The sequence below is a fragment of the Anastrepha ludens genome, chromosome 3 (genome assembly GCF_028408465.1).
Source record: "Anastrepha ludens isolate Willacy chromosome 3, idAnaLude1.1, whole genome shotgun sequence".
In the NCBI taxonomy this organism is placed as follows: Eukaryota; Metazoa; Arthropoda; class Insecta; order Diptera; family Tephritidae; genus Anastrepha; species Anastrepha ludens.
In genome coordinates this window covers 45613326-45685414 of record NC_071499.1, presented here as the reverse complement: position 1 = coordinate 45685414, position 72089 = coordinate 45613326, and the positions used below count along the sequence as shown (strand labels likewise).

The window sequence follows — 72089 nt, the reverse complement described above, 5'->3', positions numbered from 1 at the left end:
AGTGTGATTAGCGTATCGGCTGCACCGCCAATAAACAGACATTCTGGATTTTTTTTCAAATGCCAATGTGCACGCATTAATTTTGACGCTGAAAGATTAAAATCGACATCAATAATCACTGCCTTCACTGGGTCATCGCTGTAGATGGCAGCACGCAAATCGTCCAGATTTTCAATGAAAGTGACGCACTGTAAGTAAATATTGTAGGTACATTCATATCCACATATTTCATGGCTAGGCATACAGATTACTCACCTCATCCACTACGTTGAAGCCCTCGTCACTCAGCAATGTCTTAAAAGCGGTCGAAGTGAGACAAAAGATAAGACCATCGAATTGTATGGACTTCAAGTGATCGCATATGGTTTGTGCTGGATGCACAATATCGCACTGTTTAGGCGGTAGAAGTAATACGAAATAAATTAAAATTATGTAAATATAATAATAACATATTTTGATAATAATCGCCGGCGCAAGAGCTGAATACATTTTTCTAAATGCTTTCAATTACCTTTTTCACGTCAAGACCGCATTTTTGAAATTTTCTTAACTGCACTTCAATGGGTATTATGCTATTGTTTGTGACAAAGATGACTTGCTTTCCCTGTTGCTTGAGATAATCGATCGCTTCCGGTGCGCCGGGCAACACATCGTGCAGTGACTCCCAAATGACGCCTAGCGATGTGAGCGAAGTGTTTGCATTTTTAATATGGATTTCAGAAACATAAATAAAAGACTACAGGTGGCTTACCATCACAATCGCAAAATATTACGTCGAAGGAGTCCAAGAAGTCTCGTTTCTCTTTGAAGGTGAGTTCATTGAGGTACTTGAACTTCTTTGGAAGTTGTAGATCATTTAATATCGAGTGCACTTCAGTATCGGATTTCTAAAAGTATGTGAACAAATAAATAAATGTGTTTTTACAGTAAATGAAGCGCATTTTCGATTGTCAGGCTAAGAACTTTTAGTAAGTTAGTAATCTAATCTACATTTTACTTATTCTCACTAGGTGTCCCCAGACGGCACTGGAGTCTGATTATTTAAAATTTTTATACTGATTTAGCTCTTATTCCAAAAATTTGATGGGTTAGAGTAAAAACCTGCCATCAAAGAGACCCACTTGGGCAATTAAGTAAAGGAACCTTTTATAAAATATGCATCCGCCAAGCTGCGTTGCGTTTGGGATGTGTATTAACAGATATCTATATAACTTGGTTTGTTTGTTGGTACTATCCGAGCTGTACCATATAAACTAGAGCTGAAACTGCACGCGAGAGAAATGCGGATGCTGAGGTGGGCTGCTGGACAAGATTCAAAACACCTTTATTCTTGGTAGCAATAAAATTGCTCCAATCAGCACGAAGCTGCAGGAAAATCGCCTACGCTGGTAGATCAGTTAATGAGAAAACCAGAGGATCACGCAGTGAGGCAAGTGTTGCAGATGGAGGTAGCGAAAAGTGGGTCAGGCAGACCATCAAAACCTGGAAAACAGCACTGAAAACGACATTCGATGCAGAAACTTCAGAAGAGACGGCCAGGACCGCGTGACCTGAGGCTGCACAAAAGGACCACCGACGCAAAATATGTAGGATAAGACTAGGTTAAAGAAGAAGAGGAGTTTGTTAGTACGATTCTACTAAAGCTGGGTTTAAGGGATGACAACAATTTATTATACTGATTTTCGGTACAGCTGAATCTCAGGATCAAAAAACATAATATTTTGAACTCTCTACTTTAAAATCGGGGATTATTAATAAAGGAATTGAGCCGTAAGCCCTGGCAGCTAGTGCTCCTTTTTTTTATTGTAAAATAATAATTTATTGTTATTTTCCATATATTAAATTAAATTAATTAATAAAGGAATACTCCATCCGACTGAAAAGTAAAATTAATTTTCTTAAGGAGACATAGAAAACTGGAGCTTCAACGGTTGTCGCACTTGACCTTCCTTTTTTTTGTAAGAAATTTTGCAAAACTTAGTCATCCCTCAATCAAAAGAAATCCCTCTGACTGGCATGGTTGTAGTGAAAGATGCTGGTGTTAATTGTTCCAAAAAAATGTAGTTGAGATACTTTAAAAATCTTGACTGCTTGTGACATTCAAGGCAAACCATATCCACAATAAAAATTTGTTCACGCTCAAGGCTTCTCGAAACAAATGGTCATCTATTTTTTCGGGAAAATGTAGAGCGCTCATTCTGAATGGTAAATGAAAATCGGAAGTATTAGGAGAAATGAGGAAAATCAAACGTAAAGGCGGCTAATTTCATTCCCCGACAGTCGTAGTTTGTTACCGGTGCAACCCGTATTTATAACCGCTCATAGACTGTCACTTCAACAGCACTCCCAAACAAGTTTAAGAGGAATTTTCTATGGTATTACAGCAGCTACAAAATACAAATAATGTTACACTACGAAAATGGGAGCGCTCCCAAAAGTTACCCCACTCCTAAACAAGTTATCTGCTCAGCCCTAAAAAACATCGAAAGAACATATATTCTTGGGTAACCCCTCCCTTACACTTATATTCTATAAATACCGGCAAAAGGTATTTAAAAATAAAGACATTATGCCAAAATATATCTAGGAATATTTATATATCAAATTTAAAAGTTCTTCTTCTTCTTTTTCTTGATTGGCGCGATAACCGCTTACGCGATTTTGGCCGAGATTAACAAAGCGCGCCAGTTGTTTCTTTCTCATGCTAACCGGCGCCAGTTGGACACAACAAGTGAAGCCAAGTCCTTGAATTCTTGAATTAAGAATGAACTCCATCCTCTTGGTATGGATATTATACGTTTACCCCTCTCAACCTACAAACTACGTAGTGCAAGTAGCATTGCCACTTAAGCCAACACGAGACGTGTTGATAGTCTGACATTTATCGCTACAAAAGGAATTTCACCAGAATGGAGCGTTAGGAGCTCAAATGCGCTATTTAATCGATCAAGGAAAAACGTCTCTATGGTAGCTGCTTTGATCCACAGGCCTTTGTCTCCTAGGTCGACATGCTCAAAGATTGATTTCCCCTATGCAGAAGCTGCATGAATGAGGAGAAGGAAGCGTCTGTCAGACATCTTCTCTGTTACTGTCCGGCGTGCTATTTGCGTGCTTTACATGCTATTAGGTTTAGATACTTCGGCTCATCGTTCTTGAATGATACTGATGTTCTTAGGTATATAAATGGCAGCCGAGTCAATGGTTTCGCACTTAAATATAGTTTAGCGAGGAGTAGCAGATAAACTGCTGTTGTGGTATCGCAATGGACCGGCAATAGTCTAAGTGAGTTGGTTTAGAGACCGACTGTCATTTCTACCTGCCTATTTGCCCTCTAATAAAACCCAAATTTTCTTGGCAGGCCTCCCATAGAATAAACGAATTTGGGACTATCAGGAACCGATCTATCCTTCTACATGCTGTAGCCTAGCGCTCGATTCTCTGTGCATGCAATATGATAGGAAAAGTGGTTTCTAATAACGGTTGCCCCTTGGCAGGGGCGACTGTATTTCTGCCACGATAAAGCTGCCCATAAAAAATTATTTGCCGTTCGAAGTCCCTCTATTTGTGAAAAATTATCAAAGCACACATACAAATAGCAGGAGGAGCTCGGCAAAAACACCCATTAAAGGGTGTAAGAGCCAACTATATATAACGGTACAACTGAGACGGCCAAATACAGTCACATTGGGATGTGGTGGCCATATACACAGTTTCATCATACAAGGTGGCGCAAAATTGATAGCTTATCAAATATGTCCAGCCCACTTGGCGGGCTTTACTCAAATTATTAACGACTTCTGTTTGTTCTTTTATTGTAACAGTCTGTTATTAGGGACTGGTATTTGCTTTCTCGAGTTGTTTATACAAGGTGGCGCAAAATTAATCACCCTATCGGACAACTTAAAATTTTTGCAAATGGCGTCATAAGTCAATCATATGTGATATTTGTGAACTAGTCGGCTGCAGTATACAAATAGACACGCAATGGAGCGCGTAAAGGCCAAAATAGATATTTCCATCACTCAAAATCATTTGTTTTATTTCGTAAAAAAGTTATTCGAAAACAAATTGAATCATTAATTCTGCGTCACCTTGTAAAAATTTAAGAATCTGATATGCATTTCACCAGTATTTCACTTTGTATCGCTCATTTGCTGGATTTTTTTTTTACAGCTACGCAAAAATGACCACCAACTCTCAAAATTATTTGTTTTATTTTGTGAAAAAGTTATTCGAAAACTAATCGGATGATTAATTTTGCGCCACCGTGTAAAAATATTAGAATCTGATATACATTCCACTAGTTTTCACTTCGTATTGCTCATTTGCTGGATTCTTTTTTTTTGATAACTACGCAGAAATGTCCACCTTTGTTTACGCTGTGTAAAAAATGCATGGCGATATCAATTAATAGTATCTCTTTAGATGAAAATGTGTCTTTACTTTTACTTAGAGAGACATAATAGTAGACATTTATGGAAACTTTAGTTTTTTAGATTATGATGTTTTTGGATTATCTTGCAGCAAATGAGCGATATGCTGAACATTTAACTCACGGCACTTTTATTTTTAAAAATTTCACATATCTTTAAGGTACTACCGAGCAAACACAAAGGATATTCATGCATTAAAATCCTTCTAAACAACCCTCGAAACATTCTAGTGTGCCACACAAAATAGAAATTGTATAGCAGCTAACGCATACCTCGCTATTTACTTGTTGCTCCATGCTTTCCTTCAACGTTTTCCGCACTTTAAGATCGCAACCTATTCAAATGTAAAGAAATCGTGCAGTCACACCTCCTCCACTTTTGAGTTAAATAGCGTTAAGTTATTCAGCTGGCTTTACTTAGCCGCGACCTGACGGTAACTGATCCATCTTACAATGGAAACTGATAAATAACAAATCGCACTGGTACTCGTAAATACGAACATGGATATTCCACATATAAACACACTTATGTATGGGCATATGTACATACTCGTATACGTCGATATCTACATACATATTATGTCACTTTCAGCACAAGCTTTGCCGCCTAGCGAGGCTTTTAAGACAATTGCCACATCAAAACGTATCTCTAAGATGCATACAATTCAATTTACGACTGACGCGTCGCAACTGCTCTCATCAGAGCTTATTAAGTGAAGTGGCAAAGTGTGCACTTTGTCGCATTGCTTCTTTGCAAATGTATTGAGTATGCGCATAAATTGCCATGTAGCCAAGTACGAGCGCTCCCAAGCAGGTCCGAGAAATGTGCGTGATGAAAAAACAAATTAAGTATAAAAATAAAAGAAGGTGGTTTTTGGAATGTTAGGATTTTTGGTCCTAGTGTTATCTTAAAAAGCCAAAGGCTGACTAGCAGCTCAACATATTTTACTACAGCTATCCTAGACTTTAGAATAGGGTTTAAGGAAAAGTTCCCCACGCGCAAGGAATGGGATTTCAATTTAGTAGTCAAAGAACTTTACATTGATAGGTCCAAAATGGATTGCGGCGTCGACGCCGGTATATATTCGAAAGGCCTCGAAACTTCCAAATCCTTTCGCCTGAGGAATTGGAATAGATGCTTTCCATTTCAATTCAACCGGGCTATTCGGGTCATGTTCTTCGATTTCGATGTAACTTAAATATGTTGCTCTCTGGTCAAAATAATGAGACACGTATTTTTTTGTTCGCCCGAAAAAAAATTTTTTCAAGAGTTATCGGCAATTTTGTTTTTCGCCTCAAACTCGATTTTTTTTAATTATATAAGAAAAAATTTTTTTTAAATGCCCATAACTTAGTCAAAAATGAACCGATTTTAATAATTCTGGGTTCAAAATGATCGTAATTACTTACACAAGCGACTTCATGTAGAAACAATTGCAAAAAAGTAGTTGAAAATTTTTTATTTAGCAAAAAAGAAAAAAAATTTAAATTTTTTCAAAATTCAATATTTCAAAAAGTGTATTTTTTTTTTTTTTATAACTGTTTCCAAATCAAAAAAACATCTCAAACTTTAATTGAGCTGCATGCCTAGTAGCTAAAATGAGTTGTTTTTGAGTAATGAATTTTTGAGTAAACACCCTGTTTCGCACTTTTTGTTTTTTGCAAAATAAAAAATTTTCAAATACTTTTTGGCAACTATTTCTACATGAAATCACTCGTGTAAGTAATGGCTATCATTTTGAACCCAAAATTATTAAAATCGGTTAATTTTTGACTAAGTTATGGGCATTTAAAAAAAATGTTTTCTTATATAATTAAAAAAAATCGAGTTTGAGGAGAAAAACAAAATTGCCGATAACTCTTGAAAAAAATTTTTTTCGGGCGAACAAAAAAATACGTGTCTCATTATTTTGACCAGAGAGCAACATGTTTGAGTTACATCGAAATCGAAGAACATGTCCCGAAAGCCCTTTTGAATTGAAATGGAAAGAATCTATATAAGAAAATTTTTTTTAATTGCTCATAACTTAGTCAAAAATAAGCCGATTTGAATGATTCTGGGTTCAAAATAATCGTAATTACTTACACGAGCGACTTCATTTAGAAATAGTTGCAAAAAAGTAGTTGAAAATTTTTTATTTTGCAAAAAACAAAAAGTGCGAAACAGGGTGTTTACTCAAAAATTCATTACTCAAAAACAACTCATTTTAGCTACTAGGCATGCAGCTCAATTAAAGTTTGAGATGTTTTTTTGATTTGGAAAAAGTTATAAAAAAAAAAAAAATACACTTTTTGAAATATTGAATTTTGAAAAAATTTAAATTTTTTTTCTTTTTTGCTAAATAAAAAATTGTCAACTACTTTTTTGCAATTGTTTCTACATGAAGTCGCTTGTGCAAGTAATTACGATCATTTTGAACCCAGAATTATTAAAATCGGTTCATTTTTGACTAAGTTATGGGCATTTAAAAAAAAAGTTTTCTTATATAATTAAAAAAAATCGAGTTTGAGGCGAAAAACAAAATTGCCGATAACTCTTGAACAAAATTTTTTTCGGGCGAACAAAAAAATACGTGTCTCATTATTTCGACCAGAGAGCAACGTATTTAAGTTACATCGAAATCGAAGAACATGACCCGAATAGCCCGGTTGAATTGAAATGGAAAGCATCAATAGTATTTTCCAAGCAAAAGCTCTCGGGATAAAGGAAGCGTGCAGGCTAATTAAAAACCATATACAACAACTATCAAAAGTGTATATTTTTCAGATAGTCAAGCAGCCATCTTAGCTTTAAAGTCACCAAAGTTAACCAATTCAAAAATCGTCAGACAATGCAAAGAAGAATTTAACTTAGCTTAAGCGCACACAACAAACATCACTCCTATCTGAGTAACTGGCCATAAGAACATATCATAGAAGGAAATTAGAAAGCTGATGAACTGGCAAGACAGGGGACATCCTATAACGAGTCCGAATCTACCGCTTCGGCTGTCCCAAAGGCGTGAGCAAAAGGTAGATCTTCCCGCTATTCCAGAAGCAGGCTGTTGTTAGAAGCTCCAACACCAAAATAGCGAAGGAAACGTGGCCAGATTACAATAAGTCCACAACTGACGAGCAATTAAGAAAGAATTCAGAATTACGTTAGCAATAACCGCCCATTAGACTTTCGGAGAGCATGCTGGGAAGATGGGGTGGACGTACAATGATAGATGTAAAAGCTGCAATCAAGAGGATTCTAGGGAGACAGTCTTCCACCATCTGTGTGAGTGCCCAAGTCCGAGTGCTCTGCGATATAGAATGCAGGGTTAATTCCCATTGAACCCCTTGGTAGAAATTGCAGAAAGGAAAATATTTCAATAGGCGGATTTATAGTCAAATAAAGATGGTTTAACTTAATAATATGGGAGTGGTTTTACTAGTGCGGTACCAAAATGGCACCTTTTCTGCTAATTGAGTCTGAGATGTATTACTCAAACAACACCTCCACCAACCAACCAAGTCTGCCGGATGCAATATCATTTTTTGTGAATTGTGAGTACAATGCTCTCTCTCTCTCTCTTATTATTTACTTCTATGGATTACGGCAGGCCATGAACGATAGATCAAAAGATTGTGCATATCGAAGTGGAGAAAAGACGTGACGAAATTCTAAAAGATTTCTGTAAGAGGACGAGTGTATCAAAGTAGAGAAGAATTGTAAACAAAAATAAAAGTTGGCTAGTTGAAATGTAAAAAAAGTTATATCAATTCACTGAGAGCCGAGTGCTGGTACTACAATATGCGCAGGCTTCTCTGTTCTCTTAACTATGTCACCGTGTTGCTACCCACTTTCTACGGATATAATTTCAGAAAGAGATAGAAAGATAGTTAGGCGCAGCTTTTCGTCTAATTGTAATAGACGTGGTGTTGTCCAAACAGCGGATGTTCTTATGAAAAGCATGCCTATGGCAGAGACACGCCCGAGGGTCCCTGTTAGAATTTTTTTTTAAATATTTGCAGTCGTTAGCGCGCAACGAACCCAGGACTTCCTGCTGCTATATCACACACACAGGCGATGGCTGCCATATTGGACCGTACTCGCACCATTTTTGAGAAAGTTTCGACTAAAATCAGTATAAGCTAAAAGCTACAAAAAAAGTACTGCTCTCTGGATCATGATATGAATAAAAAGTGTCCCACAAAAAGAGACTGTCCATCGGAATCGCCCGGAAGGCAAAGGCTGTTAGGAACTTTGTTCCTGAATATAAAACTTTCTTTTATCAAATATTGTCATTATTTTTTTAATAAAATTTATTTACGATTTGGGCTAATGAACTTACTTCCGGCAAACCAAACCTTACAATTTTTGTTGTTAGTCAAGCAGCGATCAAGGCACTGCCCTCCCCGCGCATCAATTCAAAATGTGTTAAAGAATGCATGAGGTCGCGCTCACATATCCAACAACACAACACCACACTTTGTTGGATCCCCGGCCACTCTGAGGGGGAGGGAAATGAAATGGCGGATGAGTGTGAAAGGAAAGGCGATTATTGGCTTGACTTTCAGCGAGTGGTAGAGAATATAAGCATTCGTCTCAACGAACTGTATAATACGATTTATGTGAGCGTAATCGCGGAAACCAATCGGAGGTGGTCTCTGACTACTAACATCAGCGTCTCCAAAGCACTCTGACCAAAACTGAATCTTAAAAGAACAAAATGTCTGCTTGGATTCAACAGATCAACTACCAGCGTCCTTACAGATGTTGTAACGGGTCACTGCACTATTGGCATCCTAGCTAGTAGAATGGGAGTACCTCTCAATAACTTCTGCAAGAGTTGGGGAGATGAAGAAGAAATTGAGTCGAAGAAGCCGAGCCAAACATCTTAGCGATTATTTCTTTGAAGGCCTAGGAAATTTACAAAATGTCTTACTGTAGGGACTTACTACCTTCTTAAAAAAATCTAAGTCTTTTAAACAAATTAGTTAAAGGATGTGTCTTGTCTTAGGAGAGCAACCTGGCTAACCTAACCTTACGATTTTCAAACGACATCAGTCTTTTTGAACCACTCCGCAGAACAAGTTTTAGTTGAACCGAAATAATTTAATTGCAGGAGTTCTGCTTTATAATCATACCACATATGTTGTGCGGGGATTGCTCGAGGCCAACCTGTATACGAGTATGCATATTTGCTATTAACCAATTGGCACACACGTTGGCACGCCACTTATCTACTTTAAACCCGGAATGGGAAATATCAAAATAAAAACAACATACGAATTGTATTGATCCAAATTGAAATTTACTAGGGATGTGTACTTGAGGTAAAGATATATCTGACGGTGACATTCGTGAGCAATGGAGATCTGGTATTATCTTCTTAATATTCGTACATTTTTGTCAATATGTGTTGGCTGAGTGCTACTTCGACAAACCTAAGTTAGGCGGTTCACTGGGTTAGGCGGTTCACCAGAATATATAACTTTCTGCTATACATTGTAATTATTTTTATTAAACATATAAATTATACAAATAGAATTCTTTACTCTGAAACTACAGCGTTATTAGCTTAATGTAGAAAACCGAAGCCTCCATGGGCGATATTTTAATGTCAAGTAGGTTGTATTGTGGCTGAAGACTTTACGACTTATCGAGCCATACGATGTTCGTACAAGTAAAATGATTAATTTGGTGCTCTAACTTTTTCTTCCTGGCAACAAAAATTGTCGCAGGGAGCAAAAAGTCTATGAGTTGAAGTCAAAACCTACACGACGACTTGAATTCAATAATGTTTGGAGTAAGTAAAGTATACCACATACAAGATGATCATGCGATCTGTTGTGAATTCTGCAAGTCACCTTATACCACCAATATTTAGTGGAGCTTGTAGTGGATTACAATGATGCACAAAAAATCTACTGTATATTGCGATTGATATGAGCGTAATCGCCGAAAGCAATAGAAGGTACTCTCTGATTACTAACTGCAGGGACTCCGAAACGTTCTGGCCAAAACTGAATCTTAAAAGGACACAATCTCTGCTTGGATTCAATGACCAGCGTCCTCACAGGTATTATAATAGGTCACTGCACTATTGTCACCCTAGCCAGTAGAATAGGTGTACCTCACAATGCCAGCAGAATTCATAAAGATGTGAAGATGAAGAAGAAATTGAGTCGGTACATCACCTCCTCTGTGAATGTATTGCACTTCGAAGAAGCCGTGCCAAATATCTTGGCGATTATTTCTTTGCAGACTTGGGAAATTTGCAAAATGTCTTACTGGAGGAACTAATTACCTTCTTAAAAAAAAATCTAAGTGATTTAAGCAACTTAGATAAAAGATGGAAATCAAAAACAGGTATCACAATATACCTTATGGCCACCGAGTGTCTTGTCTTAGACAAGCATCCTGGCTAACCTAACCTAATGAGTTTAAGTCAATCTTCTTCTACGGCGGAACACCCACAAGTTTCATACGATATCCGACCTTTTTTGCCTTCACCTGCTAGCGGGCGTCAGACACCTCTCATTTCAAAGTTTCAGTTTTGCAACAGAAATCGAACCCAAGAATTTCAGTCAGCTCCTAGCAGATGAAGGGACAGAAAAAGACAAAAATCAGTTTATAAAGCATTTTAATTTGAGATTCTTGATTTTGTTTCTCCATTTATTGTATTGTACTGAAAATAACTTTACAAATTTACATAGATCTTATAGTTTATTTAGAAAATATTATAGATACGGTTGCATGCTACTTATTATCAGTAAACAAATGTATTCAAATGTATCTAAAAGTCAACCATGATTTGAGTGCATTGAGTGCCGTTTTATTTTGTTTTCTAGTTTTTCATAAATTTCACAATTTTTCAATAAAAAATTGGGTTAAGCAACATAAAAAAGTTAGCTGTGAATGTACAAATGTACCTACATATTCATCATATCAAAATTACTTTTGTTACCGTTTTATTGTAAGGCAATAATGACTGTAAGTTGATCTTACAATTTCGAAAGCACTAAATATTTGTCTTTCGCAAAAATAATGAAGCAATTTCTTTTTGAGAAAACAGAATTTTATAGACCCGGCGAAATGTTCTGGTTTTGCAGTTACAAATTAAAAAACAAACTTAAAATTAAAGATAGCCACTTTGAACGATCGATGATTTGGCAGTCTACGGAAACCGTACTGGCGTACTAAGGCGCCTTGAGCAGATAGCAGAAGTAGAGCAAAAACAAAAGCAATGCTCTTTAGCAGACCGTTATTCGGCTCTGAACGAATTTGACATAGTCAGCTAATGGGCTGACGTCCCTTGGGATGTGTTTACAAAAAAACTGAGATTTCTCTGGTGATATACGAAAAAAAAAACAATACTTGCCATCTAAACAACGACTAATTGGACGAGCGAGTGAATACATGTGAAATTATCATGCAGAATGTGGTTGCCGAATCTCCCAAGTGACGTGGCAGCCGAAGTTGCGTTCACATTTTTTATTTTTCGGCCATAGTTAAAGAGCAAACCTGATAAATCTAACATCCTTGGGCTGTGTTGTATGTCCTACTTTGAAAGGGAGTTCAGCCGATAAGACGTTTCCGATATTTAGGTTTTGTGAATGTAGCCAAAGTCTTCACAAATCCGGGTATGCGCTGACGTACCGCATTAAAGATATAAAAGTAAAATGAAATCTGTGGTAGCCTTCTTTACTATTGGCTTTCGATGCTTTAAAATTTCTCATCTGCGAGTACTATTTGGTGACCGACTTAGTTTTCGGTTAGACCAAGAATACGTGACCCCAAAATGTTAAGGATGTAGCGCCTACTCTTAGCAATGCCTTTCCGCACTGATGAGCGCTGAAGAAACAAATACATGTTGTTAAAAGTAACAATCACCGTAGTTTGCCTGCAGCACCAGGTCAAATTCTATTGAAGGTCACATTGAGCACACAAAGCAAGCTCAGACGCAGCGGCAATGGCTACCGCAAGCATGCCTCCCGTTGATCGTTAGATACAAGAACGAGGATTCACTAAGAGCACGGCGTTGTACTTCTTTGCAAAGAGAAGTGGAAGATAAACTTAGAATGCGAAAGCGTGGAGGGTCAACTTCCTTCAAATTCAGTTTATGACAGATTGACAGGTCTTCCACTTATTATATTACGGCCTGGACAATTTCTCTATATAGCCAGTGTATCAAGAAAATTAATAGCAAATTAATATTACTATACGACGCCAAATTTATCGATTCCCATTTCGTTTTTGAAGTTTTTATTAAGTAAAAAAAATATTTTGAATGATAGAAATCTTTATTTTGATCTTTACGCACTCCATTCCTTGTCTGTTTGTACGAGTATGGTTTATGGTAAAAGAGTTATACGTGATTTAAACGCCTTAAAGAAAGACGCGCTAATAATACGTTCACAGGGTGGGCCATATAGCGTTTGCTTTTTGAACCACATATTTTTTTGAGAATGGTAACACAAATGACATGTCAAATGTGTTCATAATTTACTTAAAGGTTTGACATTTACGAAATGGGACGCTATACGCTTGAACAAAATTGGGAAATATTGAAAACCTATTTCCAAAGTGGTGAGTCTTATTCTTCTTTTCTGATTTTCACGTCGGTGGCTACGTCAATAAGCAAAATTGTCGGATTTGGGGCTCAGAAAATCCACACGTTACTGTAGAGAAGCAAATGCATCCACAACGAGTCACTGTTTGGTGCGGTTTTTGGTCTAGCGGCATCATCGGGCCATTTTTTTCGAAAATGAGCGAGGGGCCGCGGTTGCAGTAAATGGCGAGCGTTACCGTGACATGCTCAACGAGTTGTTTCCAAAAATTGAAGAGGATGACATAGACTTGGTTTCAACAGGACGGTGCAACTTGTCACACTGCCAAAGTTACACTCGAACTTTTGGCTACCGTTTTTGAAAACCCAATAATCAGCCGAAATTCCGATATCAATTGGCCGCCTCGGAGCTGTGATTTAAGCCCGTTGGACTATTTTTTGTGGGGAGCCGTTAAAGACAAATGCTATGCGAACCACCCAGAGACGATTGATGCTTTAAAACACGAAATCGAAGTTGCCATTCATGAAATTGGAACCCAAACAATCGAAAATGTGCTTTAAAATTGGGTTGATCGAATGGCCTACTGTAAAGACAGTCGTGGTAGTCATTTGAACGATATTATTTTTCATTCATAAATGACAATGTTCAATCTTCAAAATAAAAAAAAAGTTTGAAAAAATATTGATTAGTTTTTTTTTTATAGCCGATTCAAAAAGCAAATTTTACATGGCCCACCCTGTAGATGATCTACTTTTTCGTGCTTAACTCCCAATTCGTAATTAATAAGCGAGATTTTCCATACAAAATTTCTCTCCCAAAATCTGACATCAGAAAATAATCCTAGATAATAACCATACTTTTTGACATACAACCCTGTGTTTCCTATGTAATAGATCATTATTTTTACAAGTGTAAAGAAAAATTTCAAAGTAAAAACTAAATAAAATGAATACCGGCACAGAACATAGGTTTGTAAACATACATAATTCTTGTGAAATGTTTGTTAGATATTATTAACTATGCATGTAATATCGAATTTCGAATGCGTATCGTTGCCATTTTTTGAAACCTCAGTAAGCGTCGTTTACGGATTTCCTCCAACTGTTTATTATTAGCAGCCAATTGTGCAATTAAATTAGCTATACCTTCTCCTTGTATTTTCTTCATATCGTTAATAATAGTTAAACAAACCAAAACCACCGAAATATTTCACCAAAATAATTACTATAAGGAAACCCCTTTCATAACAGTAGTGACAGCTGGTTGTCAATTTTGCAGGTAATCTGCCATATAACTCGAATCCGGGGTTTAAATTGCTCTATCACGTCAGGATTTTGAGATATCCTAACCTAAAAGTGCAAAAACGCTGTTTTTGCCCATTTTTGAGGTTATGTAGCTACGCAGATTTTGCTCTTCATAAAAAAGTAAACATAGTATTTTAAAGTATAAGTCTTCCTCTTTTAAATGCCGTTGAGTTTGCTTAAATATCTTTATTTTTCACTGAGATATCGCATTTTGAAGTTGATAGAGCAATTTAAACCCCGGATTCGAATTCTACGCCAAAAATCACTTCGGAAATGACACTACACTTTTATAGAACATTCCGAACCCATTTTTTTGCAGACCTGTGTAATTAATGCATATGTGAACGTACTTTTTGAAATTATCCAAAGTCACTTTCTCTCGGCCTCCTGACGGCGCATAACTCTTTAATATTTTGGCTGCATTAATTAAACATATGGAGAATGGTTCCGTATGTAGAAGTCCACGCAAGTGGGGAAAGTTGCTGATAGCCATTCACTTGGGATCGGCCAGGTTTAAGCAGCTCACTGCATATGGTTTAAGCAGCTCACAACTCTCGGGATTAGCCCAAGTATCCTTTGGGTAATTTCCGAACATCCGTTCGGGAGTGAGCTAACGTGAGAAGGCGAAACATCCTAGGATAGCTGGTTGTGCGCTGGGTTTGGGATATATACAGGGTGGGGCAAACTCGATTCCCTAATGTAAACTGGCCATAATTTTTGACGTAGACGTAAATGCGGCTTAAAGTATGGCATTTTAAAAAGTAGACGTCAGTAGAATTCTAACCATGTCGCAGTATACACCTGTCGAACGTTCTGAAATCGTCGAACTTTACATTAAGAATCAGAACTCAATTATTCTGACTCAACGCGCGTTTCGTGCAAAATTTCCTCGGAAAAAAGCACCTGATCCTAAGACAATTCGTGCATTATATGCTAAATTTAAATCTACTGGTATTCTCAGTAATGTACCACGTCCAATTATACACCGCAGAGCTAGATCAAACATCAATATCACCATTGCACAGGAGCTTTTACAGGAAAATCCAAATCTTTCGACTGAACGCGGTGCTCAGGCTTTGGGCATCAGTAAAAGGTCAATGCGACGTATTTTACGGATCGATTTGAAGTTGTTTAGGTACAAGATCCAAACTGTGCAACAATTGAATCCACAAGACTACCCTAGACTATTTATTTATTGAACGTAATGTTTCCAAGTCGATTAGTGTCAAAAAAAGGTGATTTTGACTGGCCGCCGCGTTCACCTGACTTAACTGCTCCCGACTTTTTTCTGTGGGGATATTTGAAGGGAAAGGTTTACACTAACCAGCCGAAGACACTTACAGTTTTAAAAGAAAATATTCGACAAGAAATTGCAGCCATAGGACCAGATACATTAAAAAAAGTCATGGAAAATGCAAAAAAACGAGCTCAACTTTGCGTTAAAGAAAAAGGCAAACATTTGCGTGACATCATATTTCACACATAGTGTAATCGAATTCTATCGATTAACATTAGTTAACAAAACCGATTAAACTTAAATCTGTTGTATATTTTTCACATAATATGAAAAAAAAAATAGGGAATGGAGTTTGCCCCTCACTGTATATATATATATAATTGGGGGTTTGGCCGAGCTCCTCCTCCTATTTGTGGTGTGCGTCTTGATGTTGTTCCACAAATGGAGGGACCTACAGTTTCAAGCCAATTCTCAACGGTAGATATTTTTATGAGAAGCTTTTTCATGGCAGAAATACACTCGTAGGTTTGCCATTGCCTGCCGAGGGGCGACCGCAATTAGAAAAATATTTTTCTTAATTTTAGTGTTTCACGATTCAAACCAAAGTTCTCTCTGTGAATTCCGAATGGTAATCACGCACCAACCCATTCGGCTGGGGCGGCCGCCAGGGTTTGGGCTCTGCCACATAATAGTCCCCCCCCAATGAAAAGATGTAGAAAGCATCGGGTGAGAACTTCCTATACTGATGACGATCCCTGCAAATGAACTAAGGACTACAATTTGAGGACATGAACCTGGAATGTTCGGTCCCTTAATGGGGAAAGTGCCTCTGTTCAGCTGGTTGATATCCTCGTGAAAGCAAAGGCTGACATCACTACCATTCAAGAGATGCGATGGGCGAAGAAAAGCATTGGTCCTTGCGACGTCTACTACAGCTGCAATGTAAAGGGACGCAAATTCGGTGTCGGATTTGTTGTGGGAGAGAGACTTCGTCGCCAAGTACTGTCGATCACTCCGTTAGACGAGCGTCTCGCATTAATTCGCTTCAAAGTGCGATTTTCCAACATCTCGCTCATTTGCGCCTACGCCGTGACGGACGAGAAGGCCGATGCGATCAAAGATTACTTCTTTGAGCGCCTGGAACGTTCCTATGAGCAGTGACTTCAACGCCAGGATGGGCAAGGAGGGAATTTTTGGTCACACAGTCGGAAAATTCACCCTGCACAACGAAACATCCGGTAACGACTTCGCCGGGGCCCGAAGTATGGTAGCACCAGATTCCAGCATAAGAAGATACACCAATCTATCTGGCTGTCTCCTGATCGAAAAACGCAAACCCAGATCGATCATATTGTGATAGATGGAAGAGACGCTTCTAGTGTATTAGATGTACGTACGATCCGAGGACCCAACATCTACATGGATCATTACCTCGTTGCAGCCAAACTGCGCACATGTCTCTGTGGAGCAAAAAACGTACATCTACCTACCCAAAGAATGTTCAACATCGAAAAGCTGCAATAACAACAGACAGACAGAAGATTCACCACTCGACTCTCACTCTCGCTCTCAGAGAGTACTGCCCAACAAATCGACATGCAGGCACATTTTTTTATAAGAGCGTACAATTGTTGGTGTATGCCGATAATATTGACATCATCGGCTTTAACAACTGCGCTGTTAGTTCTGCCTTCTCCAAACTGGACAAAGAGGCAAAGCGAATGGGTCTGGTGGTGAACGAGAACAAAACGAAGTACCTCCTGTCATCAGAAAACAGTCGGCGCACTCGCGTATCGGCACCCACGTCACTGCTGACAGTTATGATTTCGAGGTTGTAAAAGACTTCGATTATTAAGGAATCAGCATTAACACCGATAGCAATGTCAGCCTGGAAATCCAACGCAGAATCTCTCTTACCACTGAGCAGTAAAGTCCTCTTTCGACGAACAAACCTAACACTATACAAGGCTCTCATCATGCCTGTCCTAACGTAAGGCGCAGAAGCGTGGACCTTGACAACATTCGATGAAGCGAAGTTTGGAGTATTTGAGAGAAAGGTACTACGCAAGATTTTTGGACCTTTACACGTTGGCAACGGCGAATATCGCAGGCGATGGAACGATGAATAAAGATCCAGCGGTTACGTCGGCTGAGTCATGTCGTCCGAATGGATACAAACGCTCCGGCTCTGAAAGCATTCGATGCGGTACCAGCTGGTTGTAAAAGAGAAAGAGGTCTTCCTCCTCTACGTTGGAAAGATCAGATGGAGGAGGACTTAGCTTCATTTGGTGTGCCCAACTGGCGCCGGTTAGCATGAGAAAGAAACGACTAGCGCGCTTTGTTAAACTCAGCCAAAATCCACACCAATTAAGGAGAAGAAGAAATTAAACATATTTTATACAATATTAGTTTGAGGAAAAAAACCCTTATTTTTTTGCGTAAAGTTTAGCTCCTAGGCGATGCTACGACTACTTAAATGCCAGTCAGCTGCGATTATTTTTGTGATCTTAACGACATTTTCGATATTATCAACATACTCTTTAACATCAAAAATGCCTGAACGGAATCGACGAAATCAAAATTCACAATTTCAGCGGTCTGCCTTGCATTTTCGAATTTGTCAAAGAAAAATTTGAAAAAAAAACTGTACCTAATTTTCTCTTTGTTGACTTCCATTGTTAACAACCTATAACTCCAACTGAATGAAAAAAAAGAAAAACAAAAAACAGCAAACGAATTTTTTAGTGTGAAAGTGCATAAAATTTAAATTATTTTCCACAAACTAATATTTTTTTTAGTAAAGTTCAAATGATTTCTGTTTTAATCAAAGTGAAGTGCTATTAGGTAGTAATTTATTTCTTTTGTTTATACATACATACATACACGATGTACTACAAGGTACTTTTTGGATTGTATTCTGTTACTATGTGACGCGCTATGTATCTTAAAGAATATCTGCGATACAAATGCATTTACATGTACGCATACATATAAGAATGTGTAAATAGAAACATATACATACATACATATATTTAGAACATATTTACGCTTTTTAAGAATACATATAATAAAATCTCATATAAAATATATGTAAATGTTTGTAAATAAATTTCATATAACAACATTTTATGACAGCACAAATACATAACGAGTATGCACATATACACATACATACATATATGTGCACATGTAGTTTAATAATGCTTCTGATAATATGTATATGTTTGTAGACTAATGTAGGTAGGGTAAATATATATGTAGTTAACAGTTGAAAGAGAAGTGCAGTTAGATAGGTACACGAGTTGAGTTTGAGACAGGTGTATTGTATGAATATATGTGTTGTTGTTGTTTTTTTTTTTTGTTATTTGAATTTTTCACTATTTTTTGCCTTGCTAGCATGTATTTATTTTCGGTAAAAACGGCTACTTTTTGTCTACTTTAAAAGAAGCACTTCACTGTGTGGTAAAATGCTTGCGGTTATTTGTGAATTTTATCTAGGTATGTAATTTAATATTTTGCATTATAACTATTGCTACAAAAAATGGACATACATATGTATTTGCCTAGGTACCAACATATATGTACATATGCATGTAGTAGTATACCTGTGGCGCGACTTAATTTAAATCGGATTGCGTTATAAACGTATGAAATACGTATTTATTTTCTATGTATGCACGTACTTTAAGGCAAATGTGGCTGAAAATGCAACGAATCATATAAAATTTGTATCGTTTACTCCATCACAATTAATTAACTAATTAACAAATGCGGTACGGTTTTGCGATAAAATTCAACCAGTTTTAGTTTTCAATACAAAATTAGCTTTGTATTGCCTACTTACATATTTGTTATTAAAAAAATTACAAATTATTATATATAATATTATTAGCATGCAAAATTTATGATTATTTTGAGCAGTTTGAAGTTTCTCTTTCACTGGTTTAGTTTAATTTGTTAATTATACACATTTTTTGTTGTTTTTTTGTTTACTACTTGATAGTGTATGCACTTGGCTAATTATTAATTATTTACAATGATAACAATTACAGTTACACAACAGTGATGTTTAACTTTTAAAACTTTAAGTACCTAACAATAGCGTTTTTTTTTTTCTTTTGAATTAACAAATTTACACAGGAAATGTTCAGCATTTCTAATGCAATATACTAAAATTGTAAATAAGGCATTGCCGACAAAAAAAAACACTAAAAAAAGACTACAAAAATACAAAAAAAAAAAAACTACAAAAATTCAAGTAACAAAAAAAACAGGAAAACCAAAAACCAACACAAAAAATAAATTCACTTACTTATTAACTACAATTTGTGTGTTGCGCGCACTATTTTACCCGCTTAATTATAATCACCTAATAACCATAAAAATTGTATAAATAAGCTACCATTTCGATTACCATTGGCTTAAAAAAATAAAAACTACTTATAGAATATGTAACAAAAAGTTTATCGTTGTTCTACAGTGGCGTTGTACGCTCATTCCTATAGACGACTGCCGCCTCATTATCCGCATAATCCCGTTGTACGGTCTGCGCTTGTGACATCGGCTCTTTATTGTTCGCATAGTAGTCCATTTGGTTTTGCGCCTTTTCATCTTCGTATTGCGCCTCGTCTATGGCTCGACGTGCAGCTGCTTTCTCAGCAACGGTCTTCTTTTCATACTCAATTATGTGTTCGCGCAGCAGGAAACCTTCACGCTTTATACGCTTACGCAATTTGCTTGGCTCATCTGCAATTGCCCAGGCAATCACACCTTGAATCATGCCGATGATATTCTGTAATGGTGAAAAGCACAGAAATTTTACTTCATAATTATTCATGGTAAAGGAAAACAGAGCATTTTTTTTCGCTGTTACTCTAGTAGTGAATGCGAATTTGCACTACACGTACCCTTTTAAATTTGAAAACTTCTTGAAACTTTTCCAATGTCGCGAAATAAATTTTAATTTTGGGTGGCAGTCGGTTTAGAATAGCCAACTTGCTTAGACCTCAGTCTTTTTTTCATCATGGAACCATTTAGACACTCTTTTGAAGCGTAGGAAAGGTTTTATCCCAGCACCGGACAGTTCTGTATGAGTGTCAAAGGAGTACTTTCCTAACAAGCTTGCTCTACTCCTAGCGAAGGCTGGACATTTACAGAGGAAGTCTTCTACTGTTTCTTCTACTACCTCCTCGTCTCTACAACTTCCGCAGTATTCATGAGAAAATATTCCTAGCCTAAAAAAGTGCCTACCTAACAGCCAATGGCCGGTAACACAAGAAACAACCTTCGAGATGTTCTCTCTCGGGAGGTAGAGCAATTCTCCTAACATTTTCTTATCCGCTTGTGACCAAATTAGCCTGGTTGCAACTCACATATTTTCTTCTCTCCATGACCTGTTGGCCTCCTGGAAAATACTATTTTTAATCCTTAATTTGCAGGTTGCCATAGGAACTCCCCTGTTTTCAAGCTTAGTACCTTTTCTGACTAGCTCCAAGGCCTTGCAATTTCCTTCAATATCTCTATGTCCCGGAACCCATATAAGACTGACCTTGAAGACGGTGCTAATATCAGTTAGAGCTACCAGGTATTCCTGAGCAATCTTTGATCTTAGTACAACTGACTCCATTGATTTGATGGCCGCATGGCTATCCGAAAAGATATTTAACGTAGTTTTTGTTATGGAGTCTGTCTTAAGGTACACAGTTACCTCCTTCATGGTTGAGACTTCTGCCTGCCTGGTAGACGCTACAATAATCTTGACGTCGGACAGATAAATCTAGTCCTAATTCTTAAAAAAAAAGTTAAGCTGGTTACTATTCTGTTGATAAAAGCCATTCAGAGTGAATTTCAATTTGATTGAAACAAAGAAAAAAACAAAAACAATAATAGTACAAACCAATGCGCTTTCATTAAAGGTGGTAGATCTAGAGCAATAACAATGTTTTGTACGTTTGATTGTCAAAGAAAAGTATTGCCAAAGTGGAAAACAAAAAATGAACCCGAACCCTTTAATAAATTCGCCTTGAGTACAAACTATCATTCCTTTTAGTGGCACTTTGAACGTTTTTATTGTAATGCTCACTTTTGTTGAATCGAGTAAATGAGTATGAGAAAAATATGCGCTCTTAAAAGAAGCGCAGAGAAATCTGGAAGTATATCCTTTATAACAACTGAAGATGATTAGCGTTAGGAGAGAATGTGGGAGCCTGTAGGACTGAATAAGTAAGAGTTTAACCTTCTACAATATCCAGAACGCAATTGGGCCAAAGTTACGCGGGTCTCACATGGCAGTTGAAGCTCTTCGTCTGCAATAGGTGGTGGTTGAATTCCGATAACGACATTCAGGTGCCGGGAGTTTATGAAGGTGGTAGAGTCTCCCGATGCATGTCGTTTAGTGTTTGTCTGTATACTGTCCGGTCCAGTAGTTGGAATTGTGTTTTGTATTTGAGTAGCGCCATTATGCAGGCAATGTGGTACTTTGAAAACCAATATTGCAGAATTCATGATTCAGCGTTGGTTTGCTAAGTGGTCACCTCTTTGCGCCTACTGGAATTATTCATATTTTTAGTCCTAGTGTAACGCTCGGAAGATCGTCAGATGAAAGATCGAAAAAGTCAGGCTATGTCTGTAAGCCCATTTTGCAAGAAGCATAGCTCACCTGAAAAATTACGATAAACGCTAGGCGTCCTGTTAGTATTTTCCAGTAATACGTTGGTCGCTTGTAAGGATCCGCATCCCAGGGAGGATTACGGAATTCCGTGTAACGGCAGGAGGTTACATTTTCGTAGGTGCTCCCCCGCAGCACTGGTTGCACCTAAAAAAACAAAACAAGAAAAACAAAAAATGCATTTATTTGTTGGAAAATTCATATTACATCTGCGCTAACCTGGAAGTTGGCTGTGTTAAAGTAGGCAAGCGTAAAATTCAGATATCCCTCCAAGGATTCATCCTGTGTGGCAGTTGTGTAGACTATTTTCGGTATGAGATTTGTGGAAAATGCAATAATCATAGCCTGAAATGAATGAATTTATGATAATTTGTATCACCAAACAAAGCGACTGCTTACGCTCGATGCTACAGCGATGCGTGTCACAATTGCCATCATATTGTACCAGACACCAATATTGTTGGCACGTTGCGCTACCGGGCGTCGCATTAGCTTCAGCATTTTGATTGCATCCAAACGGACTTCGATGACATTATTAATCAATGCAAGTAGTGGTGCCAATGGGAAGGCCAAGCCGAAAAGTGTTATAAAACCAAATTGCAAAACTGTGAAGAAATGTCGCAATATATACTTTTTTCATATTAATGAATTAACAACACTCCTACTTACCCATTTCCAAATACTCTGAGAATAGTGAATTTGTGTTTGACGGCTCCAGATGATAATCTTCAGTCCACTGATTGCACGATATTAATTTCTCCTCACTTTCTACTTTTCGCATGCCGAGGCGCGCAGAAAACTTGCGTATGCAGCGCATTATATAAGGAAAGAGCATTTCCACAATGGCATTGACTGCCTGCTTGCCAACCATAATGATGACAAGTTGCATGCAAAGCTCCATCAAACAGCCACCTGGATTACACTCTTCCTGTCGAAAACCCAATATCCGATTGTATTTGGCTGGGTAGCCGACGAATTTGCCTTTCACAAATGCAATATAGAATAGCGAGGAATAATAGTTGACAAATTGAAATACATAATTTTTAACTGTCAGACTTTCGTCGTATTCAGTTTGCGTGCGACAATATTCCAAATTCGTGAGATGAACGGCTAGTGAAGTGTAGACGTAATCGAGCATAGAAATTACTATGAGATCGATTATACCAGCCGTCATGGGAAGCACCATTATTTTGTAGGTCATTGAATCTTCGTTACCCAAAATGCTATGGGACGCCTTCTGTGCCATACGATAGACTATCATGGAGAAAATCGCGATGAGTGAAACGCAGATCTGGAAAGTAAAGTGGAATATGTTTTTTTTTTTGTTTTTAGAAAACTAAAGTAAGGAAAACTAAAAGCTATAGCGTAGCGTGGTTGGTATATCATTTAATTGTACTCACAAACAAAACCATAATACTGTAACTTGTGAAACTAGGTAGAAATTTTATACGCCAAAATGGCACATCCGGTTCGAGTATATTATTGCTCTTCTTCCAGCGCTCCGTAATATCCTTGTGCCTTTGTAGCTTCGATAAATATTGGGGACGCGGATGTTCAACATGCTGCGAAAAGGTGGTCAAGCCCCAACGATGCACCAAAGTGGCAGAATAGCGCTTCCAGAGCTCCAAATAGAGTACAGCTGCAAGCAAAGTTTTTTACAAATTCATTTGCTATAAATATGTTTTTGAAAATTTAAAGCGTAATTACCCCAAATAGCCATTATCGAGGCAAATATGACCGTCATATTGTTATCTATCAGATAATTCATTTTTGATGAGTTACAAGTTTCCTCCAACAGCCAGTAGTCACAGTTGCGATCACATTGTGGGCACATAAGTGTCGTTTGGTTATCGTTGCAAATTTGGCGACTAAAATGAAGTTTTCAATTATTTTAAGTTTGATGGTTCGGATATGCTTGGAATTCTCAGCAGGCTTATGTATAATTTGTTATGTGTTATAAGTGAAATATAATTTGTGTAAGCCGATTGAATTCATGGTGAAAAGGTTTTTAGAGGTGTACTGCCTGACAGACCGTTATTCGGCTCTGAGCGAATTTGACAAATATGCCGACGTTATTCGTTTTGTGTCTCACTAAGCTAAAGCTAAATTTTGTGAAGCACAAAGCGAATGACGTAGAATCCAAAGTTCCCCTCAAAAAATGTTTTTTTTTCACCATACCTAATGGACAAACCTGGTATCTATCATCCTTGGGTTGAATTAGTTGCTCAAGCATTATAATATTATATTTATTGTGAATTAATGTATAATAAATGAAGATAAAAATAATAATAATTTTGGTTTCAAGCCCTACCAGACCTCAAAAAACAAAAAGAAAGAAAGGAATTTTTTTTCTACAGCCATCGATTTTCAGAAGTCAATGATAAATATAAAATTGAACTATCTTACGGAGGCCACATAAAACTGTATACCCAAACCGTGGTATAGAAGGTGTTGGAATTAGATTGTTTCTTCTGCAACTCGCTTTGAATTTAGAAATGCCAGTAAAACGGAATGGTAAACTGTTGTGTTGTGAATGCGCGACAAACTATTTTTATCTATTTGTCATTCATTCCCATGATTCAATGATAAAAGGTTTGTTCAGTAAGCAGCTTTTCGTTTTTTCTTGACAAATCGGCTCCCTTAGCAAGACACTGGGTTGCTAGCTCTAAAAATTTTCACTAAAAGTGGAGGAAAAGTAAAATTTGTAGAAAAAACATTTCATTTTCAAAATGGACAGCTTACGAGCAACAACTCGCTCAAGAGTTTTCATCGGTATGTTCAGGACTATGGTAGTATGACATGGAATACATACCGCTTAAGTCAGGACATGATAGAGTAATTGACGCAATCCAAGATCGATGAGTGGTGAATTTACAAAGCTTTATATCTTATGATGTGGTGATTTCGACGGAATTCATGTTTTGCAAAGAGCTAGCATTTCCCAAAGTTATGCCAGGGAGAATAATTGGGTAGCCCCGACGCGATCGATAACATTTCATACCTCATTATAAAAAAGTTGGGATTGACGGAACTTATTTCCAATGAGCCCACCTTCCCATGGATGGACGAAGTGTCCAGAGGAGGCTTAGCAAAGCACAGTACCAGCATGAAACAGCTTCTCATAAAAAAGCATCTACCGGCATCGCCTTCAAACTGTAAGTCCTTCCATTTGTGGAATGCACGCTACAAATAGGAGGGGCATCTCGGCCAAACACCTAACAGAATTATATTTATTTTTAACAAAATAGTTTCATGTTGGCGAAACTTCGCACCTTCTCGATCGGTTTTAAATTTAAAAATTAATTCACAAAATAAAATCTTGGATTAAGTGAAATAATTTCTTGTTTTAATATTAGACTTGGCAATTTCCGCTAATAACTTCTATTTGTACCATCATTTAAATTCAAATAATAATCAAAATTAATTTTTTAAATCATTCGTAGTTTGTTTTTATTTAAGTAAGAAAATAATTTTTTGCTACCATTTTTACCAAAAACGATTTAATATTTTCCACTTTATTCACCTAATTTAAATTGCTCGAATGCCAGCCACCACTTTGAAGAGATTCGCCCTGTGTAGGCCCCTCCTTTTGCAGGATAGCATAAATGCGCACACCACAAGTTGGAGAAGAAGCTCGGCTCGAGCCAAGGCGCATTCATTAAAGGTAGTGGCACTTGACCAACAACAATATTTTGTAATAAATATTTTAAAATATATTAGTTGATTTACCGATACCACTTATAATAGATTCGCCTTGGCTCGGGCTTAGCACCTGTCAAGGATGCACCTGCCGTACTATTATACAAGTACACTTCAAATCACATCTAATTCTCTTTTTACACGATAGATACGTTCCCAAAATTTTGTGTAAAAAGAGAATTATGTAGGTGAAAACAATATTAAAAAACTCTTTTTAGAGTTCACTTAAGAATATATTTCGTGCCTACACATTTTAATTCATTAAATACATTTATTGTAAGAAATCAATTATTAAGTGGGAACGCCACTGTGAAAATTCAAAATTATATATTTTTTGTTTTTGCATAAATTGTTAGTATAACTACTCAAATTCGCTTTCTTCCCGATTCTATGTGCACTTAAGTGAGCGCCCGTCGGTTCACCCCGTAGCGCTTACCATACGATGCTTTATTTCAAACGCGCTTTTCTCGAAACGACTTTTTTTGATATGGTGGCAAGGATTTCTCGAAGACTAATTAACCGATTTTAATTATCTTTTTTTCACAATTTTTGTTATCGCATTGGCTATCGTTTTACGTAGCTGATTTTCAAAATTTTGAAAATAACTATTTTTTTTTGGCCTGTTGAAAATCAAAAAAAATGGGGAAAAACACACATCGAAATTCAAATCACCACCATTTTGTCAAAACAAAAAAAAAAAAACGGCTACGTACAACGATAGCCACTATTGTGTAGATTAATAAAATTTTCGATTTTTTGATTTCAGATGATTATTCATTGCTGTATCGCTGCCACGAGATGACGTAATTTTTTTTAGCTCGTTACGTTTAATTACATAAATTTGTCAATTTTCAATATTTTTTAATAAAAATTTACATCAACATAGATTAATAGATATATAATAAATTGCTTTTAGTCCGATCCTCGAATAATCATTCCTAGTTACAAAAAAAAAATGACCAAAAATCTACTATTTTTTGACCCCTCACAGTGGCGTTCCCCCTTAAACGGCGAGATCAAAATCTATCGATCCTCAGAGACTTATCCTGAGACTAATTTAACCCTTCGTGCATGCGTCGAAAAAATCTCACTCTATTCGCCTTATGAAATATAGTATTAATAAAATATTGAAAATCGTGTTAAAAACAAACAATTCGTGTAAAACACTTGTGTTAAATACAATTCTTGCAAAAAAGTTTTATGTAAGAAGAGAACTAGGTGTAAGTAGTTTTATAGCCCATTCAATTTTAATACAATAAAGTGACAGTTTAAAGTCGCTCAGAACTGGCGTTAATTTTTGACAATTTTTTTTAATACCATGTTAAGTATTTTCTTCTACATAAAGAACCGGAAGTCTTTTATACGGAAAAAAGGCTCAACATGTAAGAGAATTTTTTTTTTTTTTTTCAAAAAACAACGAGGTTTTTGAGCCTATTGAAACTTGTACTTTCTTACACTAATATTGAATGGGCTATAAAGCTGCACAACCAGAATTTGTCAAATTCTGAATTTTTATATATTTTCTTTTATTTGTTGAAGTTTGAGATTTTTGTACAAAATTTTAATGAATGAATTATAGTTTAATAAAAGCATACAAAATTAAGAGGTTAGGGTAGTCAGAATTTTCAAAAATTGGGATTTTTTTGCATTTTCTTAAAGCATAATATCTCTAAAATATTGTGTGAAAATTTGAAACGAGTCCGATAAATACTTTTCAAGTTATTCAACAATTAACAAAGGTCGCTCGGGCGCTCCGGAGCGTGCGAGAACAAGTAGCTAGCAGCAGCTGCAAATGAAAGTGGCAGATAAGTGCGCTAACGGTAACACTCGAGAAGGTAGAGTGCTACGTAGGCACCAGCAAATCGATATTTTGAAAGCTGCTATGACGCCTGAAGAACTATTATATGGCCCAGGTAAGTAATTAAATAATTCGTATAGCTCTATATAAATCGATAGCAAAGCTTTAAATGCGTTTTTCTCTATGTTGAATGTTTGAATTGGTCACTGTGATGACTTAAAAACCGCTTGGTAGATTTCAATAAAATTTATACTACTTTTGAAAAACATAAAAAAACTTGTGCCTGATCGAAGGATTTTCTTTTCAAAAATTCCATTTTTTTAACAATAAATTGTCGGGTTTTTTGTCGAAAATCTGAAAACTATTTTCTGAGGCCGCCATATTGTTAATTAAAAAAAAAGCTCCGATCAGGCACAAGATTATCTATTAATAAAACTAATTTCTCTTGTCCGATTGATTTTAGATGAATCTATAAGGACTTGTGATGATCACCGCAAGGGACTTCTGGAAAAACGGGCTTCACACAAACAGCGATAACTTTTACAATTATTAATTTTTTTTTTTAATTTTGCTTTTCGGAACATGATGTATTAATACTATGTTTTTATTTTTGTATCATCAAATAAAGCAATTGGCCAACCAAAAAAAAAAAATTATGGAAAATCATCATTTTTTCGGGCCTCTGACTACTCCTAATCCCTTAGATACAAAAAATTTTTTTTTTTTTAAATTTGTTCATTCGTCGTGCTCCTAATATATTATTTTGAACACATGTGCATACAGTGAAAGGGGGATAGGTTTTCGTTCAAATTGCTAATCTGGAGGTGAAAATTAAAAGTTGGGTAAAAATAACTATATCACTATCTATCCTGGGCAATTAGGAATTTTCGATGTTTAGGAAAATATTTTTTTCTTAAAAAATGAATATGTTTAAATTTAAAACAATCGATAAAGTTCGATTTTGTTCACTTCACTTGATAGTACACAATTTTTTTTTTTACTATAATCGACCACCCTGTTCACTTCCCTAACATTATTAGATCTGTTACTTTTTTTGTTTGTTTGCATTTCGTACCTTATAGGATCACTACTCCACGTCACAAATCCATAGATGAAACATAGGATACCCAGTACGCTGACGGGAATTAGCATGTGTGTGTAGAAACCCAACCAAGCAAAATATAAAGCAACTTTTGCACCGAAATACTCTTTGATGCTGTCCAGGGGCTGTAAGCTGAAATTAAAAATGTAAATAATATTTTAAAACGTAAATATTAATAACACACAGAAGTGAAACTTACTGTATCCACTTTCGTAGCGAAGCCCATTCTTGTAAAAGGAAGTCACGATCCGTATCCTGTAAGCCATAGAGCAAAAAATACTTAAATTAATAGAGTAGAATAAAAAAATTAAAAAAAAAAAATATTTAAAAATTCTTTATTGGAGACATCTTGGTCTCTCCTGCAGAAGCGAAGGCAATGGAGAAGATGAAGAATCTGGTTCCATAACCACCTAAAGTGGGATACTGGCATCCTACTATTTCAATATAAAGGAGTGGTGAACTAGCGGCTGACTCCTACAAGATGACCGACTGTTACAGGATGACTGACTCTTACTATTGTTACTGCGATGCTGCAGATCAAATTGCTCGTTTCTCTCTGTGAATAAGGTTGGCACAAGGCGCATATATTGTTTCTGCTGTCGTTTACGCAGGCCCATTCCATCAAATAACTGTTCGGAGTGAACTGAATTCTAGACGTATCAGAAGCCATCATCTTGAGTCAGAGGATGAGGTTCCTCCTGGACACAGGACTATCGATAGGCTATCAATGACATTTACCAAGAGGCAATTAACATATTCTGGAGGCCGCCATAGCCGAATGAGTTAATGTGCAGTTACCATTAGGTACCGTTCGGGTTCGAAACCCATGATACACATTAAAAGCTTATCACAAAAGTTATCTGGCATAAGACTGTAGTCCCTCCTTTTGTGGAACAGCATCAAGATGCACACCACAAATTAAAGCAACAGCTCGGCCAATGTATATTTATGTCAATTCTCGTCTCATTAATGAGTGTGGATCAACCACTACATTTCGCAGCCGAGCCTCGTTTGTTCTCGTGAGACCGACACAATTATGTTCCGCATATTGGAACAGGATGGACACCGTTATATTAAACACCTTGATCAGAAAGTTTCCGAAACAACCTGGAGACGTTTTAAGTCAACTGATTCGAGTCTGTATTTTCATTTTTTTTGTTAGGTTGCCACATCTGTGGTTAACATTCTTACCAAAATTATATCGCCATTGCTTGATATTAGTAAAAGTCACGCCGTCTTGAGTAAATCTATCGCTGAACGTGTTTTAAATTTTTTATAGATTACAAACAGATTTGAATTTGCGAAAACGAGTTTGTATTAAATTTTGCGTTAAAAATGGATTAAATGGTGCAAAAACTTTAGAAATGTTGGGAGTCTATTTCGCTAGTGATACTCTAAAGAAAACAGCCGCTTACGAGTGGCAAGACGCTTCAGAAGAGATCTTGAGTCCATCCAGGATAACGGACATAGTGGCAGGTCGTCGATATCGAAAACTGATGAAAACATCAATAAAAACAAAGAAAAGTTACTCAAAAACCGTAAATCAATCAATAACTAACAGAGGGCTGGCAGAGGACTTGAACATCGCTTATAGTCATCGTTTCCATCGACAGTCGGCAGCATTCCCTCTATGTAAGTATACCTACCTACCTTATGCTGCTACAACAACATCGCTTATAGCTTCGTTCACGATATTGTTCGTCCCAATGATATTGCTAAAGACAGATTTCCAAGGCTAAATCCGACCCAAAATTGATCAAACGCATCATTACTAGAGACAAGACGTCGGTTTATGAGTACGACAATCAATCCAGACATCAGGCGAGTGAGTGGAGAGCTCGCCAGAAAAGAAAATATTTGTGGGAAAGCACCTTGTGGATTTTGCACCATGAAATTAAAATTGAAATTTGAAAAGGTCGCGCTAAGGAGCACCAGGAGATTTGGTGGCTACTAAAACACTCAGGCTAAAAAGCGAATTATAATTAGAGCTCTGGAAAGAGGGTAGATAGTCAAGGAGGGAAGGTGAAAAGTATCAGAGGCAGAGATAGATAGTCCAGTGAGAATTTTCAAGATTCTTTGGCAAATCTGTAAATATCCTCCAGTTTTAGAGAACGAGTATTACTCATTCTGACGACATCGGTACCCAAAACTCGTAGCCATGCTCTAGCAAAGGCAGGACACTCACAGAGAAAGTGCTCAGTGCTATCCGCCTCCTCCAGCCACGACAGACACATTGGGTCTTCAATGATTCCAATGGTTCCTGGTTCAAAAATACGACAGGAATACCATGGGTACCATTCAACTACAATGTACGAGGAACGCATTTTAACAGCTGAAAGAAAATAATGGAAAATCGAAGGCGGCTCTGACGGCTATAACGAAAATATAGTTTCAGAAATGTTTCGAGAGCTGGATCAAACGCTGGCATAAGTGCGTTACAGTTGATGGGCAGTACTTTGAGGGTGATAATAACACTTTTGAAAAAATTTGTATTTTGAATTTTCTGAATATATTCAGGGAACTCTTAGATTTAGGTGAAATGTACATTTACACCAACGACCTCGACGCAACAGCATTTTTCTTTTGCCTGCTGTTTCATGCACGGAGTTCCGAGCCTACGCACTTTCGAATGGTAGTCACGCACCTTGATGAAAAAACTTTGTAGAACATGGACCGAAGCGGACTTTACTACTAATCACTGCAACAACAACAACTACAAAATATGTAGTATAATCTGTCGAAGTTTGATCGGCTAGGAATGGCATTATATATATATATATATAATTGGTGCGTACACCGTTTCTGGGTGTTTGGCCAAGCTCCTCCTGATATTTGTGGTGTGTGTCTTGATTTTGTTCCACAAATGGAGGGACCTACAGTTCAAGCCGACTCCGAACGGCAGATATTTTTATGAGGAGCTTTTTCATGGCAGAAATACAATTGGAGGTTTGCCATTGCCTGCCGAGGGGCGACCGCTATTAGAAAAATGTTTTCCTTTATTTTGGTGGTTCACCGAGATTCGAACCTACGTTCCCTCTGTGAATTCCGAATGGTAGTCACGCACCAACCCATTCGGCTACGGCAGTCGCGAATGGCATTGCTCAATACTTGAATGGTATCTGGCTATGAGACCAAAAAATACATCAAAGTTCTTAGTTAAGTTCATAAAAAAATAAAGTATTGACTAAAAATACCATATTTCTCAAAACGAACAAAATTAACGAAAAAGTATCTAAAACGTGGAATTAAAAAAAATTCTAGCAGACTTATGAAACTACAATTTTTCGTTGTGAATGATTTTTTTTTACAACTTACATCATGCAACGGGTAAGCACTGTGGTATACGCGATCCTCCAACAATTTTTCAATACCCAAATTGTCGGCTGTCTCTTCGCCTTCCACAAAACGCTGCCGCTCTAATATAAAATTGATGATTGAATTGCGAACACCAGCATCAAAGAAATTCGGTTGCTCCCATTCGAATCTGTGATGACAGACAATAAATAGAAATCGAGAAATGAGCAAAAATTAATGAATACACTTACAAATGCTGATAATTGCGGGAAAACTCCATGTGTATGCGATACGGTCGTTCCGCACTGACGTACAACCAACTAAATATGCGCCTGACGGCAGATGTAATACAATCTTTGATTCGAAAATCATCCTCCTTTATGAGCTCCTGGCCTGGTATCTGCACACAGAATGCGGGTGCAAGAGAAAACAAATTTCAACATTTTTGCAATTCGAATGGAAATCACAACATTTTCAAGGCTCACCTTCTTCATTGGCAATTTAATCTGCAAAATTTCCGCATAACGACAAAGCACCTCCAGTGGCGCATGAATTTTTATAAAATGTATGCGCTGCGTATTGTCGTGCTCCAAATGAAGGCCTTCCTTAATTAAATTCGTTTCGAATATTTCACGTTTGCGTCGATTCTCGGGTATATAATCATCATCGCCGATGTAGGTCAAGACGAAATCAACGCTGCGTTTGCCATCTTGGAAGCGCCGACGTGTCTTAAAGTTGTGAAAAATAATTTCAATTACAACCAAAATTAAGGTGCAACTCAGATGATGGCATAAGAACTTAAGCTACTACATTAACTATCTATATTTATAGTACAGTTAGCTAAAGAACAAGCAATCCTAAAATGTAGTATTTACAAATTTGCTCTTGAAAAATTCTTAAAAAATTATTCATGATCGAGTAACTACTGTTACAATAAAAACAATGTGTACATTGCTTGGAAGCTACATAATTTTTAACTATGCACAAATGTATGTATTTCGGAAGCGTCTAAGCACTATTTTTTGATCTTTATTAATGTGTAATCATTTAATTTGTATCTACGGCATGGCTGCGTTAGTTTTTGATTGGTGTGATTGAGTTACTTGTCAACTGTGTATTTTTAATTGGGCAAATAATAAAGTGATTGGCATAGGTGTAAGGGCAGCAGATATCGATAAAATTTGGCTATATTTTTTTTTTTCAAATTAATTTTAGTTATTTTTTTTATTTATTTTTCTATCAAAATATATTTCGACACAGACGTTAACCCAAGTTTCAAACTTTGTGCAAAATTTGTAAGCATTCACCCAACTTACAACAAAATTGCGCACTTTTCATTCAAATTTTTAAGCTAATTTTTGGCAGTTTAAAAAAAAAAAACTTTGGCGCGTACACTTCATTATTAGTGCGCCGAGATATGTAAATTTGGATACGCTCTTAAAACTGAAGTTTTCGAAGCCAATAACGCCAGACGATTCCCTTTTCACTTTTGAGATCCTCATACATTTGGTTTTGTTTATATTTATTAACAACCCTACCAATCTCGCATTTTTCATAGCGCTAGGAAGACTTCGTCAAAGTAGCGTCTACTACGGGCGGCAACGGCTATATCGTCCGCGTATGCTATAGTCAGATAGGATCCTGGAAATAGATGTCCTGATCTCGTGAATATAGCAAATGAAGATCGTTGTTGAAAGGGCATTCATTACCTTGCTTTACACCGCTGTTGATATTAAACGAGCTCATTTTATTTTGTTGTATAGAAACTCTTTCTTTCTTGCCTTTCAGCGTAAGTATCGTCGAACGTACCAGCTTTTATGGGATTTTTAGTTTATTCGCTTTCGCTTTCTTTTGTGTTTAATTTAAGGGGTTACTTACATCCAGAATTTACAAAAAATCGATTTTTTTACAGATTATTATTCTTTATAGTTCTAGGCTTATTTCTGTGGAAGTCGATGGTAAAAATTCCCCACAGATACAAAGTTATGGTACAAAATGTAACTGCTCGACGAGAGTCTGAAGCGAGAGTTTGACCTCGAGCGAAATGTACTTGAAAGTTTAAACTCGTTTTTCTCGAGCTTACTTTTTTCGACACGGTCTGCATGATAACTCATACAGTTTTTAATGTTTTTTGATGTTTTTTTTTCATATTCGAAAGTTTTTCCTCTACAGCCGGATTTTTGATATTTTTATTAAACAATTTTATAATCATAATTAAAGTGTGACATTTACGACGAAAAACGCATACTTTTTTTAAAATGCCGAAAATGCAAAATTTTTCGAAATTCAAAAATCCGGCTCAACAGACTATAACTACAACTTTATTTTACAATATTTTTTTTACTTTTTACAGATCCATCAACATTTCAAGGAGAAATGAGCAGAACGTGGAGTAATTTTTTTTTTCAATGTACTTTGTGTCACGTGAATTTGTTTAGTATATACTATTTTTTGTAAAGAAAAATTAAAATACATTTTTTTATAAAGTTTAAGTAAAAATAAAAAATGCATACAATTTTTTATATTTAATTCTATGGTTATCCTTTCTAAACACAGTTTTTCTTTTAGCGCATTTTTGGCACTGATGGATGTATGTAACCACTTAATTCAAGGTGACATTGATTGTGCGTTCTTTTTGCAACGCATTAGCTTTCTTATTCCGGCGAGAATTGTACGAAGCCCTTACACTTTTTATATCAAGGTATTTAAAGCGCATTTCAAGCTCAATGCACCTATTGCTCGAACTCTTCGCGAATTTACTCGAGCATATGACTGTTCTTCTTCTTTTTTTTTCTTGATTGACGGGATGGCCTCTTAAGCGATATTGGCCGAGTTTAATAAAGCGCGCCAGTCGTTTCTTTCTTGTGCTAGCCGGCGCCAGTTGGAAACACCAAGTGAAGCTAAGTCCTTTTCCACCTGATCTTTCCAACGCAGAGGAGTTCTTCCTCTTCTACAACCACCTGGTATCGCATCGAGTACTCTCAGATTCCGTTTGTATCCAAGCGGACGGCATGACCCAGTCGACGAAGCCGCTGGATCTTTATACGCTGCGCTATGTCTATGCCGTCGTAAAGCTCATACAGCTCATTGCTCCATCGCCTGCTATACTCGCCGTTGCTAAAATGCAAAAGTCAAAAATATTTTTCCTTTCAAACATTCCAAGCGTCGCTTCATCGGATATTCCATCGTCCAAGCTTCTGCACCATGCGATAGGACTGGCCTTATAAAGTGTTAGGTTTGTTCGTTTGGAAAGGATTTTATAACTAAATTGTCTACTTAGTCCTAAGCAGCAGTTGTTGGTAAGAGCGATTTTCCGTTGAATTTCAAGGCTGGGATTATTGTCGGTCTTAATGTAGGTTCCTACATAAATGCAGTCTCTAACGAAATAAAAATGGGAAGATTTAAATTTTTTGCAAATGGCGTCGTACGTCAATCATATTTGGCAATTGCCAATTAGACAGCGCGTAAAGGCCAAAATAAAGATTTCCATTACTCCAAATCATTTTTTTTTTACTTCGTAAATTACGATGTTTAATTTTGCGCCACCTTGAATAAGGCATGACTATATACTTCGGTTACTTTTACGTTCATAGCTTAGTTTAATTTATGCCAAAAAAAATTTAATTGCCAATGCACTTTTTTTATGTGGGGAAAATACGCAACATCCTCAAGGGAAAATACATCAAAATCCACTGCGAATTTTGTGCGACTTCAAACTTGCACTTTGTTATACTAAAATTTAATGGGCTATAAAACTGCGAACCCAATTTTTTTTTTTTTTTAATTCTAATTAAGAATTTTGACGATTTGTTGAAGTTTTTCGATATTTTACAAAACTTTAGCAATGTTTGAAACTGTGATTAATATGGTCTTTGCTGTAGAATGAACTCTAATTTTATTAAAAAAATGTATAAAATTAAAAATTAATAGATAAACTCCAAACTTGTCAATATCTGGTGCTCTTACAATTTTGCAACGGACTATATACTTAGTTAACTGCGTTCCGTTTAATTATTAAACAGTTCAAACACAATTTCCCTCAATTTGTGCCAGTCCCGCTTTATGGCTTAGTTACAGTAAGCAGTAAAGCTTAAAATCAATTTGAAATACTTTAGCAAAAAAAAAATTTTGTATGCATGCGCTGCAGCTTTGTTTCATTAAAATATACCCACTTTCAATTTATAATGTCGTACGTGTACTTGTACATCTAACGTGCAAACTCTTTATAAGCACATTAATTAATAATATCAAACTCAATACTAAACTATAATTAAATGTATTATATTTGTACATATGTCTTTATGTATAGTATGTAGCATGTGATAGGGAGAAACTTAGATTTAATATAAAAGAAAAGGAAAAAATTGCCATTACCCGTTCCCGCAAGCGTTCAAGCATTTCGTAACAAAATTCAAAACACGAGTGTAAAAAAAAAATTATTTAATAAAATATTCAAGTATTCACATGTTTTATTTTTTATCAATATGAATATATGTATGTATGGGATGGTAATGAAATGGTGATAAAAGACGAAAATTGGCAACGTTGCACAGTGTTAAAGTAGCGATTTTTTTATTAAACAAAAAAGAAGAGTTAGGTAAGGCTAATGTAAATGTGGTAGTGATGGGAAAATATAATAGAAACTAAGAGTTATTTGTAAACAAAAAAGGGGAAACCAACTTCTAAAATGCTATCAATTCGGTAGCTGGTTCCACAAAATTCACTGAAAACCGAGTAGCGCAACCTTCTGCACCCTCTCCAGCAAATGTTCATACACTCTGGCAAAGTACCATCTAAAACTTTACAACACCAGAGTAGCGCTTATAACTGCTCGAAATTCATTTTCAAATTGTTCATATACTACTAGCGTCACCGGAAAGTGTACACCACATATTGATAAGTTTTAACTAATTATTTATTTACTTTGTAATTTCAATTATTTTGTTATAAAAATATAACTCATACTACAACGAGGGCCATATAAAGCAAAGTTTCAGGATTTGTATAAAATTTGCAAAAAAAATGGGGTATGCAGTTTTATAGATCATTGAATTTCGCTTTGATTTTTAGTCATTTTTTCTGCTGACGTTGTTGGCTGATTTCTTCTTCTGTACCACAAAAAAAAAAAAATGGAATATGTTAGGTCTTAAATCGAGAAAATACACAAGACCACGAGGGGAAAAAATTCCTAAAAATTAGTGCGATTTTTTACCTATTTGACACTTACACTTTATTATACCAAAACTCAATGATCTATAAAACTGCATACCCGAAATTTCTTCAGAAATTCTGAATAAAAAGAAATTGAAAATTTTCCGAATTTTTACACATTTTTCACAAAGCTTGACACTTTGCTTTATACGGTTTTTGTTGTTATATGAACTGTGTTTTTATAGAAGAATAATTGAAATTAAAAAGCTAATAAATAAAAAGTCAACATTTATCAATATGTTGTGTACATTTACTTTTGACGTTGACGGTAAAAGTGAAATTGAAAATTTTTACATAGAAAAATTCAGTTTTGCATGGTTTGTATGTCGAAGGGTATGCCTTGGTGTGCTTTTTCCGATAATTGTAAAAAGAAATAGTTTTCCCAAAAAAATAGTTTTTCCAAAAAACACGAAATCGATATATTAGACGTCATTTGAAGGTGATTATGGGTACATTCGCTTAAGCTAAAGCGGGATAGCTCACTTCTGAAAGTGCGAATAAATTTTTGTATAAGATTTCTATATATTTGTTCTCTTTTATTACCTAAGCTATGCAATGTTATCCAATCAGTAGTGCCCGGGCTCGATTCTCTGAGTATGAAACGCCAAATGATAGAAAAAGTGTTTTCTAATAGCGGTTGCTGCTCGGCAGGCAATGGCAAAGCTTCGAGTGTATTTATGCTATGAAAGAAAAGCTCCTCATGAAAAACCATCTGCCGTTCGTAGGCGGCATAAAATCGAGGGACCTACCATTTGTGACCTACAAATGGGAGAAAGATCTCAGCCAAATACCCAACAAAAAGGGTAGGTTAGGTTATGGTGGCAGTCGGTTTGTACGAATAACTCACTTAGACCCTACAATTCCATTGTGATACCACGGTGCGACACGGGAGCTTTATTTATGTTTCTTCGTGGAGCCATTTTGTGACTCTTATGAAGCGCACGATTATTCCCATCCCCACGCCGGACAGTTCCGTAAGAAAATTTAAAAAGTATCTATCTAGAAAACGTGCTATGCTTTTAGCTAAGGCTGGACAATTATAAAAGAAGTATCAGTTGTTTCTTCTTCATCTCTACAACTTCTACAATATTCATGGGAGAAAACTCCTAGTCTCAAGAAAGGACTGCCAAATAGCAAATGACCGGTTATACAAGCCACATTCTAGATATACTCTTGTGAAAGGCTAAGGTGTTTCCCCGTATTTTTCTTATTTATTTGCGGCTAGAGTAGCCTAGCTGTTACGCACGTGCCTTTCTCTCTCCATGCCCTATTGGCCTCTTGGATAATATTATTCTTAATTATTAATGGCCATGATATCCCAATGGTACTTTTATTTCTGAGCAGTTGAAGAAGAGTACCTTTCCTGGCTAGCTCATCGACTTTATAATTTCCCTCAATATCTCTGTGTCCTGGAACCCAAATAAGGCTGGCCTTGAATACGACTGTAATATCATTTAGGGCTGCCTCCCATTCTTGTGCAACCTTTACCAAAAGAGTATAAGCGCCAATTATATAGAATTATATGGATATATTAAGATTATCAAATTATCTGACTGGGATGCACGTAGCTAACAGTATCAAATAAAAAAAATTTAAATGCAACCTTTTATAAATAAATCACAATATAGACGAAGGAAAGTAAAGCTAAAACTTCTTTTGTCACATTTTACTTATTCTTCAGAAGCCCTAGACGACGCTAGAGAAAAAGATATATAAAATATAAAAAGAAATAGTGTTCAGAGTTTTAACGGCATCATTTCCTTTAAATTGTCATAATAATTCGTCCTCACTTTTTCAAATCCAACCCTGGAACCAACGTTATGGTCACTGGTGAGGGCTACAGATTCATGATACGCAATTTTTTGCTTGAAACTGGCACTTAGTGGGGCGAAATTCTAGTGAACGAATCACCTCAAAATATTGGTTGTCCATTGACCGCCTAAGGGATATGATTTGACATGGATTAATTTTTGTTGGGTTATGTGAAGCCACTGGTCTCTGCAGTTAAGCCAGATGCAATTGGCGACTCGAATGATACTACTCGGCGCGTTATTTGCCGAGTAGGTACTCGTACAGTTGTGGTTAACAAATTGGTACGAATTTAGACGGTTGGTATGCGTCTTCACGAGAAGCAGTCAAAGTCACATACATATGCGCAACATTTTTTCTGAAGCGATAAAATTTGTAATTTATCGCTTTTTTTGCAGTTATATACCTCTAAGAAACACCCGCTATATAAATTGTCTTGCATGCAAGAAATAATATTTGAAGAAAAATTATTGGGAAACTTAAAAGTTAATGAAAAATATATTATACAAGTAAAAATAAAAGTATGTATATTTATTAACGAGAAATTTTCAAAGAAAAAGTTAGCTAAATAATAAAATAGTTATATTTAAATTCTTAATTTTATGCAATAAAATATTATATGTTGTCGAAAAAACCAATGGCTAAATCTGACGTATTTTTTCCTTCAACCGAAAAAAAACTTAGCAATTCTGGTAAAAAAAGTAAGAACAAAAAATAGTCGTCAGCTATTTTCTAAACAATATATCGGGTGTTTTTTGGATGCATGAGAACTATCGATATCGATAGCTATAAGTATGATTTGACAGCTATGGCAAATTATGTCTACATTTCTGTTCAATAAGGTTTGGCAAGTCATCATGAATCGTTTAACGCAATAACAGCATCCCAAATTGTGGATATTTATTTTGAAAAAATAAATCTGTTCGTGAAGTTCGGTTCTTATTTCTTACGAAATGAAGAAGGAGCTGTCGTTACGGTGTATGGCGAGCGCTACCGATCCATGCTGACTAACTTTTTGTTTCTAAAAATTAATCACTTAAACATCGACGACATTTGGTCCCGAAAAGATGGCGCAATTTGCCATACTGCGCGCCTAACAATCAATTTATTGCAATATTCAAGCCACAATTGACGACATACGGCCAGATTGATTGGAAAAAGTTGTAAAAAATGTGGACTGATCGAATGGGCTACGTAACTCGTCGTCGCTGCGGACATATGCCGGATATCATATACAAAAACTAAATGACATGAAAGTATTTACCAGATTATAATAAAAAAAAATTCTGCCCAACAATATTTCTGTTTTAAATTATCATTTTAAGTACTCCATTTCTTATAAAAACACCCGATACATACATAGGTATATTTATTTATATTTATCGCATATTTATTGGTAGGACAAAATCTATAAAAACAAGTTTTTAAATAATTGTTTCCATCTGCAAAAAAACTAATTTACTGTAGCTCCCGGTTGCTTGCCCAATACTCGTAAGCCTGTCGATAGAGTGCGCGACCAGCCATTCATGATCAGAGATTATTTGGATGCCTAAATAAGCGTTCGAAGATGAGATACGTAGGTACAGGGTTTGATTTAAAAGTAATGAGCCTTATTTTTTTAAGCAGTTTTATTAAAACTTTTGGCTGATACAACTAATATTCCACAAAATAGGACCCTTGAGCGTCAATACATCGCTGGTAGCGGTCCTTCCACTGCAGGAAACATTTTTTAAACTCATCCGGCGGAATCGCGTTCAATTCGGCTGTCACAGTTTTTTGGATCGCCTCGATGGAGTCGAAACAGGGGAGGCGTTTCAGCTTTCTTTTCAGGCGCGGGAACAAGAAGAAGTCCGGAGGGGACAGGTCTGGGCTGTAGGGAGGGTGGGGAAGCAATGTTCAAAAATTCACGTACCCGGTTCCCATCTTCGCCTGTTTGCGTCGTCGAAGGCCTTCCAGATCGCTGTTCGTCTTCGACGTTCTCCCGGCCTTCCTTGAAAGACTTGTGCCACCGTTTTACCTGGGCACTGGACAGAGATTAGTCCTCGTAAGCCTTCTTGAGTAGCCCAATGGTTTCGGTACTCGTTTTGTTTAGTTTTACGCAAAATTTGATCGAGTAAAGTTGCTCAAACGATCGCTGCATTTTCACCACTGCAAAATCCTAACACACTTTTAAAACAGCTTTCACGCGCGGAGCGATGTTGACTGCACCACTGTTGCCAGCGAACTGGGGCCGGTTTCTAGTGGAAGGTGAAGGTCCAACGATCATTTACACCACCAGCCGATTCGGTTGATCGCTTGGCAGACGCTCCGCGTGGGAAGGCACATTACTTTTCAATCAAACCCTGTATAATTCATTGAAAATGGGATGACATCACATCGGAAATTGCAGTTTGTTGTTTTCTATATTTTATTTTCCTACCGCATATTTTTACCCCCATGACTAATGAAAATTGTTAACAAAAACAAATAAAAATTCTTTCTTAATTATCGTTTTCGTTGCGACTTCACAAAAAAAAATAGTAATTGGAAGTGTTACAAAAAACAACCAAAATATTAAAGAAAAAATTTACAATTGGTTCACTGTAATGGCCATTACAAAAAATAATATTCGAAAACAAATATTTAATTATAAAGAAAATAAAAATTTAATAAAAAAAAAGTTTTAATAAAAAAAAAATTATTTAATTAAACTTAAAGTTTTTGTAGTTATTTTTAGTTATTTTTATTTTTATTAAAAAATTTTTTAATAAATTTTTTTTTGTTATTAAAAATTTTTTTTTTTTTTAAATTATGTTTTGTAATTTCCATTACAGTGAACCAATTGTAAAAATAAAAAATAAAGAAAATAATAAAGAAAAAATGTGGAATAATCCTTGAAATAAAAAATTAACTATTTTTGGCACAATGCCTTTTTTTTTTTTTTTTTTTTTTATTTTGCGCCATAACCATTTCTAGGTAACTAAATGAGGTAGCAAGTAAAGAATAAGAAATTTGAAAATAATTGTTTTCCATAATGAAGAATGAAAGTGAATTTTCCAATATTTAATAATTAAAATATTAGTAAACTGAGCAAAACCAAAAAATTAAAAAAAAAATAATAATAATTGAAATAAAAAAAAAATAAGTAAACAAATAAAATAAAAAATAAATAAATAAAAAAATAATTAAAAAAATAATTAAAAAATAATTAAAAAAAAAATTAAAAATGAATAGGATGGATGGCAATAAAAACAAACAAAAATCTTAAATTCAGTACTTTTATGAAAGTAATTTATTTAAATACATACATAAATATCCCCAATTTTTAATAAAAAATGATTATTTTCATTAGGAAAAAGGTATGCAATGCAATAAGAAACGAACACGCGCAGTTAAAAAATTAAAAGTGGTGCTCTAACGAAAAATTAGAAATGTTGAAGTTGAAGTTCAGCCAATTTTTCAAATCGTAATAGCTTTTTATAAGAAAAAAGACTTAAAAAGTGCTTATTCAAGTTTGCGCTCCTCTTGCTTTTCGAGATTCCAATAAAAATTTTGACTGGCCTTGAGCACGAGAAAACAATATAAATGTTAATTGGCATTGCAATTGAAAACAAATTTTATTGCTTAAAATTGGTATGCCAAAATAATACCAAAAAAAAAACAAATTTTTAAAACCAGTTTTCTTTTGAAAAATTTCTTGTTATCAGAACTCGCTTTAGTTAGGTAAAGGGCAAAAATGCATTTACATAATTCGATATATACACCCGTAGGTATACCCGTATATTTTTTATTTTAAACTTTTGTATTTTTCACAATTAGTTATTTAGGTAATAAGTGAAATAATGAAAATGACGCCGTAAACGTTTTATTTTCTTTCATACATAATTCTACGCTCCTACTATTTTTAAATAATATTTGCCAATGAAATTTTAAAAGTAAGATAAGTACAAATTCAAATTCATCATTTTATCTGGCAATCAAAAATTATCTCCGCAATGCATCACCACCGATTCTAATAGCCTAGACAGAGGGCGGCGTTAATCGGGATTACCGGCGCAGTTGATTCCGATTACAATTTTAGTGTGACAGCCAGTTGTTACACGCATAAGTGAACACCTGATTCAGTTACTGGAAAATTTTTCTACATGGTAAAAGATGGACCACAGCCAACAAATGCGGGTATCAGCTGCCATGATACTAAGAAATATTTTGTTATTTAAAAAATATCTTAATTGCTATTTCTCAAACTGATTTCAAACTAATTTCAAAAGTGTTAGTACAACTATCATTGCATCCAGTCTTCCTTGTTCTTCTTTTTAAAAGTTTCATTATTTTTCATTGACAATAGATGTTAACTGTCATTTTTCGACAAACTTGCCATCGAAAATTCCACTAATCTGTTTCAATTATGGGAATTAAGTCTAGTTGTCAATCCGCATTGGGCTACTAAAGTACTGAGATAATTCCGAATTAAGTTGTTAATACCGATTAACACCACCTTCTGTCTAAGCTATAACGGTACTTATTTTCGATAATACGTAGTAGGGTGAGCGGATTCGCTTTTGGTGTTGTTAGTCCAATTTTTTGGTAAGATAAATTATTATTTTTATTTAATAAGTTTTTTGTTTATCGGATTTCTATAAAATGCTGGGTGGAGCCTTAGAATGGAAGTAAAAAAGAAAAGAAATTGACATTGGCGGGAGCAAAATCATTATAAAATAGTGGAAAGATGTCCAAAACTATCCACAAATAGGAGGAATAACAGGCATGGAATGGACAGCAGTTCAGACAGTAATTCAAAACTACGAAAATACCGGAATTATAACTTCAAGGCCAAGAGCGGAGTAGCCTTGTAAAGTAACAGTAAGAGAAAAGCGCAGTATTATAAGGCTTGTGAAGAAAGCTGCACAGATAACTGCTTCAAAAATGAAAGATGAAATAAGGAATAAATTTTAAAAATATGTATCATATGTTAGTGTCTCAACTGACAGACGCGTCTTAGAAAAGCCGGCTATCATGGCAGAGTTTCTAGAAAGAAGCCATTTATTTGCCTAATAAATATGCAAAAACGTATTGCTTTCGCAAATTAACAAATACACAAGCCTCTCGAATTTTGAAAAAAGATTATTTTTTCGGTTGAAAACAAGTTTTGGATTGCAGGCAGTGCGGAATTTGTCAGCCTATTATAAATAATTTAGTATCTGTAGTCGGCTCAAAAACAGACACTTCAACCTAAAAGATCTTTTGTGATCAACCACTTGTTTTAGAAGTAGTCAATACTCGTCCTATTGCCTGCACTACTACCATTAAATGTATTACATCACATTCATTTAACTTAAATGTTCCCTGTCTCAGGCTGGGAATGGGTTGAAAGCCAAATTCTGTCAGTAAATTTTCCGTCTTGCGGACCAATTTCAAAATATATGCAACATGAGCATTCTTAATTTCATTCGAATCCATTTCATCTCGATGAGAGATGTGCAATCTTGTCTTTACCAAGGCAAAAAAGTTGCACACGATATGCTCTGTGGTCTCATCATCTTCCATATAGAGTCTACACTTTATGTCATTTCCAATATGAATTTTTGAGAGATGGTAATTTAATTAATAGTGACCTGGTGACCTGCTAGAAAATATAATATTTTCCTAATATCAACTTTAAGCAAGTTGTGATATTCCCTATTGAAGTTAAGACCTTTTGCGTTTGCTTTTGGCTTCACGGAGTTCTTGTGTGACGTGACTTTTCAATGGGCCAAATTCTTTAAGTATAGTATGCTCGCAACTATTTGCCCTGCATTTAGTTTCTGCCCAATTGATACCACAGTACATTGCGCAGCTCTATTGATAAAGAAAGAGATGGAGATGGCTGGTGTACTTCTTATACACCAACGTATGTATAACTATTAGTAAATAGTTCCTCCTCGTTGAGCTATTTCAGTGGGTTTCTTATGCATTGAATATTTTAAGGTTATGTTCTGGGTTGTTCGATAAGTTTTCCGAAGTTTCATTTCAATCTATCTGTTCATTCTTTGTTTACAATCGTTTGTTTGTTTAATATCGACGTATCCTAGTATTTTCTGCAATGGAAAAAATCAGGTATCGTACAGTGATTGAGTTTTTATTTTTGGAAGGTTTAAAAGCAACGGAAAATATGAGCAAATGTAGAAAGTATATAAGGACTTTTCGCATTAATTATTACAGTACAAAGGTGGGTTCCTGAATATAAACGTGGTCGTACAGGCCTTGAAAACGACCCATGCCAAGGATGTCCCAAAACAGCAGCAACACCAGAAATTGTAGGAAGAATACAGGATATCTTATTGGATGATCGTCGAGTGACTGAAAGAGATTTAGTGGGAGACCTATGCATCTCATTGGGCAGTGTAAGCAATTTTTCGACTCAAGTATTGGGTTTCAGAAAGCTGTGTTCCCTATGGGTGCCGCAGTCGCTAACAATCGAACGAAAACTCATTCGAATGCGACTTTATTAGCAACATTTAGAGTGCTTTCGAAAGGATAAAGTTTGTTTTTTGCTTCGATTCATCACTATGGATTAGACTTGTGTCTACCACCTTGACCTTAAATCAAAACAAGAGGCTAAAGAGTGGTGTGAACCAGGTTCTTCGGATCCGAAAAGAGTTCGTGCCCAGAAATCGGCCAAGAAGTTGTTAGCAATTTTGAGATGCGAAAGGAATTTTGGTTGTGGATTACTTGCAAACTAGTAAAACAATAAATTATGAATATTATTGTAACCTATTAGACCTTAGCTGAAGGAAAAAATTCATAAAAAAAGACCCAGTTTGTAAAAGAAAACAATTATTTTTCATCAGAATAATGCACCCGTGTCATAAGAGCATTTTGACAATGGCTTAGATCCATGAATTTAAGTTCGAATTGTGGGAGCATCCACCATATTCACCAGATTTGGCCCCTAGCGACTTTCATCTTTTTCCAGACCTAAAAAAAATGCAAGCGTGGAAAACGTTTTTCATCAAATGTTGAGGTCATAACAGCTGCGGAAGCGTATTTTGCAGCGCTGCCAGATTCTCACTTCAGGGATGGAACTCATAAATTGTAATGTCGTTGAAACAAGTTTATTTACTTGTTCAGGGACATTAAACAGAATAATAATTGTGTTTTTCTTATCGAACCGCAAAACTTATTGAACAACCTAGTATATGCATTGAGTATTTGAAGGTTATGTATTATATACGTATTAAATACGTAGATGGTATAGCTAAACTTGGGCATATGGTACGGCAAACAAAGAAAAATGAATATGTTTGCAGACCAAACTCTCTAAAAATTTGTCAGAATATGCTAAACAAAATTATTTGTTACGAAAAAAACGCAAATTCATGTTTTTTTTAAATCCCCACGGAAGTAAATATGATACATACATCACGAAGAGGTTGGCTAATAACCTTTGAAATGAATGCATTTAATAGGTTGATTATTTTTTCAGATATTAATGTTTTCCAGTACGAAAATTTGATTTTAATTTCCCCCTCTTCAGCCGTGGTTGTTAAGCAATAAGGCTATAATTAGCATAAAATGCTCTGTGGAGAACCATTTTTTTTTGTAAGCTTGACGGTGTGTATTCTTTTCTTGTTTCAAAAGCATCTTAGAATCACCAATACAAAATAGTAATGCATTTAAATATGAATATGAGCGCATAAGTGTGTGCTGGTTCGTATAAAAAATATGTATATTGTAAAAATTCACTTGGACGAACGAAACCAATTTTCGCCAACATTTGTGCAATTAAAATTTTTATAGTAAAATCAAATTAAAAACAAAAAATCCAAAAATCCAAAATTTCCCACATTCCAGTGTGTGTAAATGTGTAACTGTGTAAGTGTGCAGAAAAGTATGCGAAATTGTTAAAAATAATAAAAATAAAAAATAAATTAATGCAAATAATTTGGTCAAAAAACCAAACTTCAAAAACATGTAAAAACAGTATAAATCAAAAATACATATACGAGTATGTATGTATGTACATTTTCTGTTTGGAAAATTTAAAGCGTTCGTAATAAACAAAAATCAACTATGATGTTTACCCTAAATTTCCATTGGGAGTACGTAATTGGCAATTTCTTATCTTTACTAGAATTTGTGCTACTTTGTAAGAGACGTTTAGAGACCTCATCGGCATTCAGATGCGGTGTGCTGTTGCTTTTATTGCTGCTAGTTTTATTGTTGCCATAAGCATTCGAGCGTCCGTTGTGCATGGCCAACACCTGTGCGGCAATGGTAGCATCCGTTTGATCAACGCCACCGCCGCCGCCGCCGCCAACGCCTGTACCGTTGCTGCCGTTCGCATTATTATAATGTTCCAATGCTGATGAGTGGCGGAAATTCGGATTGTATGGCGAACGATTGCTGGGATTATTTAGCGGCGGTGCATTATTTTTGTTGCCATTGTCCAAGCGTAAACTGCGACGTTTTGATGGTGTATCTTCACCGGCCAAATCCACCGCCGAATGATAGATGGTATTGCGCGATTGGGAGAGTGATTTGCGGTGTGCAGCAGCCACAGCGGCAGCAGCCTCAGAGTCTGCCAAAGAAATCGTGTCAAAGTATAGGCTCTCCAGATCGTCCATCTCCGATTCGGGATATTCAAAGTCGTTTGTGCGCACTGTGTGTGGAGAGGTGGGAGGAAGAAAAAAAAAAGGTATATAATTAGTAAGTATGTGAATGAAAGAATTACTCGAGAGGGTACTTCGAATTATATACAAGGTGGCGCAAAATTAATCATCAATTTTGATTATTAACACTTTCTTTTAATAAATAAAAAAAAAACGATTTTGACTGATCGAAATCTTTATTTTGACCTTTACGCGCTCCATTGCTTGTCAGTCTGCATACTGCAGCTGTCTCCTTTACAAGTGTCAAATATGGTAGACATATGACGCCATTTATAAAAATAATAAATCTTCTGATGCGCCACCTTGTAAGGTACTTCAATATATCGAATCTTTTTGTTATTATTTGTTTTGCGGTTAAATAAGTTTTTACGTGACTACATATGTATCTACAAATAGCACAAACACAATGAACAGTTAAAACATTGAACTAAAATACGTTGATGCACAGGGGATATTATTAGATGTCATGCTTCAATACTTTGATATGCTTCAATGAGGTTAGTATTTAATTTGTTAGAATGGGCATTAAATGTAGCAGGCACAGAGGTGCTTTAATTTGTTGTTTGCCATAAATAAATTTTTATTCCAAAGTGTAAGTAATTAAAACAGAACAAGAGACATTTCTATAAAATAAGTACGAAGATGAGACTGAAAAACAATCTGTTTATAAGGCGCATTCCAAAGTAAACATGACTTTTTAAAACTGAGAGCATAAAGATTTTTTTTGCTAAACAAAATTATGATTCAAATTAAACCCCGACCGACCCACATATAGGCTTTTTGAAAAATAATGTTTTCTTTTTTGCCTTTTTTGCTGACTTAATGAAAGTTTTTGAAAAATAACAAATTTTTTTCAATACGCGTTTATTTCATTAAAAAAATTTCCTAGCGACACAATGAAAACTTTTGAAGAGATAAAGTTTTTTTTTAGCTTTTAACGAAACCCCTTCAATCTTGTACAGACTCGACAAAATTAAAAAGAAAAAAATATATACATTTTTTTCGCAAATAAGAACACAAACATTTATTTTATTCAAAATAATATTTTTGTTTTTTGCTTTTGCCAAAACCCATTTAACCTTTAATAATACATTTAATAAAGTTTTATAAAAAATACGAAAATGTTTTTTGAAAAATAAGTTATTTTGTGATTTTGCCAAAACCTATCTAATCTTGTACAGACTCATTAAAACCAAAAGAAAAAAAAAATATATATACGACATTTTTCGCAAATAAGAGCTCAAAGGAATTTTGCCAAACTAATTTATTTTAATCAAAATAGTCCCCTACTGACCCAATATAAACTTTAAGGTAGGTAGGTAGGTAAAATGGCAATGCTGTGGTACTCACTTTTCAAGTAGCACTTACGTGCCGTTTTTCTACCATAATGTGGACCACTACCTGTGCAAAGAAAAATTTTTGGGAAGAGAAAACCTTCTACAGCCATCCAGTGCTGTTGATGTAGTAGAGGAGAGAAAAGGGGTCTAGGCTGGAGAATTTCTTCAAGTCATCCCCAAAGGGCACGCTAAGGAATCGCAAACGCATAAGCTTCAACCTCTAAAAACCTTTTTGAAAAATACTAAATTTTGTTTCCTAAATAAATTATAATTTATATTATTGAACAGTTATACAGTTTATATTGGGTCGATAAACTTTTTGAAAAACAATTTTTTTTTGGCTTTTGTCAAAACCCATTTGACGTTCTACAGACTCAATAAAATTAAAACAAAAAAAACGAAAATGTTTTTTAAGAGCACAAAGATTTATTTTATTTAAAATAATGCCCTAGTCATCCACTATAAACTTAAAAAAAATTTTTTTTTTTGCTTTTGCCAACACCTATTTCATCTTCTACAGACTCAATAGAATGTTTTGAAAACTCAGATATGTTTTTTCACAAAATTCAATTCAATTCATTCATTCAAAAAAACAAGTCCTAGTGACGTACTGTAAACCCTTTAAAAAATAATTTTTTTTCTTGTTTTTGTGAAAAAAGTGTTTAATACACACTCCGAAATTATTATAACGACATCGCATATTGACAACTTTTGACCAATTATTTTTTATGAAATAAAGTTCATTCTATAAGAAATATCAATAATAGAATCCGAGTTTCTATAATCCAAATTTCTAAATAATCCAAGTTTCCTACTTTGTACAAGATCTATAAAAACTCAACAAATTTTCATCGAAGTTACAAAATGTTTAATCCAAATTTTCAAATTTGAGTGCGCAGTTTTATTTCTCATTGAATTTTAGTATATGTAGGTAAAAAAGTGCAAATTTGAAGTCGCTTGAAATTTGATTTTTGATAATATTTTCCCTGCCGATGTTTCGCATTTTTTCCTTATAAAAGAAGTTACATTCGATGTATGAAAAGAATGCGCCACACCTTCAGGGTGTTGTCCCGTTTAGGGATCATTGCTGGGCACGATCCCGGCACATGTTTGGCGGCTTCATCTTTCTCCCTACAGAACTGCAAATTCCGTTGGAACATATTTCCTAATTAGTGAGATGATGATGATTCAATCTGTAACGCCCTGTTAGAATTCCTGTGATTATTCTTATTTAATTCCATACAGACTTTAAATCAGTTTATGTTAAAGCTATGTATCATTGATTTTGATTACAGTAAACCCGATAGACTGTCTCAGTATGATATTCTTTGATTTTCCTCTACTTCCCCATAAGAGCGAAGAAATTACCTTTTCCTAAGCCTTTCTGAAAATGGAACTAAATAGGAAACTAGCTCTGGAAACGCAGTCGATATGGGAACACTCAACCTCGTACTAAACTGCCAAGACTATGCTAAAAACTTGGAATACGAAAACTACAAACTTTATTTTATCACTCTCTAAAAAAGATTGCAATGCTTGTAACACTTGGCGTACTTTTGAACACTTACTTTACCACCATCCTACTCTTTGTAGGACTCGACAAATGTGCCTAGGACCAGCATATTTTTCATCGGTGGAGGATAATCCTGACCAAAGGCTGAACGACTTGCTAAAACTTGCGGAAACGTGCATTACGAATTGCCTAAATTAATAATTCGGCTACAAACACAAAGCACTGGCAACACAATGGACCCTAAAGGTTTAAATGAGATCTTTTTACAGTTCAACCAGCACTGCCTAACCTAACTTAGGCCACAAAATAGCACTGCGTCTATAAATGGTTAGGCCGCTCCTTTGCTGGCTAATTTATCTGGCACTTCGTTCCCAGTTATTCTATGCGCCCTGGAATCCATGATATATGCACCTGATTGTGCCGGCCGAAGATATTCAGCTTATCAAGACATTCCAGCACCTGTTTTGATGTCACTCGGAAAGAGTTGAGAGCCTGGCTTGCTGTCTGGCTATCAGTGAGGATATCTATGCTTCTGTTGTTATATTTAGTCGCGTTCAAGGTTAAAGAGAGCGCATCTTTTTATAGCGTAGACTCGTAAGAGTGTTACTTTAAATTTGCATATTGGAGTCAGCAATTAATTCTTGTGACACAACACAGCTGCATTGAAAGAGAATAAAGCTCTACCAACAACGCATACTAACATACGAGTGTATGTATGGTACGAGAGGATGTGTGAATTCTCCACAGTTGGTCATTATACATATGTACATACATATGTGCTCTTCACTACTATCTACATACTTGTACATAAGTGCTTTTTAATCAGTAACAAATAGATGCTTAAGTACGCAAAGTTTCACTTTCAGTAGCTCAATCCAATTAAGTAGTTTAACCGTTTGAGTGCGATTCGTCGATATAGCGACGATAACTAATTACTCCAAATTTGCGGCGCGTCGCTATAGCGACGATTGCATCACTGTGCATTATCAAAAATTTATGTCATATAAAAGTATAAATTAGTTGAGACCGTTAAAAACAATTTTTATTTTTCGTTCAATATCGATATTTTGAAAATAATTCCTGACCATGTCTAGTAGTGAAGAATTTACTGACGTGGAAGATACGATACCGGATTCCGACAATGAAATGGACTATGATAGTGATTCGAGTTTAAGTGAAATTAGAGTGTTTACTACCCGGAGGATGCGCATTTTTAGTGATAGTTCCGACGAAGACGAGAATAACATGGGGGATGACCTTGAAAATAACATATTTACTACTATATCCTCTATATCTTCGCAATTTTCGTATGTATTAAAGAAAATCGCTTAGCACTCAAACGGTTAATGAAACAGAACGAAATTGATAAAGTAAATAGAAATACGAGTACATTGCAAATACACTAAACGAAATAGCTGTGGATATGGGACAAACCAACTTCATAATTGTTCTCCTAACATAGCTGCAAAATATTTTCCTGAACTGCCTTATGTACTATAAGTACGAGGCGATAGATTTCTGATTTATTGTGGAGGTGGAGTGCGAAACGAGTGAAATTACATTGTATTCGCTCATTTCTATCTGAGAGTGAGGCATAAAATGGATTTCAGATAATAGAAGCATATTCCAACTTCAAGCAAACTAGAGAATTAAAAAACAATTTTGCAGTATAAGAATTTTTAAAATCTCTCGCATAACATATTAAAAAAGCTAGATTGGAGTAAGCTTTGGGAGTAACACAATTTATATGGTTAACAAAAGTAAAACCTGTGTCAAAAAATACCCCTAGATCGAAGTGTTCATCAACTGCAGAAAGTTGAAAGTTTAGAATCGAATCATTTGTGGCGATACGATTTATTGCTCTCAAATACTTGGTGTTGCTCTTAATGTCGACATGAACAGCCATAAATATTCTTAAGGCTGAAATAAAGGCAGTTTTTAGATTTCAAAGGTTAGGTTAGGGTTGGCAGCCGCATCGTACAAACAAACAGCGATGCCAATTGGACCACGAAATGGGTTTTTGTGAGCGAAATGAGATTTCAAAGAATTAATTTGTTGATATATGAATAGCTGGAGACTGATTGCTCGCTGATTTATGATGGAATTTAATTTTGCAAAATACCGAAGAGTAATAGCCTTATTCATAAAAAGAAACCATTGTTTAACAATTTTTCAGCTGATTTAATACCAAAAATTTTCTACCTAAAATTGTACAACTCTTATTTTTAAAACAAAAGTTAAGGCCCAAAACAGGCTGACTTTGCCTGCTTAGCTTCTATAACTGGCAAAAATGAATAGAACAACACTAAAATATATGAAATGAGTCCAAAAGAAGCTCTGCTTGAAGTACGTCGAAGTTTCAATGCTCAATGTTCTATTTGCAGCACTTTTGACTTTGGGAATTGGGCAGGAGTGTTCAATTTGATTTCGTTTAGCTACATTGGTGAATTTAATGTTGCAGACAGTGTGGAAGCGAAACCGAAGACGAAGATAAATAACGGCTCACTAGAAACCCACATCAGCATTGCTTCCGGTGAGTGCACAGTACCACCACAGCACGCACCGTCATAAACGCTCAGATAAACCACGGGCTTAACCAAAGCTGCCCCTGCAAGAGGACTATCCTAGTAGCGTTGGACTTGAAGAAGGTTTTCTATACTGTCAGCCATTCCACGCCACTAGATGACACTACTGTCAGGGGTGAAGAGGTGGTCCGCCAACTATATGAGCGGTCGTCACTCGTCAGTGATTTTTAGAGACCAAGCATCCAAACAGAAAAAGATAAAGCAAGGTGTTCTGCAGGGTGGTGGCCTTTCACCCTTGCTGTTCAGCTTCTATATATCGAAGCTCCTCCAACAACCAGAGTGAATCTCTCTGGTCTCATACGCTGACGACTGCGTGATAATGGCGTCAGGCAAAGACATTGATGGCCTGTGCGCCAAAGTGAACATCCGGCCTTTCTCGCTTTTTCACTGCGAGGAATCTCCAACTTTCCTTCACAAAGTCCACGGCGACTCTTCTTACCACCTGGACAAAGGAGGTCAATCTGCAAATCAAAGTAAAAGTCGAAGCCTGTTAACCAATTCCGACTGTTAACACTCCCAAAATTTTGGGTGTAACCTTTGACAGTTTGCCCTCCTTCTCTGCGCACACAACCGTAATTTCCACTAATGTTCAAAATCGCAACAAGGACCTTAAATTGCTTGTCGGCAGCACTTGTGGCAAAGACAAAGAAATTTTGCTATCGACATTTAATTTATCGACAGACAATAAACGACATTCATCGAGAGACTATCACCACCTTTTTAAGCTCCCGACCACCGAATGCCGTAATCGGAGTCCAACCACCAACCACAGCAGATGAAGAGCTCCAACTTTTTTTATAGCTTCTAGTTAACATCAAGATTCAAAAATGTATTATGCATTATTTGAATGGGGCTAACATATCTGTTTCCTTTTACGACAGCGTTCAAAGTGTCCATTTGGTCATACAAGATTTCAAAGCCAAGGAAAACAAGTACAGCAAGCAAAGCCAGCCTGCTTGGGCCAGCACCTTTATTCACACACTCGTCCAATCAGTCGTTGTTCGGACGGCAACGAAGTAACATACGAAAGATTGTTTTGAGTTTTTCCATATATCACCAACACAATCTCAGTTTTGCCGTAAGCCAATTGCTATCGCATCCCCAGTTACGTCAGCAAATCAGCTGATTCCTTCAAAATTGCTTAGAGCTGGTTAACGATATAATCTTGGCCACAACGTTTAAATTCTTTTCACCATGGGTCCAACCGGCTTCTCCAACCACATCTTTTTTTGCGGCTATAACAGTGTACTTAATTCGACTTAAAATATATAAAAATTAAAGATTTATACTAAATAAATGCACAATACTCGTAGTATGCGTACTGGGGTGGTATATGAAATGTGAAATTTTTTAATTTATACTAAGTTTATTTAACATAAATAAATGACAATAATCTTGTTGATTTGTTTTAGTGTATAAACACTTTTGTTGAATAAAATATTTCTCGCGCTGAATGCATAAAAATAAGCTAATTCTTGTTGTATTGGTTTTTCTTTTTCCAACTGCTGTATTCATGCGTCATAATAATCTAAATATAAAACTCGTAGCTATTTTGAATTGACAATTGTTGTATATTTCAACAACTATGAGTGCGCTACTGAATCAATCTGAAAGTGGAGGGAGTTTTGCCCTGCAGGAAAATCGACTAATATACAGAACTGACTTGCTTCTGGTGAATATAGAACTATAACTAGTTCAAATTCTCTCTGGCTAAGTTCGTACAGCAATGTTCTAAAAAGTGTCAGCTGTCGCGCGCTACTTTGATAGTTCATCCTAAAGATTGTACTAGTACTAAATAGTTGAGGTCTAGTTCGCTCTGCATAATTGTAAGTGTAGAGGCATGTGGTTCAAGTAGTTTTAGGATCGATTCTTCGTGCAAGCTAAAAATGTTTAAACTGTTGTTATCACTTAAATATTTTTTTCTAAATAATTGTGATTCAATTTCTAAATTTATCAATTCGCATCATATTGAAATTTAAAAGTGACACACAAGTCAAAAAACAGCAACTTCGAGCCTGTATCGAACCACAAACTTACTGCGTGAGTTGCACCAAAAAAGTGATACTGCATTTAAACAATAACCGCCCAACTGGTTTGGATATACGAGGTGTATTCAAAAAGTATCGCAAATTTTGTATTTTTTCAAAAATTATTTATTTATTCATTAATATCTATTTTGTCCCCTTCAAAGTAATCCCCATGAGATATTATGCACTTGTGCCAACGTTTTTTCCAATCTTCGAAGCATTTCAAAAAATCTTTTTTTTATCTTGTTTAACTCCTCCTTCGGTGTCTTTAACTCGCCAATCGTAGCGTAGCGCCGTCCTTTCATGGACCTCTTGAGTTTCGGGATCAAGAAAAAGTCACAGGCCAGGTCTGGGGAATACGGTGGTTGTGAAATGATAACGGCGCTGTTTTTGGGTCCAAAAAGTCGCGCACAAGCAACGATGTGTGAGCAGGGGCGTTATCGTGATGCAAGAGCCAATTTTTGTTCTTTCACAAATCCGGGCGTTTCTGGCGAATTGCTTCGCGCAAATTGCGCATAACTTGCAAGTAATATTTCTTATTGACCATTTTACCTGGTGGCAAGAACTCATGATGCACAACACCCTGCAATCGAAGATAACGGTAAGCAAAACTTTTACATTCGACCGTACTTTCCGCGCTTTTTTCGGTCTTGGTTTGTGCGGCAATTTCCATTAAGATGATTGATGGCACGAGCCAATCGATATATCTCGGTCCTCAGCAACTTCTCTAACGGTGATTTGACGATTTGCCAATACCATTTTCTTCACTTCATCAATTTTTTCGTCTGTTGTTGAAGTCCTCGGACGTCCGGCACGATTTTCGTCGTTCACATCTTCTCGGCCTTCTGAGAACATTTTGTACCACCGATAAACGTTGCTTTGGTCCAAAGTAGCTTCTCCGTATGATACAGTCAACATGCGTTTTTGAATAGGTAAAAATCGAAGACGAGCCGAAACACGTGCAAGCAAAGCAGTTGCCAACAATTACTAAAATTTCAAAATGGCCGAACTCGTAGGCATGAGTGAGAGACATGAGTACCAACATATCGCCACAAAAAATCGAAGTTCGAATATACACATACGTAACCTCCGAAAATTCAAAATTCGCGATACTTTTTGAACACACTCGTATTCTGCAATTCTCAAAATGTAAAGCGGAGAACGTTTGACAACAGTTTATTAAATATTTCAAAGAAGAAGGCAAACTGGATTAAATTAAATAATAAATAATTTGTTTTTTATTTCGACAAAAATTTATATTTATATGTATTTTTTGTACTTAAAAAAAAAAAAAAAAAATTATTATTTTAAAAATACTTCATGTAACAATACTTAACTTAAATTTCACGGAATCAATGGGTTTAAATGTAGTATTTTTTTTTTTTTGGAAAACAGAAATTATTTAAAATAAATTTATGTACGAAATTTAAAAGAAACAGAGTGAAATCAAAAAAAAAAAAAAAAAATTTAATAATAATATTGAAGCCGAATTTTTCCAATATATTTTTATTCAATTTAACTCAGGTAAGATCGGTTTGACCAAAGACCTAATTTCATCCTCTCCGACGTGCACTTATTTTTAGGCAAGATGAACTGGCAACATAATTTAGTCTATTCCAATCGACTCTCCTGACAATTGGACCAAATCTAGTTAGTAATGGACTAGTTGAAATGCATTCAGATGCTTCAACTATTCGCTGTGAACTTGAAATTTTTTTTGCTAGTTCAAATTTCCCCTGCAGTGTATAAAAGTATGTATGTAGATATGCACACATAAGCATGCATTTACATGTATAAGTGTGGGTATAAACAAAAGCATCAGAGCGTAGCCTCAGTTGAAACTAAATTGTGATTTCAATGATCATATCAAGAATTGCCAGAACCGGTGACAACTATTCGTATTTGGTGTTGAGGTGAGAAAAAATACGAAACGAAATAAAAAACTTGCATAAAAATACATTGAAAATGACGAATCACACAACTACTTTATTACGTACACTAAGGAAAGCATAAACAAGAAGCTCAAATATATTTCATCATTTATGAAAAGTGCTATGATTTTGCACAAAACTAGGAAGGAAAATATCTAATATAGATTAATTTTATTGCTTCAATTTGAAGAAAATGGCATATTCACTTTATGGAGATGCTTGGAACGATGAAGGATGGACTCTATTAAATATGTATATCGTTTGATGCGCCGGTAGCCGCATTTTTTATCCCGATATTTACTTTTCTATAAACGGAAGACCACCAAATTACAATACTCTCAGTCAATTAGCTCTTGGTATTGAGCAATGAAAAATCTCTATTAACATAAAAAAAATATTTTACAGGGCGGGTAATTATATCTTAGATATAAGTATGAGCGAGTTCTAGCAGAAAACGAATGTTTACACCCGAAGACAAGTGTATTGCCTTCACTTTGGAGAGTTTAAACTTTAAACCGATCTATCATATAGAAATTTTGAATTTTGAATGTAAAGTTCAAAGTTTTGTTATGAAATTGCTCGACCTCACACAAATTTTAGACACCAGTCTAAATCTGCTTGTCCACGATGAAGGCAAACGGTTTTCCAATATATGATATTTCATTTTATCGCCATTTCGGATAAGAGTCTGCTTAAAAAATTGAAAGCTGCGGGGGTAAAATTACAGCCTATGTTGTTGATATTGTAGCTGACTTATCTCCTGTTAGAGGTAACTCAAAAAGTTCTCATGATGGAGCAGCAGCTGGGGTCGAAGCGGCAATCCCACAAAATCTAAAGCGCGGTCCTTTTCACGATGGAGCAGCAGCTAGGGTCGAAGCATCAATCCAACAAAATCTAATGCGCGACCCTTTTCACGAGGGAGCAGCGCTTCTCTTGAATTAACGTTGCATTCAATAGTAATGGAATGTTTTATGGAATTATAACAACAAGAAATATTTTTAATTTAGAGTAAGCAGCATAGTAAAAATTGAAATATTACTATTATTAATTATTTTTCTTATATTAATTGTCATTTGCCACAATAAATTTTTAGGTGTATAGTGCCTAGATACGGTAAATGCTTACAATACAAAAGCTTAATACATAATAGACCGTAAACAAGCGTGCAAGTGTACAAGAGAACAAAGAAGAATATTTTATTATGTTGGTATGTACGAGTAAAAGAGTGCAAAATAAAATAAATAAATGTGATTTAAAGTAAAAAACACACAAAGCAAATGAAAGAACAGCCAAAGGCATTAAAAAGCACTAATCATGTATATATTCCTTTCGGGCTTTCTCAAAATTTGCATATGAATACTTGTTTTATGTATGTAAAGGGTGTCCCGTTAAGGCCGCTTATTTTGAAACTAAAAACACTGTAGGTATTTTATTGCAATAGTATACAAATATGGAGGCTATGTTAGAACACAATCTCATGCCTTTGATTCTTTGGAGGAAATAAGAGAAATTCAAAGGCATGCAATCGTATTATTTGTCCCATTCACATCGTCTATCAAACTAATACCGTTTGAGGCCGGACGAATTAACCAGATAAATACATTAAATTTGTAGGTTTTGTAATGGGAATAACTGTTGAAAAACAATGAAAAACATTTTCTTGAAAATTAAAAATTTTTTAACAAAATTTATTATTTGTAAAACAGGAATTTATACAAAAATGTATTTAAGAATAATATGTTTGAAGAAGAGCGTTTTAACAAAAATATATTTAACAAAAACATATCTAATTAAATATATTAATATACCATTATGCCTTTAAAAAACAATCAGGAAAAAAAAATTATTTATTTGAAAAACACAAATACTTATAAAAAAATTATACTTTTGAAAATTTTGAGAAAAGAAATATTAAAAAAAATTATATAAACAAAAACTTATATTTTTGAAGAAAAAATATTTTTTTTTTGACAAAAAATTATATATAAAAAAAAATTATATTTTGAAACAAAAAACATTATATTTATTTTAAATACAAAATTATATTTATAAAAAAACATGCATAAAAAAATAATAGTTTTGAAAAGCAAAAATAATATTTTTGATATATGTATTTTTATATTTATAAAAAAATGATGTTTGAAAAAAAAAATATTTTGAGTAAAAAATATTTTGAAAAACAAAACATTTTGGAAAAAAAGTATATATTTGACAAAAAACATATTTTAGAAAAAAAAATTATATTTGTGAAAAAAAAAATGTATAAAAAATAATCGTTTTGAACAACAAAAATAAAAAAAACAATTTTTGCAAAAAAAAAATAATAATATTTTTATTATATTTTACAAAATAACATTTTTAAAAAATTTTTTTAGTTTTTAAAAATTAAAAAAAAAATTATATTTAAAAAAAAATTTTATTTTGAAAAAAAAAAATTATTGGTTTTGAAAAACAAGAATAATTTTGCAAAATAAAATATTAAAAAAAATATATTTTTTTTATTCCTTATTTTAATATTCCTTATTTAATGACCCTGTTTTTAGCTTTAACATTCCTAACGGGCTTTTTTTATGATCAATTCTCGACACAACGGGTGGGTAACGTCTAATGTCGACCAAACTCGATACTTAAAGTAGATCTCGGTTGAATAATGAAGACTCTGGAAGCTAACAACTAGACCCTGAACTCTTTCTAGGTGTCAATTCTGAATCGATTTAAATATGGATTGACGACTTCATGAGGTCTACCCATAGAAGACATTGGACACCTGCAGAGTAGCTAAGGGCATTGTAAAAGAAATGAACGACCTTCCTCCTAAAACTTAGTAGGAATCACCTGAGAATACTGGTGGGTGCACCATGGGAATCAATGGCAACCCAAACTTGAGAATGGGAACCCTGCAGAGCATTTTACATATAGCTATCAGGCGTTTTCTAGAATCAGAGATAGGCAGTAGGGTTGTGATGCACTGAGTATGGGTAAAGTTCACATTCTTCCTTTTCCGAATCTCTTAGGATTCATCAATGTATCCGTACGATTTGCGGAAGAGTGACCTCAAACTAATTTTTCCGTCTTACCATCCATATTCTTTGTATCTACTCTTTCTACTGTAATCTATACGGGTGTAGTCCAATAGTTTGTAGCAGTATACTGAATTCAGATCGGTGATGGTTGTTGTTGTTGTTTTAACAGTAATAGAAGCCCCGTCAGTGTAGTGTACATTACCGGTCATCTTCGTCTAGCTCATCTAAGGGTAGGCCCAGGAACCTTGCTGTTTCGACACGTTAGGTTCAGAGGGAAAGGGGTGTTAGATGAGTGGGTTTGATGGGCCATGTGAAAAGGTGGTTAGTGTCGTGCGGGGTGCCCTCACATGCTGGACATATGTTTGGTATGTCGGGGTCAATACTGAATAAGTAGGAGTTTAACCCGCTATAGTATACAAAACGTAATTGTGCCAAGGTTGGTACAAGGTACAATGGTCTTCCTGACTGAGTGCTTGGGCCTGTCCAACCTCCCACAAATCGAATCTAACTTAGATCTCAAAAGAATCGACAGTGCCCGATTTTTAAAAACCTCGATACTGGGTACAAAAAAAATTTAATTTAAATCAAGCCGCCTTAATAGGACACCCTATATACGTAAAATATATTAATATTTTCACCCAAGTAGCTAAAAAATTTCGCTTATATACTGATCTACAACACATATGCCATGAATTTATTATACAATATATGTATGTAAAATGTAAAATAAAAGCCGACAGAACAAACACAAAAAACTTCATTGGTGCGTAATTTTTTTGATTTTTTTTTTTTGGTTTTGTTTCTTAAATGTACGACTATTATGTATTTCCATTGATTTGCATTAATTACCCGCCGAATACATTTTTGTTGTTTTACTGAGGTCGAGTTGCTTTCCAGGCCAGTTTAAACGCGCCACACCACTCGACTCTGAATCGATTCAAGAACAGTGCAGGCTGGTGCGAATCAAAAACAAAAAATTATGGACATGGAAACAATGCGGCTTTTTTCGAGAGTGCGTTGGACGTTGATAAATATGCGATGATGTTATTGCTTTCGTAATCGTTGTTGTTGTTGCTGGTGTTTGGATGATGCACTTTTTACACTATTATTTTCAAATTTCTACAGGCGGTGTGATTAAATATCATACTCATATGAATTACACTACTACACACGGTGCACAATGGTCACAATGGCCATCATTACTATTGCGCGCACTTTGTCATTTTCGAGAGCATCACACTGTACATCATAATATCATAATAATCATCAACAACAATAATCTAATTCATTGAAAACTTTATTGTGCGCACGTCCAACGGAAATCGCATTAAACGCACATCTGTTGGCACATTCGAAAATTTTTATGTCTTTATTAAATGGAATAATTTAAAGGAAAAAATATTGGCACGCCAGTGTAGGAAAATATTGAAGAAGAAAAAATACGGTATTGATTCATACGGAGATATGGGTATGTATGTACATATGTAGTTTTAAGTAGTTCTACACACATCCGTATATATGTAGAAATTGCCAATTGTCAAATATTAATTTTTCACACCCACTCCTACAGATCTTTTCTTTAACCATTCACCCTTCTTTCGCTGTGTTATTATTCACTTGATTTTTTCTTAACTTTTTTCACAGGCAGCATGGCATCATTCACAAACACGTACGTACATACATACATACATACATAGAGTACCAGTATATATTGCCGCCGAGCCTTTGTATATTTCACTATACTCGTACACAGAATTTTGTTTTTAGTGAAGAATCACTCGTAAGACCGGCAAACCGTGAAAGCACAGACAACACAGACAATCCGCTAGCAACAATTTTCAAATGTTTGCATACGACCGCACGAACCGTTGCTGGACTACTAAATGTACATTTCGTTTTTGAAATGTTCCAATGCTCCAATAAAACGCCAACCAGCTGGCAGTGCTAATATTGTCATGAGCGACGCGCGCTCCAGATTGTTTTTATGGTCAAATGTGCCACTGTTACCGCATTCACCGCAGTCACCGCTGCTTGTTACTGTTGCTTCTACAACTGCCGCTGCGGTTAGCATTGCTTTCATTCATTATCTGCTGTTGATCTCTTCATTCAATCGCTTTATTGTGTTTACGTTTGTTGTCTCTTGGCGGCCGGTACTCAGCGAAGCGCGTCTAGCCAGCAAGCGCATTGGTTTTCAGGAGAGTGTTTTCCAAAAATCTTTGGCGTAGAGTTCCCCCAAAAGCGTTGGTGCGTTGAAATAATGACTTATCTGACTTATTACTAGAAGCTGGAGGCGCATGTAAATTGTAAAGGTAGATAAACTTGATATTGAAAACTCGAGGGGGGAAAATGAAGCGGAAATACATATATGGCAGAGAGCTAAAATAATCTTTTACCCAGTTTTAAACTTGTGCTAAACATTATAATACTATTCGTGTATGATTGAGGTCAAGAGACTTTTGTTGTTGTTGTTGTTCATGGGATACGGGATACGCCACACTAGACAGGGCTAGTTTACTGGGGCTGCAGCCCTTGGTCGGGAAAAACCCGAGTCACTCCGATAACGTAGAACCGGCTACCATGGGAATGGTAACAGTTCATCACCGAGTTCACTGTTGTCCCCGGTCGTCAATGTCTAACTCATCTAACGGCAGGCCAGTTGGGTCCAAAGCCAGAGACGTGTTAGGTGAGTGGTTTTAAGAGGGCATACGAATAGATGGTTAGTATTCTATGAAGTACCTTACCTTGCCGGGCATATGTCACATTTACTCTGCGCTGAAGCTCACCCCTCCCAGTTCAGTTTACGCGAACGAAGAGCTGTCGACTAAGGACTGCAGAAAAGTGTTTTATGAATAAAAGTAATGATTCGGTAGAGTTGGGATAAAGGATGCACAAGAAATTATGGTTGCCCTCAAGAAATTATATTAGCCACTAGTGCTATACAGTGGACAAACCTCTGAACAAACCAAAACGTCGCTCTCCGTTTCACGATTCTGTTCCGTCAAACTTGCTTCTGGGATGCCGCCGTTCTCACCATTCCATCAGTAACCATAGGTTAGGTTAGGTTAGGTTATAGCAGTTATAACAGTGCTCCGTTATGGCAGAAATCAGCGTATTAAGATTGACTCTACTGCTAAAACGAATCCACCGCTTCACGCCAGGACGCACTTCAGCCAACTTGACGGAAGTATATTTGGAAAACATCAAAAAATCAAAACTCGCCGTGGGAGCATCATGCAGGAAAGTCGCACTCCACCCATTTCTACAGACGATAGAGAACCACCGCAAGACACAAAGTCTACCTAAGCTACCATACCTTGCATCCGCCTAAATAACAACTGAAATTTGAGAAGAATATTAAACGCAACTCGCTTAAAAGCATAGGCAGAAGGCGGCAGATTGGGAAGATGAATAAACAGCCACACGCTTGCGCTCTACAGCGACATGATAAAAATTGAGTCAGCTGGCTAGGTCATGCGGTCAGACGGATACAACTTCTCCAGTTTCAGTATTCAGATGTTATAGGAGAGGAGAGAAATCCTCTGCGTTGGAAACACGAAATGGAAAAGACTTGACCGAAATTGTTGCTTCTAAGCGGAGTCAGTTTCCTCGAGAAAGACAAAAATAATGGGCGCGCATTTTTAAAGCCGACGAGAATTTTATGCGCAGTTATAATCCATTTAAAAAGAAGAAAATTACGGTGTCGGAAAATAAAAATATTCTAATATTAAAGGGGGAAAACTTACATACGCCCTTTAATTTTTTTTTTCATCAGCTTATCTTTTTTAAATATAATTTTTATTATATGAATTTAGTATTCACTGATTATAATACATTTTAAGGCAAGTTTAGATAAGACATACCTTTTTGTCATACCTAAGAAAGTGATATAAAATATTTGTATATATTTACAATTAGCTATTCCCTACGTGTGACGCTGCGGTTCAAACTTTTTATTGTTGGATAACTCGAAATAGATTAAAGTTTGACTTGCCCGTAATAAAAAGGAAATGGTGCAGAAAAGTTTGTGTTTAGAAAGCTTTCAAATTGGAAATATTTTTAATGTTTACAAATTTTGGTTTTTGATTTAGGTGAAAATAAGTAAGAAAAATAAGTCTGTGCTTTATTACTTGTTTTTTTTTTTGGCGAATAAAAAACAAAAATCTGGTGCTAATGTGCCTAAAAAAACAACAATATTATCCTAGTTAATACATATGTATTTATGTATGTATGTACATAACTGGCGCATACATCCTTTCTTAGATGATTGGCCGAGCTTCTCTTTTAATTCATTATATGCATCTTGAAAATGGAGAGTCCTACAGTTTGGTCCATCTCTGAACGACAGAATAAGAATCTTTATCATGACTCCCGCTAATATAAATTTTTTTCTAATAATTTAATTTAATGCATCACGGCCGCAGTTGCCTTCGAACACGGACCAATTGAATTGTAGTCACTACCGCGGCCGTCTAATATATTCATAATAATTATACCAATTAATAAAAATATGCGCATATGAGTATTTTCATGGCGCCTTATGAGACTAAATGAATGAGACTTTTATGAAGAGGAGCAGCAAACTTACAGAAATAGAAATGACTGATAAACCATTTGGCCGTTATGTTACATTAAGAGGATACTTTGTTTGACAAAAAAAAAGAAAAAAAAAAACAACAAATAGGGCACTCGAAATTGTGATACCCATTTTGGGTAAAACGAAGTACGAGTATCTTTTTCCTGTAAGAACAAAGACAGCGATTTGGTAACTGACATCCAGAGCACGCTTTAATTATGAAGGGAACACTTCTCGAACTTGCTAAACATACAAGTGCCCATTTCACAGACACTGTAAAGATCCCGATACCCCAATCGTTGACGATGGAACTGTCGTTCTGCTGCCCGATCATGACGGGGTGAGAATAGCGATAACGCGGCTAAAGAGCAACAAAGCCGCGGTAGCCGACAGACTGCCGGCTGAGCTATTCAAACTATTCAAACGAGGAGCTGGTAAGGTGCATGCATCAGCTTCTATGCAAAATATGGTCGGATGAAAGTATGTCTGCCGATTGGAATTTAAGTGTACTCTGCCCAATCCACAAGAAAGGTGATCCTGCAATCTGTGCCAATTACCGCGGGAATAGTCTTAAGGTTCTAGCGAGCGTATTGTGTGAAAGGCTGAAGCCCACCATCAACCAACTGATTGGACCTTTTCTGTGTGGCCTTAGATCTGAAAAATCTACAATCTACTAGATATTCACAATACGCCAATTCTTGGAAAAGGCCCATGAAAGGCGAATCGACACGTACCATCTTTTTGTCGATTTTAAAGCTGCATTCGACAGCACGAAAAGGAGTTGTCTATATGTAGTGATGTCTGAACTTCGTTCGACTAACGCGTTTCCGACTAAAAACGGAAATGGTTTTACGACACATCTAAAGATTGAACGGACATTTGCGAACTATGGGAGTTTTCATTTATTTAAAATTTCCAGAATTGAGCCAAATAGTGCTTCCTTCCAAGCAGGAGAAACTATTTGTGATATAATAAATAAAATATAATATCGTGCGCGAAAAATGTTTTTCTTGTGATGCATTTAAATAATAAAACATTCACATATTCTTTTTAAATATTATATTTACAATTAAAAGTCGAATCTCGGTGAAAGCAAAATTAATAAAAACATTTTTCTAGTAGCGGTCGCCCCTCGGCAGGCAATGGCAAACCTCCGAGTGCATTTCTGCCATGAAAAAGCTCCTCATAAAAATATCTGCCGTTCGGAGTCGGCTTGAAACTGTAGGTCCCTCCATTTGTGGAACAACATCAACACGCACACCACAAATAAGAGGAGGAGCTCGGCCAAGCACCTAACAGAAGTATACGCGCCAATTATTTATTTATTTTTTTTATTTACATTAAAAATGAAAGCAAAATAAAAATATGCATACATTCTTATTCAGGTGATAATTCAGAAAATAAGTGTTATGCAGAGGTGGCGATTGTCCCCCTGCTTTATTGTGCTGCGGTGGCCTAGTGACTGGTACATGCTCAGTCTGTCTAATGGTAGCGTGACCGGGAAATTTCAAACTTAGCGCTTCGTTATAAAACTAAAATGTAAATGCTGCTAAATAGGAAAAATTTAGAAAGCCTGAAAAATATATTAAGTTTCGCGTATAAAAAACGATTTATAGCAGTGCTCCTAAAGGTCCAAAACTAGCACGTCCATCTACAGCAAAATATTTAAAGAAGTCGAAGACTTTCATAAATAAATGAGCGCAACGGTATACTAAAGTTAAAAACGTTGACGGCTTCCCCGGACGAGCTTCTCCAAAGCAAGATCAGAAGATAATTGAATCGCTTGTGACAAAACCGAACTTATCGTTGCGTGAAGCTGAAGCAGTGTTAAGGAAAAATGGTGTTAATGTAACCAACTACATGATTCGAGGACTTTTACGTGCAGAAGACCTAAAATTCCGGAGCACATTGAAAAAACCGCTGCTCTCATTATCACACATTGAAAAAAGGCTTGCTTACGTTAAGGCAAATTCTAAACGGAATTGGGCAAAGATAATATTCAAGGATAAATCTTACTTTTCGACGAATAGTTGCATGCGTCGGTCTTGGTGTACTGCTGATAATTGACAACTTCAACGAATTGTAAGGCATCTATTTAAGGTTAAGGACCGTTTATTTGTGTTTACCGCCAATTTTAATGCAGTTTTTATGAATAAAATTTAAGAAAGCATTATTACCATCAGCTGCGAAGCCAACCTTGGATATATTGGATTGATCTTCACAGTCGTCTGATCACAAAACAATTGAAAATGTTTGAGCAGCAGTTAAGCAAAAACTTAAAGGAAAACAAATATGGACGGTCAAACAGTTATCAATGCAAATTCGGCTTATTTGGAGCCAATCATCTCAACAACTTAGGCAGAAATTAACACAAAATATGACTCGGAGATATGTTTAAAAAAACGAAAATAGTTTATAAATTATGGCGGCCACGTTGCAATTGCTTCAATTGGACAGACTGTAAATGTTAAATACGTGTAGCGAAAGCATTGCGATGGAGTGGGTTGGGACTAGTGGTGTTTACAAAGAGGTTGCCGATTCGTCAGCCTATTACCAATTCCCGGTACTGGTGCGTATGTTTAGCTTTTTAGTGAATTTTGAAATTACAGGATCCGGCACTCGAAGCGTGATGCATGTGCAGTACAGTGCATCAGCTCTCTGTTAGTTGGCTAAATCACAGTCCAGAGTATTGTTTACAAGCGTGCGGGATTATTTTGCCGAGAGAAAATCAGTAATGGATTTCACGGGTAGCATCTGGTAGCATCGCGAAACGTCATGGAGGTGGTAATCAAAAGACTGCAACGTCACGTGAAATGGTTCAAAAAGTGAAAAGGCGACTTGAGCGAAATCCCCGACGAAATGTCAATCAAATGGTGAAAGAACTGAAAACAGCTGACTGTAGCATGCGCCGCATACTGAAAAATAATCTCAAAGTCAAACCTTATAAGATCCATTACACCAAAGCAGCAACAAGTCAGACTCGCTCTCAAAGGAGTAGCTTTGCTTGGCCGAAAGCGGTCAATTTCCGAAAATTACGTTTTCTGATGACAAAATTTTTCAAATTGAGCAATTCGTAAACGCCCAAAACGATAAGGTTTATTTGACCGGCCGTTCATACGAGAATTTGAGTCTTCGATTGGCCAGCAGGAGGCAGCGCCTGCCACAGGTAATGGTTTGGGCCGCTGTAACCGCAGATGGGCGCTCTCCAATCGTTTTCATCGAGCCTGGCGTCAAGGTACTTGCGAAATATTATCGAGAAAGTATTCTGGAGGTTGCTTGAAAGCCGTGAGCAGACAAACATTTCGGTGGCAGACCATGGACGTTTCAACAGGACGCGGCATCGTCTCACAAAGCTCGAGCGAGCCAAGAATGTCTAAAAAACAACGTTCTATGAAGTTCGGAACGCCCACAGAATGGCTCTCAAATTCACCTGACGCGAATCCGATGGATTATTCTCTTTGGGTCATTTTTGAGTGCAAGGTCCGAACTAAAAGATTCACCTGTCTTGAGGCGCTGAAAAAAAGCTATTGTCCGCCAGTGTCAAAATACCTGCAAGTCACATTCGGGCAGCTGCGATTCGTTTCTGAACCGTCTCAAGGCTGTAGTCAAGGCAAAAGGTGATCATATCAAGCAAAAGTAAATTGATTCTTAACTTTGGTTTATTTTCACACATTTTTTACTTTGAATTGAATAAAAGTAATTTTCCAAACTAAATTTATGGCCCTTTTAATTGGTTGTCTGTCACAACTCAAAAATTAATCTCTGCAATAAGAAAATTTCTATATAAAGCAAGTTAGTGTTTTCCAATTATGGCCATTAAGTATAATATATCTATTACTTCTGTTTTTTTTTTTTTTTTTTTTTTTTTTAATGGATACTTTTACTTGAGAATTCTTGTTTTAATATTTTAATTCGTATCACCTGCGATTGCCTAAATTCAAATGGAATACTCGTAAAAAAAGTGTCTTTTATTATTATATACTTTTGTATTCTTAAAACAAATGCGGCTGTGTTTTTCTAACGGAATTCTTATCAGTTGTAAAAATTATAAAACAATACTACAAAAAATGAAAAAAATATATTTAAAAAATTTTACCAAAAATATTTACTTTTTTATTTATTTTTTATTTTTTTATTTTTAGCCAATTTTTTATTATTAGCAATTATGTATTACGCTTATTTATTTGATCATTCCTAATTCCAATAGTTCAGTACTTGTCTGAATTATATAAAAATAATAAAAATAATCAAAATTTAGGATGTAGGTAGAATTTCTTCATCTGTAAATCTGCTACTGTTGATTTTAATTGTTTCCTTTTTTTGTTATTGTAGTGCTTTGCTTTTCCCCATTCCTATAATTTCTAAGAATTTTATAAATTGCCGTAAATCACGTTCACTCAGTTAATATAATATTCCTTTTGGCGCTGGATTAGTTACTCATGAGCTTACAGTATAGGTATGTAAATATGTATGTATATAAATTGTGCAGAATCAAAACGGTAATAATAGAAATGCTAAAGCATGAGAAACACTTAAATACCGACGTGACAAACGACCATTTGAAAGCGGCCAAAACCAAAAACAACAAGGCCACAACGCATGTCAGGCAATTTTTGGAGGCCTCACGTTAGACGAAAAGAGGCGCACTACGGTAGGGGAAAATTCAATTGTGCAGTTTGATATTCAAATATGTACAAACATATACAGCTGAAGGCGCAAACAAATGCCCCATAATGCCTGTATGTATGTATGTATGTGCACATGTTATTCAGTTCACAAGTCAAGTAGCACCCAAGAGGTTGTTAAGACAAGACGCACCCCTTTCATTCAAGGATAAGACGCATATAGTTTGTAAATACTAATTTATGTATGTATATACATACGTACATATACATTTTTTGCACATACATAAACACTTTGATCGAAATTGTAAATAGTGCCGACCTTTTGTCCATATTCCACACCCTAAATTTTACAGTCTTGTGGATTGGTATTGTTTGACTGATGCTATTTCCGTTGCAACTTAAGTTTACGTGTGGGTAGCCGCGGGCAGATATATGTATGTGGGTTTTTCTTTTATTTAGTAATTATTTTATCCTTATGTTAATACATACGAACGATGATTCAATATGTACATAAGGTTTGTATCAGATATTTTCTCGCTAGCCGCACATACTGTTTTTAATGAATTACAATTATTTACATATGTCGGTGTTAGTTACATCAAGAAGTTTTAGTTGGTTAGGATTTTAGTAGATGGACGTTGGAGAGAAGTTTTCATTATATTTCAACCTTACTTGACTGAAGATTCACTTTGTAATCATTCGAATTTTTTTTATACAAAATCTAACTAGGTGACACTCCTCAGAAAAGCACTGCTCGAACGCGACAACCGACTACGACTTAGAACATTCTATACACTTGTTCACTTAAATGCGGATTTTCGAGTTTCTTATTTATCATTAGTATTTTATTTGCTTGTTTTACATTTATATGAGTAAATAATGCAAAAGTTGTGGAGAAAAAAATAATGAATGAAGTACTGAACTGTCAAATTAGAGCAACGCAAACAATCAGCAAACAATTGAAATTGTGTTGTTGCGGCAGCTGATATGTGTCAAGAGTGCGACGTTGCCACTTTCTGCAAATATTTCATACGCTGTAAGTCCTTAAGATGGCGCGTTTAGCAGTTAGTCACGACTACACGGTATTATACTTCTTAGTATTCGGCAATAACCTTAGCTGACTCTTGCTTGGGTTATTATTTCGGCAATAAAGATTCATCTTCCCTTTGCTTGCGTATTAACGAGGCATGACCTTGCAGCGAATACGTAATCTTGTATTCCATAATTTTTGGTGTACACCAGGGCGAATTGAGTACTGAAGGTGGAGGTGTTTACTTTACTCTGACGTCAGCTCCCTTCGCAATACAAAACAAACCAAAGCGAATTGTATATCTAAGGTGGTGCCATTAACAGTTACTTTATTTTTCGGGTTGTTGGTAAGTCTGACGTCAGCTCCCTTCGCAATACAAAACAAACGAACAAAACAAACAATGTAGGAAGAAATACGAACGACACGGCGACTTCGGAAGGTGCAATCTGTACACCTTGAATTTATGCTTTCGGCCGCGAGGCAATTTTTTTATCCAAAAATTGGTATTATGTCTATTCATGTAAAATTTATCCATTAATTTAATTTCCGAGAATTCGCTCTCAAAAAAAAACTAGGGTCTGTCAGACTCACGCACGGTAGAAGTGAAACTTTTAAGTTGGTTGTTTCATGCATGGGAGCCCCGGTTTAGATCTCTCCCCCCTCTCTCGTGTTAAATTCAGGTTTTCATTTTTTTTTTCTATATCACTCCACATAAATTTGTACTATTTATTTTTTTTTTTGCCCTTATTAGCTTCAAATTTGACACTTGGGTGCAGTGTTGCACTTGACGCTGACATTTCTTTGCACTTCCAATGGTATTTTTTGCCTACTTTTGGCGCGTTAATCAATTTGCTTTGATCACCGAAACGGTTGAAATGTCATTTTACAACCTTCTACTTCAACTATCGTCACTCGTTTGGCAAACGCACTCATTGTATCGCTTCGTCTCCTCCATACCTACCATCTATTTACTTCACAGCAGTTTCTTATTGCTTTCCCGCTTACACACATTCAATCGGCGCTTTATCTGATGCTCACACACAGCACTCATTTACACGGGCTATGGCTATCTATAATACCCGTTGTCGGTTGTCGATTGTCGGTTGCCTGCATGTCGCCAGTCTACTTCAATGCTTACTTGTGTGCTATATACATTTCAGTTCATATTAGTTCGAAATTATTCGCTACAGGGTGTGCTAGAGACGTTTGCATTTTTGCACTGGTTTATCTTCTAGAAGAAGAAGGCCAGACGAAGTATTTCGTTGTGTAACTAAGTATTCTTCAATAGAAATTTGTTCAAATACCAGTGTCAAACTAATTTTTAAAGCGAAAATCCTCTATTATAGTCTCCACACGCTATTTACTTTTATATAAAAGAGATAATTGCGGAACATAACATGCATATACAAATTAATGAGAGAGAGAGCGAATAGGCGAGAGTGGGAAGGAGCAGCTGCTCCTTGGCCCCGCCCATTTGACGGATTTCGGTAACGCTCCGAACTTACCGTTTCACTCGCCTATTTTCAATCTGACTTGGGGCCCCCGACGCGCCTAAAGAAGTTTCACTTCAAAAAGTACGTAAAAGCAAAACCAGTTACAATGTGCAAGTTTTACATTGAGCTGATTAAATTGTTGGCGGGAAAAATCACAAAAATTAAACATTTTTTCAGGGGAGCTATCTCGTATTAAATTAAAAAAAAAGAGCAAATAAAAGGCAAAAT

At 35.9% G+C, this 72089-nt stretch overlaps 2 protein-coding genes across 8 annotated transcripts in view; both read right to left on the bottom strand.

Annotated features, from left to right (window-relative positions):
* The window catches only part of LOC128856407 (chronophin), a 9774-nt gene extending 4869 nt beyond the window's left edge, over positions 1–4905 (bottom strand). The window contains exons 1-5 of the mRNA XM_054091704.1: positions 4706–4905; positions 752–887; positions 512–675; positions 256–390; positions 1–188 (exon numbers count right to left, since the gene is read on the bottom strand). The exon at positions 1–188 is cut by the window's left edge and continues 20 nt beyond it. Coding sequence (XP_053947679.1) covers positions 1–188; positions 256–390; positions 512–675; positions 752–887; positions 4706–4729 — 647 coding nt within the window. The 5' untranslated portion in view covers positions 4730–4905. The remainder of the gene's footprint in view (positions 189–255; positions 391–511; positions 676–751; positions 888–4705) is intronic.
* A 13439-nt stretch (positions 4906–18344) lies between these two features.
* Positions 18345–70300, bottom strand: LOC128857860 (anoctamin-1). Of its 7 annotated transcripts, none has more exons than XM_054093653.1 (15): positions 70011–70300; positions 60990–61379; positions 47137–47714; positions 32560–32802; positions 32326–32474; positions 32096–32264; positions 28980–29035; positions 28754–28912; positions 23889–24049; positions 23582–23820; positions 22851–23472; positions 22581–22786; positions 22401–22526; positions 22173–22328; positions 18345–20306 (listed from the first exon to the last, which is right to left on the bottom strand). In XM_054093653.1, the coding sequence occupies exons 2-15, from the start codon at positions 61000–61002 to the stop codon at positions 19989–19991; spliced, it is 3195 nt and encodes a 1064-aa protein (XP_053949628.1). In that variant the 5' UTR covers positions 61003–61379; positions 70011–70300; the 3' UTR covers positions 18345–19988. The 7 variants fall into 7 exon arrangements, with proteins under 7 accessions (XP_053949628.1, XP_053949629.1, XP_053949631.1 ...); XM_054093654.1 differs by lacking the exon at positions 70011–70300 and adding an exon at positions 61830–62063; XM_054093656.1 differs by lacking the exon at positions 60990–61379 and having other exon boundaries at positions 70006–70300.
* Between the last annotated feature and the right edge of the window lie 1789 nt (positions 70301–72089).

Bases quoted from the DNA above. Each gene is read 5' to 3' on its own strand.
- LOC128857860 (XM_054093653.1), bottom strand. The intron at 22,527-22,580 runs GTAAGCAGTCGC...CATTCATTTCAG, and splicing joins GCATCGCTGTAGCATCGAGC to GCTATGATTATTGCATTTTC. The intron at 22,329-22,400 runs GTTAGCGCAGAT...TTGTTTTTTTAG, and splicing joins TTAACACAGCCAACTTCCAG to GTGCAACCAGTGCTGCGGGG.